Genomic DNA, 63622 nt, shown 5'->3' on the forward strand with positions numbered 1-63622 from the left:
AAAGAGAACTCTGAGAACTAGGAAGACAACCACCTTACATAGACGACACTGGACAAAGGAACAGACAACACTTTAAATACAGAACTAAATGAGGGTAATGAACTGGACACACCTGAACCAAGTGATTACTCAAACAAGAGGGAAAACTAGGTTCCCTATCTGTCGGTCACTACGAGTTATGTCGAACGACATATGGGGTCTCACTTGGGAGGCCAATCATCTCTGAATTTAAGAGAAAACGCCAATGAAAATTGGCTAGTGGATTAACACACATGAGCCACTCTCCGAGCCACGGGAATAAATAGGGCGACAGGTGCATCCACTCATTAGATTTTTGCTTCGGAACCGAGTAGTCGATGAGAGCAGTCACTACAAAGCCATTCATCTTTGTTTTAAAGAAGCTGTTCCTGGTCGGTGTGATGGCGCGGTACAGCGGTGTCCCTGTGACGGCGATTCCCCTGGGCGCTTCGGCTAAAAGAGACAGTTTTCTAAAAGAGCAAATCACGGGCGATTCGCGTCTTTTTCAAGATGCCGTTTCGTCCGTGTCCTTCTGGATGCGGTCGTTTCCTGTCTTCGGTGGACGGTCACGAGCGTTGTCTGCAGTGTCTGGGCGTCCAACACGCTGAGGATGCGCTCGTGGATGATTCATGCGTCTACTGTGGGCGTATGAACATGGCAGCACTGCGATCGCGTCTCTCACTCCGCAAGGGGAGTGCAGCAGACCCCTCTGTCGCCACCCATCCCGGTTTCTCTGGCTCGAGCAGAGGACCGCCGGCTGGCGCTCTGGGAGATCTGAGGGTTACAGTGAGAGCTTCTCCGCCGGGCCACGCCCCACGGACCTCTCACTCCTCCCGCAGCGCCTGTCCGGTGCAGCTGCCGATTGATTCTGCTGGGCCGTCTCACGGCTGTCCCAGCGTGTCTTTCGGTGCACCGCCCGAAGATCAGATGTCGATCGCTGCATCGGGGGATGGGTTTTCGACCTCTGAGGATGAGGATTCGGCGGGGCTGCCCCCCTCGGGTGTTGTCGCTGCTGCCGAATCTGACTTGGAGTTGTCGGCCATGCTTGCCCGGGCAGCCGTGAGTATCGGGCTGGAGGTGACTACACCGCCCAGTCCCGAGCCCTCGCGGCTGGATGATTGGTTTCTCGGCGCGGGACGCGGCTCACAACCTCGTTCTGCTCCGGTGCCTTTCTTCCCGGAGGTGCATGAAGAGGTGACGAAGTCGTGGACGGCCCCTTTCACGGCCAGAAGCCGCTCGTCTCCCTCTTCCATCCTCACCACCCTCGATGGCGGGGCAGCCAGGGGGTACGTGGATGTTCCCCAGGTGGAGAGAGCGGTTGCGGTGCACCTGTGCCCACAAAACGCCGCCACTTGGAGGAATCATCCGCGTCTCCCGTCCAAGGCCTGTAAACTGTCGGCCGCGCTCGCTGCCAAGGCTTACAGTGCCGCGGGCCAAGCTGCCTCCGCCCTGCATGCCATGGCTATCCTGCAGGTACACCAAGCCAAGGCGCTCAAAGCAATGCACGAGGGTGGTACCGACCCGGGGTTGATGCAGGAGCTGCGCACGGCGACTGACTTCGCCTTACGGGCGACGAAGGTCACGGCGCGGTCCCTCGGGAAGGCGATGTCCACGCTGGTGGTCCAGGAGCAGCATCTCTGGCTGAACCTGGCTCCGAACCGTCGCGGGCAGCGCCTCAGCCTGCTCGTCGCCGTGGGTGCCCCCCTGCGTCCTCCAACTCGGAGATGTGGGGAACTGCTCTTCAGGAGCTGGCGAAGACAGCGCCACTCCTTCCCCCGGAGGAAGGCCGGGTGGAAAATTTTCAGTTTATGTTTCTTTCTGTTCCGCCGCTGGTCAAACGGCCAGTGGCACCCACTCTTTCAAAAAAAGAGCAAATTCCCCTTCCTCCGAGTTGCAAGGCTCGTGGATTGACAATGAGCGACGCACAGCCTCCTCACTCTCACCCACGAAGCCCCCTTTCGCCAGTGGTTGAGAAGTCGCGGTTCAGAGACGCAACGCCTCTCCACGCATCTCTGGCCAGTTCCTACGGGAACACTGGGAGTGTGGCTGTGATGACTCAGGACGAAATGCCTTCTGGACCTTCCGACACAACTCCCCATCGCTGCACCACTGCGGGTATGTCGACTGTCCCTTTGGTGCCACTTGTACGGAGTCTGGGAGCGTGGCTTTCGCTGCCCAACCTGTCACGCTGGCTCATCCGGACGGTCCGACTCGGCTACGTGATTCAGTTCGCCCGGCGACTTCCCAAGTTCAATGGCGTGCTCGAGACTTCGGTGGCAGTCCGGGACGCCTCTGTCTTGCGCGAGGAGATTGCTGTCCTGCTGGCGAAGTATGCAATCGAGCCGGTCCCTCCAGCCGAGATGAGGACAGGGTTTTACAGCCCTTACTTCATCGTGCCCAAGAAAAGCGGTGGCCTTCGACCTATCCTGGATCTGCGAGTCTTGAATCGGGCCCTGCACAAGCTCCCGTTCAGGATGTTGACGCAGAAACGCATTATCAAATGCGTCCAGCCCCAGGATTGGTTTGCAGCGATCGACCTGAAAGATCGACCTGAGTCTCAACTCGCCCGCCATCTCCTCCTCTGGAGTCAGACGTGGCTCAAGTCGCTGCGCGCTATCCAAATCCCGGGGGAGCTCAATCGTGCAGCCGACGCGCTCTCACAACAGCTCACTTTCCCTGGGGAATGGCGACTCCATCCCCAGACGGTCCAGCTGATCTGGAGTCGATTCGGGGAAGCCCAGGTAGACCCGTTTGCTTCCCACGAGTCCTCCCACTGCCAGCTGTACTATTCCCTGTCCCAGGCCCCCCTGGGTACAGATGCACTGGCACACAGCTGGCCACGGGCTTTACGCAAGTATGCGTTTCCCCCAGTGAGCCTGCCATTGCAGCCCATCACGATGCAGTGGACGGCCGGTCCCTGGGGAGGCATGACCTGATCGTTAGGTTCCTGAGGGGTGCCAGAAGGTTACATCCTCCTAGGACACCCCTGATTCCCTCCTGGGACCTCTCTATTGTCCTTGCGGGACTTCAGAGGGGTCCCTTTGAGCCGCTGGATTCAGTCGAGCTTAAGTTCCTGTCTCTCAAGACAGCGCTCCTGATCGCGCTCACTTCCATCATGAGGGTCGGGGACCTCCAAGCATTTTCGGTAAGTGAAGAGTGCCTTGTGTTCGGGCCGGCCTACTCTCACGTTGTCCTGAGACCCCGGCCTGGATACGTGCCCAAGGTTCCCACCACTCCCTTCCGAGACCAGGTGGTGAACCTGCAAGCGCTGCCCCTGGAGGAGGCAGATCCAGCCTTGGCATCGCTGTGTCCCGTAAGAGCGCTTCGCATATACGTGGACCGCACCCAGAGCTTTAGAAGCTCTGAGCAGCTCCTGGTCTGCTTTGGAGGTCAGCAGAAGGGGAAGGCTGTCTCTAAGCAGAGGTTGGCCCACTGGATAGTGGATGCCATCGCCTTGGCTTACCATTCCCAAGGCGAGCCGTGCCCCCTGGGGGTGAGGGCCCACTCCACACGGAGTGTGGCCTCCTCCTATGCACTGGCGCACGGCGCCTCTCTGGCAGACATCTGTCGAGCTGCGGGCTGGGCGACACCTAACACCTTTGCGAGGTTTTACAACCTCCGTGTGGAGCCAGTTTCTTCCCGTGTTTTGGGTAACAGGTAATTGGCGGGAAGGGCTGGCTGGGTGTCACGCATGCTGCGCAATTCCCCCTAACACGGGGATGTGAGCGCCTTTCTTCTCCCAGTAGAGTTCCCCGGTTGGCGTACCCTGGTCGAGCATCCTCCAGCACCCTCAGCAGTCAGACTTGGCGGAGCAGTCTGTGGCCAGGCCCAGTACTGGCGTTAGCATGCCCGGAGTTCCGGTCAGCCCCTGTACTGGGCTAGGTGTTCATATGGCTTGGTTCCCTACGGGTAATCCCATATGGGTATTCTTCCACGGTAAGGTTTCCCTCTTGGCAAACCCTTGTCTTCCCTTGACAGACCCGTTCTGCCAGTCTCTTCTGGCAGCTGTTCCATCCCTACTCCAAGGTAGGTCCTGCCTCAGAGACCCCTTCCATATGTAGTACTGCCCCCTGGGTCAGTCCATATCGGTATATCCACATGTCACCTCCCTACGGGTAGGATGTGGTCTCCGTAGCGACCTTTTCCTAGGCTCGCTTCCCCATTGTCTTGCCAAAGCTGAAAGAACAAATAGGGAAGATTTGAAGCAATCTTTCTCTGAAGGTTGAAATCCCTTCCATTAACTTATGTGGGCGGAACAGCAGCGTGGCCTTCTCCAGCAGCGATGTACTCACCCTTTGGCCCCTTCGGTACCAAGGTCAGTGAATTTGCGCTGGGGCTTTGGGAAGGTTACGACCTTAAGCGTAGCTTTTGTGGCACGCCAGGGCTTGTCGACAATTGCAGCGCCACAGGGTTGTGATGATGTTCAGGTTGTGGCGTTTTCCATAGGACCCCATATGTCGTTCGACATAACTCGTAGTGACCGACAGATAGGGAACGTCTCGGTTACGTACGTAACCCTCGTTCCCTGATGGAGGGAACGGAGACGTTATGTCCCCATGCCACAACCTTGAACCGTTCGCTGTTGCCGGGACACGTTCTCGGCTCCTCAGCGTAAAACCTAATGAGTGGATGCACCTGTCGCCCTATTTATACCCGTGGCTCGGGGAGTGGCTCAGGTGTGTTAATCCACTAGCCAATTTTCATTGGCGTTTTCTCTTAAATTCAGAGATGATTGGCCTCCCAAGTGAGACCACATATGTCGTTCGACATAACGTCTCCGTTCCCTCCATCAGGGAACGAGGGTTACGTACGTATTAATAATTTTCCCTGACAAAAAAATAATACACACATTTGTCAGTTTTGTGCATTATTAACTAAATATATAAAGCATATTTGATTTTCAGATTCTCTATGCAAAGTTATGTTTACAACGTCTGAATGCATTTTAAAATGTTAATGGTCCGTTATTATTATTTAGGAGCCATTTTGCCTCTGGTTTATAGTATGAACTTCTGTAAATGGATACTAAAATAAGCTTGCAACTCACACAGCACACAGTTACTGCCTGTTTTAACTGCTTCGGTGGTGATGTATAGTTTGGTGGCACTTGGGTAGTTGCTGTAGTCAAGCTCCATTTTCACATAAACATCTTAACTGTACGCATTTAGCTTAAATGAGCTGCTGTCAAAAGTGTGAGTTACCAAAGTGGCCACATTCTCCCATAAAGCCGCACTCATGGGACCATCACTTGCGATTCGAAAGAGAATCAACGTACATGTGCTTATCAAGCAGTTCCCAAGCTGATGGTACAGAATAGCTTCTCTTTTACTGATGGAACAAACTGGATTAGTTTTGCCGCAGCCTTGATACATCCCTCTCTGTTATATCTTCTCCAACACATGGCTTTCCTTCCAGAGAGAGAGACAACATCTGAATAGTTTACATAATGTGTTTTATAGTCAGAGGCAATGGATGTGTGCATCTGTAAATGGCTGCTAAGTGCTCAAGCAACCATCCTGTTGGAATTCCCCTTCAGAAATAGATTCATATTTGTCCCTGAGATGAAGTACATGCAGCAGGAGGTATTAGATGCGTTATTTCTTGCATACACTAATTTCCTGATTTACAGGCTGATAGGGAGCGTAATGTGTGCAGGGATTATGGCCTGTTTATGATGCCATGCATGCAATAATGCAAGACTGAATTGTCTAATAAAAGACAAGCATGTGACTCTTCAGTTGATTTATCCCTTCCCTTTAGAGAGAATGCCATCAATGCAATTAGGCCTGGTTTCATTTAGATGAGAAGAAAGGATACTGCCGTTGATGTGCTTAGCATTTTCCTGCACAATTAAAAATTGCTTATAGTAAAAATGCATGATTAACTATTCATTGATTTCTGTGGTAATGCATATTAAGCACATTTTTTGTCAATATTGAATGAAATGAGAGGAACATACCATGCATGAACTTTTATTGGTCACATAAATTTAATAGCTGGGCACTGTACTGCATTTTAATTGCATACACTTTGCCATTTGTTTCACTGTCATAACATTGTTCTCCACAGTGCAACACTATAATTTCGAACTCAACAATAACCCAGTGCGACCAAATAGCCATTTTCAAATGTAGTTAAGGAGTATACTGGATGTAATTTGAGCTATGCTTTTGAAAAGATATCAGTTTAAATGCAACAGTATAGATTGACACACTTCTCCCACAATTACCATTGTGAAGTGTAAAGTGTACCACAATGTACTCTTAAACAAGTCAAGTTGAGCTTTACTGTCATTCCCCTACATTCAATGGAATGAAATGAAATGAAATGAAATAACCTACTGACAGAATTTGTCTATAAATATACTGTATATAAATGTTTACCTGTACATAAACAAAAAAATCCAAACTATACAAATGCTTCACATAAATACTCTACCTATACAAAACTAAACTACTGACTCTTACTCTTGAAAACCATGACAATATGAACTCTGTGTATATATGTATATATATATATATATACACACACACTCACCGGCCACTTTATTAGGTACACCTGCACAATTGCTTGGTAACACAAATTGCCAATCAGCCAATCACATGGCAGCAACTCAATGCATTTAGTCATCTAGATGTGGTGAAGGTTCAAACCGAGCATTACATTGGGCAAGAAAGGAGATTTAAGTGACTTTGAACATGGAATGGTTGTTGTTGCCAGACAGGCTGGTCTGAGTATTTCAAAAACTGCTGATCTACTGGGATTTTCACACACAATCATCTCTAGGGTTTACAGAGAATGGTCTGAAAAAGAGAAAATATCCAGCGGCAGTTGTGTGGATGGAAAGCCTTGTTGATGTCAGAGGTCAGAGGAGAATGGGCAGACCGGTTAGAGATAATAGAAAGGTAACAGTAACTCAAATAACCACTCGTTACAACCAAGGTAGAAAAGCATCTCTGAATGCACAACACATTGAACCCTGGAGTAGATGGGCTACAGCAGCAGAAGACCACACCGGGTGCCGCTCCTGTCAGCTAAGAACAGAAAAAAGAGGCTACAATTTGCACAGGCTCACCAAAATTGGACAATAGAAGATTGGAAAAACGTTGCCTAGTCTGATGAGTCTCAATTTCTGCTGCGACATTTAAATGGTATAGGGTCAGAATTTGGCATAAAAAAAGAACATGAAAAAACGGATCCGTCCTGCCTTGTCTCAATGGTTCAGGCTGGTGGTGGTGGTGTAATGGTGTGGGGGATATTTTCTTGGCGCACTTTGGGACCCTTAATACCAATTGAGCATTGTTTAAACACCACAGCCTACCTGAGTATTGTTGCTGACCATGTCCATCCCTTTATGACTACAGCGTACCCACCTTCTGATGACTACTTCCAGCAGGATAATGCACCATATCACAAAGCTCAAATCATCTCAGACTGGTTTCTTGAACATGGCAATGAGTTCACTTTACTCAAATGGCCTCCACAGTCACCAGATCTCAATACAATAGAGCAGCTTTGGGATGTGGTGTGTGCAGCCAACATATCTTGAGCAACTGCATGTCTAGTTGTCATATGTCTAGTTATGTATTTTCCTAGTCATTAACTACTAGTTACCATTTTTTTCTGTTTTTATTCCATAAACAAAAATAGCACTTAAAAAATCTACTGCAAAACCACACTACAGTAAATTAGCATTTATGAATTAATAGGTTGAATAAATAATTAAATGACTCACTCATGAAAAAGGTTTTTCTTTTTTTTTTGAATGAATCCTGTTTTTGAGTGAATGGTTACATTTAAAATGTAATCACTTATAAAGTCATTCACTTGTTGCCACCTACTGGCATGATGTCTTATATGCTAATATATTGTATAATTTAGGAAAATAATTTAATAGTATGCACAGGCTTCATTGACCACATTACCAAATACTTTGCTTGATAAAATCATGCAAGTATGTATAATGGATTGATTCATTCCTTAGAAATTCGATGGCTAAATAATCACAACATATGGCATCTGTTTTCAGCATCTGGGTTCATGACATTCAGAGATGTTTATTTATAATCTTAATTAATGCACTGGTGAAAATGTATGTGGCACAGAAAGTAAGGCAGCCTCGATGAACATTGTGTTTTTATTCTGCTGCTGGGATAAATGACTTCACATTTGTGCTTCTTCTTACAAGCACTTCTGCTGCATAAGTACAATTACCATTTTTGTAATTCTGAATTATGTGTAAAATAACAAAAATATCTGGTTACATAAAGCTGTGTTAAATAGTCTGCAAAGGAAATACAGCTTGTCCTATTCAATAAGAACTTCAATAAGAAAAATGTACAGTATAGACTGTAGTGGTCAATGTACCAATGCATAAATCACCCCTGAAATAAAACTACTGTTAGGACAGCTCTGCAGTAGTCTTATGTCTTAATTTGAGACCAAAAAGTGGATCGTCATGTATTATTGATCCACTCAGGGGAGCTGTGATTTCAAGAGCTGTTGATTTGAGGCCACTTCTCCACAAAAACATTTGAATCATTTATCTGTTTTATCTGATTTGAAGACTGGATTTTTCTCAGAGCAACATCAAAGATTTAGAGCTGGAAGGTTCTGATGGCTTAGAAAGAATGCCAAATGAGAAAATTTTCAAATGAAAAAAGCTTTGAGTCATACATTGTGCCATCCTCCAGATAGCCCATGATGTAAGAGTAACATAACCACCTCTGAGCCATAGTTTTTTTTCCATCTCATCCTCTCTTTGGCCATGCTTTGAACAGTCTCTTGTATCTCAGAGACCATTTGAAGAACCCATTGGAAATTTATTGAAAAGAGAATGGCAAATACAGCTGTCTACAGATTTTTTATGTTTGCAGGGGATTTTTCACACAGACATGCATACAGTAGTGGCCTGAAGAAAAAGTGATTTTGGAATCCAGAATGCTTTATCCAGGCATAGTCTCCCAAGGTGGCCAGTTAAATGCAACAAATATACTGTCCTGGATGCACCAATACACACAAAAATATAAAATTGGCTTATGCAACATAAAAAAAGAGAATGCCTCTTAAAATGTTTTGTATTTGAATGTAATATAAGAAAGAGGAATTAAAATGAGCAGAAATTCAAATAAATATGTGAAGAATACTTTGCATTTATTAATCTTAGTTAACTACATTATTCATATCAAAAGTTGTATCTGTTAATATTATTTAATGCACCTCAGTTGACTAACAATGAACAGTTGTATTATTAACAAAGATTCATAAATAATGTAACCAGTGTATTGCTTATTGTTATATGTATTAGCCATCAATAACTATAGAACCTTATTATAAAGTGTTATCAGATTAATTGTAAATAAACCAAATACTAAATACAACTTATGTAAATTTCTTTTATATATACATTTATGTCAACTTACCAATTAGGCATTATATATTCATTATGTCCAACTCTCTATTTTACCTTTTTACAAGCTAAGAAATAGGAGATAAAGTTTCAATCAGCCAATAAAAAGAGAAATACTTGACATATGGATAACAATGTTGGATGCGATCTAATTTTGTCCTTGACTTAGCAGCTCGGCAAGACTGCGAAGACGCATTAACATATTCCTAATTTTAATGAGAAAACGACAGATGGCGGCCCATCATTGTGCTACTCAACACTTTCACTAGGACTTTGCGGCGGAGGCGTATTATCTGGAACAGAGGAAAAACCCTTCTGTTTAAGAATAGTTCACATTTGGTGTGCATCATCAGTATTCATAAGGGCCAGTTTGTGTTTCCTGAGAAGTTTGTGTTTGTCACTTTCCCAGCCAGACAAATGTGCTCAATATTTAGCTACATTGGTCACTGTTACAAAGCTTGCCTTCCATAATAACTCTTAACATCACATAGGAATGCCTTTCCTCTTCATGTGCTTTGTCTCCCATAGATGGAAACTTCTTTGAAATGTATAGATTAGAATAACATTTGCATAGCAATCAATTTTTTTACACCTGCATTTCTGTTTTATCAGTAAAGCAACATGCATTAGGATTTTAGTGCAAACATAGCAATATAATAAGCCCTTAGATAGCCAATCATTTTATGCTAAATTATTCAAGCTAAAACAAAGCTTCAAAACACTCAGATTATTCACTTAAGTGCAGAGAAACATCTAATGTATTTTATGACTCATCCGACGTTTAAATCCATTTCTTCCTTCCAGTGGAACTGCAAGAACACTTCATTTGCATTTACAGGATGTTTGTGTGAGAACATATCAAATATGCATGTCACACATCCTTGCATAGAATAGAGTGATCACACTTATTTGCATATATACAGTATAGTTATTCTTGTATTCAGAAGTGTCATGCACTTAGTTTGTGGGAGAGCAGAAATGGTAGTCTTGGCTTACTTGGTGTCATAGGTGAGATTAGACATGACTAAAGAAACCAGAGAGCATTTCCTTGTCATCATCTAAGATGGTATATTTTAGTGGTATAGTTGTTGCTTAGCATGAAAGTGGACTGTGTTAGTGCTTTCATAAACCAAACAAACTTGCAGCTGAACTTGTCAGTCAGTGTTCATGAACAAGAGCATGTTCAGTACGTAAAAAAAGGAAACACTACATCAGTTGCATTATCAGTTTTTGCATAATATTATTAATGTTATAATTACTAGTGTTACGAATTTTCTTTATTGAAGCTGTCTATTTGTTAATATTTTGCATATATATACACACTCATATGCATGTATGTGCATGCTCATTTCCATACATTTTGACATTTATAGAGTATATTTGTTATATATATCAAACGATTAATTGCATCCAAAATAAAAGTTTTTGTTTAAATAGTATATGTGTGTCTTGTGTGTGTATATATATATATATATACACATGCATCTATATAAGAAAAATCTGTATAAATTATATTAATGTGTGTGTAGTTTTTTTTTCTTTTGCGTTCATAAACAAAAATCAAATTGTTGCAAAACTCTGAGGTGACCTATTCATAAACAAAACATTCACTTTCCATTTCAGCTGTTATAAGCACAGAAATGCAGCACACAAATTGGTGTGGAATTGCTGATTTCCTCTAGTAGAGCCAATCAGATTCTAAACATCCAGCATATTGCCTCTTATTGCACTGAACGGTTAATGTATTCTCAGCAAGACAAGTGATGAATGGTTCCATAAACAGAAATCTCTGTTTGACCGTGAATTCTTTCAAGAGTAAACCACTGTAACTTGACATCTCATACCCGGTCAGGGATAATCAAACAAGACACCACAGTTTTATGTCACTCAATGACGCACATAAGACACAAAGCCGTTTCACACACACAGAAGAATATAAAATCTAAATGTTGACTTACAAAAGCTATTAGAAGAGCTTAAGTCCCAGTCAGTGTGATCTGTGAGTCATGACTATTTCTTGATATATTTATCTTATGAAACAACTGCAGCATTGTTTTGCACATGACATTTAATGTTTTGCTGCGTAGTCATGAGGTCACAATCATTTGATTAATATAACTCCAAATAAATGCCACAGGACCATAACAGAAACAAATCATTTCTCAGCTGTCTATATCAAGCCAAAGAAGACCACTTTGATTTGATAACTTTCCAAAGTAGTATTGATTTGCTGCAAAAGATCCCCAAAAGATCTTTGAAGGATAAAGAGCTTAAACTTAAACCGAGAAAACAGATGAGAAAAACTAATTTCGCCTTCAATGCAAAACAGAAAAAGCTATGTTCAAGTTTGGTCATTAAAACTCCATTAAACGTGGCTTTGCAAATAGTAGTTTTGCTTCACCAAAGGACTTTAGACTGACTGTGCAGATTTAAACACAACTGTGAGAGCCAGAAAAGCCAAGCTAATGAGGCACCATTGCCTCAAAGAAGGACCCAAGGTGAGCTGGGAATGCCCATGTATCATAACTGACCCCATCTAGTACTCATTCACAAGCCATCAATTCACAGTAAAACTAAATTGCTGCACTTCATAGTTCAATGGAGTGAATCAACCCTTTGTCAGAGAAACCTCATGTGGCTTCGGTTGTAATGTCTGCTGTCCTTTTCACACACATACATGCTGACACACCGAACCCCAGAACACAGCATCAGTCAAACATACTGCCGTCTGGCAGTGCTGGTCTCAAGTCAGTTGATCAGTCATCCCCATCTGGGATGAGGAGAATCACTCTGCCTGTCTGGATGGCTGACTGTAAAAACAGGGCTGCAAAAAGAGGAGAAAAAGAGGCCGTTTGATGGACAAATGCCGTTAATTGAGCACATTCTTCTTTTGAGTGTGGCCTGGCTTGGGGAAAGCTAGCAAAGCTGGGGTTCATGGTGACTACAATGTTCCGTGAAAGAACTAGCCAATGCAGATGAAATTCCATCAGGTAATCGAAAACGCTCTGGGTAAACGGGTTTCTGCTGTGCATATTTTTTAGATTTTGTATTTTCAGTTTAAATTTTTTAGTAATTTTGTAATTTGCTTTTACAGTTTTTATGTTATAATGTTTTAATTCCTTGCGTTATTTCTTTAGTTTGACAAATTTTATTACCTTTAGTAACTTGTTCATTTGAACTTTTAACTTTTAATTTTAAGAATATATGTGTGACTGTATACACACACACACACACACACACTCACACATATATAATATATATATGAAATTGAATAAATAAATAACAGAAATACTAAAGTTGCTACTTAATCGAAATATCATTTACAAAAATATTTTTTTATTTTAAATTTTTAATGTCATTTTATTTTTTTTCAGCTTTATTTCAATAACCAGAAAATACGGAGCCCTGCACATGGCATGCAGGAAAAAATAGTAGGCTAAATCGCGTGCACAATTTACTAATTCATTCCCTCAATGTACTAAAACGTGCACACGATTACTATTGTGTTCCCTTGATTTATTATTTTGTTCACTCGATTTATAAATTGTGCACACGATTTACTAATTAGTTCCCTTGATTTGCTAAATCGTGCGCACAATTTAGCAAATCAAGGGAACGCAATAGTAATTGTGTGCAGGTTTTCGTACATTGAGGGAACTAATTAGTCAATTGTGCGCACTATTTATTTTTTCTTGCATGTCATGTGCGGGGCTCCATAGGAAATAATTTGTATAAATTTTTATTATTTAATTTTTTTATTTTAGTGAACAAGAAGAACTGTGGTAGTACCATGGGTTCGATTGCGAATTGCGTCGGTGACCGATGAATTGGGATATCACAATTCCAATTCATCGGTCACCCACATGACATAGAGAGTGACCGACTGAAAGGGAACAAATCTGCTTTTATATGATAAAATATTTTTGTCTTTTACTACTGCTACATTTTGTAAATCTGACTTGTCCTGGATCATTTGTCATGAAAAATATGAAAAATGCATCTCTTGAACATCAAATATTATAAGAAAAGGCTTTATGCAGAACTTTATGTAAATTTTTGTAAATCCCTGTTATAAATCCATTTATGTAAATTTGTTTCCCTGTTTATAATTAATATCGACATTTCCGACCCAGTAAACAGTGTGCATGATTATAACAACACATGAAAATTCATATTCACCCTTTCCATTTCCACCTAAAGTACAGTAGGCTTATATTTCCTCTAAATGCCTTTCTAGTAAGCCTGGGGGCAGGTGTCGTTCTTTAAAGATACAGTGTGGGCTCCATTATGGGCTTCTGTTTTGAAGTTATCGAACTGAGGTAGAGGTAGGAAACAGACGGACACACGAAATTTAAAGTCTCTAGTGAAAATATTCTTGTCCCACATATAAGGTAAAAATACACTCCTCATTTGCATGTATCCTCCACTGGAGTATTTTTAGAACTTCAAAGTCTCTGTAACCCAGACAGTTATAAGAGTTGACAGATCCATTTTTGGAAATGCTATTTTATGTGTTGATAGAATTGCTACTGGGGCATGTTGTCACAAAGGTCAACATGTGTTTATTGAACTGTATCGTTTTATTCTCGGGCAATAACAGTAAAAATATCCAACAGCTTTTTGTAGGGAACACTTCAAGGTTTGTGTCTGTACAGAAATAGATATTTGAAAATAAATCTCCTCATTGGAATAAAAAGTAACCCTTTTAACTTACTGAAATGTAATTGTCACACATATTAGTTATCCATTTACTTTTTTCATTATAAAGATATTTTGTAAATACTGCACAGAAATCAATCCTCACAGGATAGTTGGGGTGTCCGTCAAGGCTCTAGCTTTCCACAGGGTTGAAGTTTCTTAACATGGAAAGGCAGGAATACTTTTTTAAAAGCCTTCATGTGACAAGTGTGAAAAATCTAACTGCATTTTGATATCCTCTGCAGGGAGCTATCGTGAGAATGTCCTAGATCGCACTGAAAGGTCATTTTCATTGCTAAAATAGAACTGACACATTCTATCATTGATAAGGGAGTCATTTCTGCTCTTAGCAGCAATCCTCCTTTTCATACTATTGATTTAGCTACTAACATGCAACAGGGTCAGCGGTATTGGCCTTTAAAGCTGATTGGCCAATTTTATTGCACCCTTTATTTGCCAGGAATGTTCTCCAAACACTCTGTGGGTGATGTTAATGAATTCTGTCACATTACGGCATGCCTCAGAGAAGCAGCCATGGAACGTTTAGTCATATTCTTAAGTGGGATTTTCTACAGCTCGCATAAACCATTTATAGCATTTGCATAAATGATAAATGGCAGCTGCATGAAGCAAGGGTTTGAAGTAGAGAACCTGTGCTGTCATGGTTTTCTGAGCTTAGCAGTGCAGAAGTTTTCTTGAGTGAAAATTCTCTTGTGATGCAGGCTAGTCTGTCTGCAGCAATAACCCTGACCTAGAAAATGGGATGCGGCTCAGTGTGGATGGCATATTTTCATAAATCAGTCAGTTGAGCTTGCATTTTCTAAGGCAAAGCTCCACTGTAACAAAAGGTGGGGGGGGGATTCTTTCTTTCGGTTCCAGCACTTGCCCTTGGTAATGCAATTAGCCAGTATCTTCATATACTTCCCTGCAATGGGTAATTTGAGTTACAGCTTCCATGCTGCTAAAATGCTAATGATCTCACTGCTGTGTAGCATAAATTAAAATATATCACAACAATATTAACCCAAAAAGAATCCAAGAATGTATAACTCACAGTACTTTTCAATTTTCAAAGCCTTCAAAAGTGGGACATTTGGATGGACATATCAATCGATTTATCTTCAAAATTAATAAATAAATATAGTTGTGCAAGTGCTGAATTTGAACAGCTTAGGCTACTTATTTAATGTTAAGTATGTTTAGGTATGCAGGTGTGTGGCATTTCCAGACATACTATCTGCAGTTTTGTTATTGATCCCTATTACTGATGACATACTAACAGCAATCATGAAAATAAGTTACTTAGATGTTGTTAAACAAATACAATTTAACCATGAGGAAAAAACATTGCACTTATAGCACACCTTTTTTGCAAAAACACGAGGGTGAGAAAATGATCTCCTTTTGAACCTGGCATGTTATTCATATGCTTTTAACAGGTTCTAATTTGGCTCATATTATTTCCTGCTGCGCCAGAACATTTTGTATTGGTTCCTCCTTGTGAGCAAACAGTTTCCCTCCACAGTACTTTGGTGCTCATGGGTATAACCTTACACTTGCCAAATGTCATTTAAGTGAAAAACATAATGAGGACAGTGGACAGAAATGAAGAGTCAATGCCTCAAGGAAAGGTGCTGTGCTTTTAAATTCAGCCTTTTAAAAAAGAGAAGAGGATGAAGGGATAGCTGAAACCAAATTGAATTTACACCCCAAGTTTGCTGACGTCAAGCTATAAGGATAATTTTATCACAGCAGTTCTCAGAAGTGATTAAATCAATTGTCATATTGAGAGTTTATTACACTGTTTTCTCTGATCGGATTTTGGCCTATAGAGAGAGGGAATATTGTAAAATGGCTTGCATGGCTTGTTTTCCTCATGAATGATTTACAGAGTTTATCTGGCAGAGCTATTGTGTCTATCTTAATATAATCCTCTCTCACATTTTGTTTTCTTTATTAATTATGTGAGTGATATGGGAAATGCATATTAAATCATGTGCATGTGGATTAGGATTATCTTTAATCATTGCCTCTGTTGTTATTATTGTTTTTTCAACAATTTATGACAGTTTTAGAGTTGGCAGACTGTCCTGATCATCCCGTTGAGGAATGTAGAAAAGAGAACAAGGAAGAAAGATGTTGCTTTGCCAAGATGTAGTTTCGTGCTAGCCATTCTTGTCTGAAGGAAAAGTGATTTATATTTAATAAGCTCTTTAAATAAAATAGCTCTCAGGCTTCTGACAATATCATTCATAATTAAGGCAAAAAAGAAAAAGAGTTGTAATTGTGGTTAAAAGCTGCTAAACCTGCTTAAACATACTTAGAACTAGTCTGTTTAGAAAAAGTGCATTACATGTTTTATAGCCCTACCATGGGTTTAAAAAGCAACAATCCTGCAATTTTGATTTCGTGAAGTATATTATTATATTTTGAACTATATTATTTATTTAATGCATTGCAAGGATTTGAACACAGTTCAGTCAGAATTTCTTTTAATGTTGGACCAGTGACGTAGGTCCTACTTCTGCTTAACATCTCGAACATCTGTACAGTCTGCTTGACATAAACTGTAAATATAAATAAGGAGTAAATATATTCAGATGACCAGGTGAATCCAATAAAACCATGCCACCTGTGATCCAAACCATGGCCTTTTAGTGCAAGGGAGTCAGCAGGTTTCAAAGAGTTCATCAGTAATAAAGTACTGACTAAGCCCTGTTTAAGCTCCATCAAAGCCACTATGACATTGAATCCCAGCTTTGGAGTGCAAGGAGCTTTTACCAAATTAGAACGGAACAACTCAAGTAATTTGAGAATTCAAAAAGAGGGACAGTTACTATAAACACAATGCAAAAAAAATAAATAAATAAGTCTGAGAGTATCTTCACTTTGAATGTTAAGGACACTGATGGTATTATAACCTTTTGGTTGTGATGAAAACTACTTCATAAACTTTACACAGTGATAGGTACCTTGGAATCTGAATATCAGCAATTTTGAATCATGAAATAAATGAATCAGTAAATCTCATTGTTTAATGTACAGTAAAATACTGATTTTGGAAGTAAATAAATACGGTTTTGGAAGTAAAAAGAAACCAGTCATCTTATAATATATAATGAAAAAAATGTACATTTAGATTACCAGAATTCCCTGCATGATGCTTCTCATTGATGTTTTATATATATATATATGTGTGTGTCATCATCATCAGTTGCATACATTGGGTTTTGTGTTATATCCTGTGTTGTTAAATTAATGTGCAGTGTGATAGTTTAATATATGTACTGTATTACCCTTATGGCATTTTGTATGTGTATGTGTATGGCATTGTGCAACTTGTACAGTATGTAAAGTTTTGCACATTTTACTGTATTTTTATTATTTTGGCAACCACAGCTGCCACTTTTATTTTGTAAAAACAACAGGATTTTTAGATACTGTATCACTGTCAGCTGTCATAAAACATTTGACATTTTTTTTATTTTATTTTGTGACAAGTAACAATAAATACTAATGTTTTGTGCATGCACAGTAGGCTACCATCTCATAATGATCCTAAAGCGAGTTGTTGAAGCAGTATATTGCTGTGGTTGCCTTCTTGTGAGCAATGTATTTAGCGCATTCTGACTAACTTGTTATCTAACTTTGTGGTGGCTGAAATGTGGTTTGTTGAAATATTCACTCAAATTGAAAATGAAAGAGATCCAGGGTCTGCCCAGAGGCAAGGTTTTGAACACACTTGTTAGGCTTAGTTCTCAAGAAAGGAAAGACAAAAGGAAAGCAAACCAAGGTGGATGCCGAATTACACATATTTGAAAGACAACATATGCTGTCATGTGACAATAACTGGTTTGTCATTTTTGTTGTGCTGTTTTGGTTTATTTTGTGTTGTGGGGCAAATGTACTATTTCTCTCTTTCTGTTCCACTAAAAAAAAAAAAAAACAAAGGTCTTAAAGCAGATGTTTGTTTGAAAAAGTAACAATGCTATTTTTGGTAGGCGTAAGTAAAAAGGAGCAGCACTGAAAGTAGGCCTGTTTGTTCCATCAATTTCAGTGAAACGCCTGCAAAACAACATTGACATATTATTCCTTTACCAACTATCTGTTTTTTGGACCCTGTGAGAAAGCACTAAACACCCCTTTAGACTGCAGAATGTATGGGGAGAGTCATGCGATGACTCTGTGTGAGCGTTAGTATAATGTTTTAGCATTTGGTGGCTTGACCATATGTTGAAAACATGAATATAACCATTATCTTCATTTAATACACTAGATTTAATACATTTGGTCAATACATTTGATATAATACATCAGAAGCCAGGGATACAAATAATTTTTTTACACATTTATTTTAGTGTTTTGTTTTTTCACAGAGCAAACAGTACAACGATAACGAAGAAAATAAAAGATAATTACAAAAATAAAATGTAATAACTATGACAGAACAACAGAACACTGAGGGACAAATGCATATAAAGGCAAATAATAATTTAACTGGTCAGGTAATGCATAAGCAGGATACAAATTCACTTAGTTATGTGCTTGTATATTAAAATGAAATGATAGAAATTATTGTACACAACAACAATTATAATAATAATATAATAAAACATTATCCTGACTTATTGGTTAACAAGGGTCATTGGCCATGAATGCATTACATCAATTACATTGAGATATTCTAAAATCTGGGCCAATGTTTTGTCAAATGCCTCATATTTGTCCTTATTGATGTACCTCAACCACTCCAATACAAGCAAGATCTCTACCCCACATTTCGAACTTGGGCGCAAAATTAGTTTTCCACATTCATAAAATCACCAACGTGGCAATTATCATACTAAATATGGCTTGTTTTTCATGTACAGTCGTGGCCAAAAGTTTTGAGAATTACATAAATATTGGAAATTGGAAAAGTTGCTGCTTAAGTGTGACCGGGGATTTTGATTTACCACCAGGAACACACAAGGGGGGTTCTATCTCCTTTTAAGTTTATCCATTTAATACTATAAAATAAAAAAACTACTGATCCACCAATGTGTTTTCTCAATTTAATTGATAAGAAACAGTTGGTTTTAAATGGTCACAAAATTAACAGATAAGAGCAGAAAACTCTGATTCAATAAATGGAGTTTGCAAAGCTGGTGCCACATAAAACCAGCTGAGAATCACAGTCTTGTGTATGATCAACACAATCCTCTCTAACACTGTGATGCAGTAATTCAACCGTTTTAAATGCAAAAAATAAATAAAAAATAAATAAAATAAATAAAAAAGTATGAATAAGAGTTATCCAAAACTTCTCACTCTAAAACAATACAATGCAATACAATAGGCCTACAATACGACAGTGGGAATACTTTACAAAGAAAACAAAACAACATAAGTACATATTTATATTACCCACTTATCACTTGAGAGAAATTAGAGAAAATAACACTCACATAATGGTCAGTCTTTTACACACCAGCACTCTCACTTCACGATGGCTGAAATTTCCAACCTTATGGTGCACAGTAAATAATCACATTGACCTATAATCACATGAAAAGAAAATGAAATAAATATAAAAGATAAAGTACGTCACATCTGTCATAAAGCCTAGCCCACATGGAGTGACGTCATATCATCGTGGACATTACATACAACAAAGTTCCCTAAATATGACAATTCTCCGAAATAACACAAAATACACATCCACAAATGGTATTAAACAAAGATATATTCACAAAACATTGTATTTACCCATGGATGGAAAAAAAACCTTTCCACTGCATTTCATTGCTGTCATTAAAGGACCTGCTGAGATCATTTCAGTAATCGTCTTGTAAACTCAGGTGAGAATGTTGACGAGCACAAGGCTGGAGATCATTATGTCAGGCTGATTGGGTTAGAATGGCAGACTTGACATGTTAAAAGGAGGGTGATGCTTGAAATCATTGTTCTTCCATTGTTAACCATGGTGACCTGCAAAGAAACGCGTGCAGCCATCATTGCTTTGCATAAAAATGGCTTCACAGGCAAGGATATTGTGGCTACTAAGATTGCACCTAAATCTACAATTTATAGGATCATCAAGAACTTCAAGGAAAGAGATTCAATTCTTGTAAAGAAGGCTTCAGGGCGTCCAAGAAAGTCCAGCTAGTGCCAGGATCGTCTCCTAAAGAGGATTCAGCTTCGGGATCGGAGTGCCACCAGTGCAGAGCTTGCTCAGGAATGGCAGCAGGCAGGTGTGAGCGCATCTGCACGCACAGTGAGGCGAAGACTTTTGGAAGATGGCCTGGTGTCAAGAAGGGCAGCAAAGAAGCCACTTCTCTCCAAAAGAAACATCAGGGACAGATTGATCTTCTGCAGAAAGTATAGTGAATGGACTGCTGAGGACTGGAGCAAAGGCATATTCTCCGATGAAGCCCCTTTCCGATTGTTTGGGGCATCTGGAAAAAGGCTTGTCCGGAGAAGAAAAGGTGAGCGCTACCATCAGTCCTGTGTCATGCCAACAGTAAAGCATCCTGACACCATTCATGTGTGGGGTTGCTTCTCATCCAAGGGAGTGGGCTCACTCACAATTCTGCCCAAAAACACAGCCATGAATAAAGAATGGTACCAAAACACCCTCCAACAGCAACTTCTTCCAACAATCCAACAAAAGTTTGGTGAAGAACAATGCATTTTCCAGCACGATGGAGCACCGTGCCATAAGGCAAAAGTGATAACTAAGTGGCTCAGGGACCAGAATGTTGAAATTTTGGGTCCATGGCCTGGAAACTCCCCAGATCATCCCATTGAGAACTTGTGGTCAATCCTCAAGAGGCGGGTGGACAAACAAAAACCCACTAATTCTGACAAACTCCAAGAAGTGATTATGAAAGAATGGGTTGCTATCAGTCAATATTTGGCCCAGAAGTTGATTGAGAGCATGCCCAGTCGAATTGCAGAGGTCCTGAAAAAGAAGGGCCAACACTGCAAATACTGACTCTTTGCATAAATGTCATGTAATTGTCGATAAAAGCCTTTGAAACGTATGAAGTGCTTGTAATTATATTTCAGTACATCACAGAAACAACTAAAAACAAAGATCTAAAAGCAGTTTAGCAGCAAACCTTTTGAAAACTAATATTTATGTAATTCTCAAAACTTTTGGCCACGACTGTATATTAAACATCTCTAAATTTCTAAATATCTCTATTATAGCTAAAAGTGGACATGCTTTGAGTTTCTTTTTGAATGCTTTAGAAAAGCAATCAAATATGTTTTCCCAGTACTCCTGTAATTTAGGCCACAACCATAGTACGTGAGTTAAGGATCCCTCTGCTACTTTACACATGTTACAGAATGGAGAAACCTCTCAAAAAATGCTGTGCAGTTTTACCTTAAATAACTATAATCTATGCAAGGTTTTAAACTAAATTAAATTATGCCTTACATTAATTGAACAAATGTGTATGTTCTCAAGGCCTTCTTCCCAACTGTCTGAATCGATCTCTAAACCTAACTCTCCCAGGCCTGCTTAATTTTGGTTTTTATCTACTACTTCATGTTTTAACAGAATACTATAGAAATATGGAAAATGAAAAATGTCCCATCTATATACAGATCTTTTATTCTTTGAATGCCATTCTTCTCCCATTGTGTAAAACCTGAATCAAGCAAACCAGGAGAGAAGGTGTGATTCTGACATATCTAGGTACATGTCAGGAACCATCAAATAGGCTTTAATTTGTTTCCATATTTTCAGCGCAATCATAAAGTGATTATCATATAAGGCTGGGTCAATACTAATAGGACTATTAAGAAAAGTGGCAAGAGATGTCCCAGTGCAAAATACTTGCTCCATTCTAAGCCAAGACAAATCTCTATCTGTATCAAAAGGATGCTTTTTCCACCATGCGAAAATACATAGATCAGCTTAGATCAGGCCAAACCCTCCCTCCTTTTTAGTTTTGTATAAATGTTTCTTCGATATTCTCACATTATTATTTTTCCACAAAAAATGTACAATTATTGTGTCTAGCTGCTTAAAAATACTCCGTGGGATAAAACAAGGGAGTGACTGAAAAAAAAAAAAAAATTGTGGAAGTACTACCATATTCACTGAGTTAATTCTTTCTTCCATTGACAAGGTAAATGTTCTCCAGAATTCAATATTTTGCTTCAGCTAATCTAAAATTCACTGCCAATTTATCCTATAGATCTTTGGGTTTTTTAGTAATTGTATCTCCGAGATATACAAATGAATTGTACCCAGTTAATTGTAAATCCAGAGAATGTAATGTTTTAGTCAAAGACAAAACTAAAGGTACAGGCTTTTGAGGTTTAGAAAATGTTATCTGCATACATTGAATTTGCATACATTGAATGATTTACCAAAGGAGAGCAAGACCGCGCACATCAACACGCTTCAAAATCGTCGGCAGCGCTGCATAGGATTTGTTCAAGAATGCCTCCAAATAAGTGTATTTTTTGATGTGAGGGAAAGTTTACCATGTTCAGCTTCCCAAAGAACACAGCGTTACATGAACAGTGAATGCAGTTTGTTTTTCCGGGGCAGCTACAGAGTGTATCAAGTGCCTTTGTGTGTTCTGGTCATTTGAGTGATGAATGTTTTATAAACAAGGCCCAAGTCGACGCTGGATTTGCACATCGTTTGCTATTAAAACATGGAGTGGTCCCAGTGATAAAAGACATTTGTGTGGATTATTCTTGTCCATATAGTGAAAGTCAGTGAGGTCCAGTGTTGTTTGGACCTCAATGTTCTTCAACATTTCAGAGTACCAACCAATTCAGCCTCTGTGAAATGCTTTAATATGACCTTTCGTTGTCATTATGATATTAATCAGCTTTGACTCGCCCTTGTCCCAGGTGACCCCCAATGAGATCCAGTTTATTCAACTGTTCACAAAGCATGAAATTAGTTTAATTTCCTAACATGAAGTATGATGTGATTTACACCCTCAAGCCAGTAAATCATTCCATCCCCTCTTCCTGTTTTGTGGACTGGTCATTCTCTTTTTGTCCAGTGGCTCTCTATTTTTAAATGGATCAAGCCCTGTCTTAAAAAACTTCTTTGTGCAGCTCATTTGCCAGTGCTACCTTGCCAGATCTGAAGAAGCCATCAATATATCTGGCATTTTACAAGCTACATTACCCTTACTAATCTGCTCCTAGCCAGCATGCATCTTCCTCAGGCAAGTGCCAGATTCCACCAAGTGTTACCCAAAGGCATTCTCCAGAATGCACTTAGTATAACAACTCTGCTTTTATTTTCCAAAATAGCCTGTGGTCTATTCTAAAATAAAACCATGTCCTTTAAAGTTTAAATCATATCATGTTGTTGCACTGTAAGGAACATTAAGTTCCTTGATTCTCTTTCCTACACCACCTGCCATGGACAGGAGAAAATGACCATCATGTGGGCGATTTATTTTCTTCTTTACCCTTTGTGCATTAATGCAATAATTCAACAGTTGTTTAATCACTTATGTGATGGCTTCTTTCTCTGTCAAATTGTTCTTCTCTCTATATTCCTGAAATGTTACTAATATTTAGTAATTATCAAAATTATTATGCTTTTTAGGTTCATATCTGATACAAATAATACTCATTTAAATTTACGTTTGCAGAATGCACAATAGGTATGGTTAAAGAGTGACTGTGTTTTCTACAGTGTTTTGAAGTAATTATGTGAAAGATAAGTTTATTTGGCATTCTTCATTCATTCAAAAGAGTTAAAAATATATATATATTTTTTTCAATTATAAATTATATCAGTATAGTAACACTACCATCCAAATGTTTGTGGTAATTAAGTTTTTTTTTTTTTTTTTTAATTAATACTTTTACTCAGCATGGATGAATTGAATTGTTCAAAAGCATCAAATTAAAATTTAAAATTAAATTACAATTAAATTAAATTAATTTGAATTTAATTTTAAATAAAAATAAATAAATTTATTGAGCACCAAAACAGCATGTTAGAATGATTTCTGAAGACTATAGTAATGGCTGCTGGAATTCAGCTTTGCCATCATAGGAATAAATTACATTTTAAAATTGTAATAGTATTTTACAATATTACTTACTTTTACAGATTTTTGATGTGCTATGATATAATATGATCTATCATAATAGCTCTCAAACACTGTTCTTTACTCTTTTATAAGTGAAACTACTGGTTTCTTGCTATTAATGCAGGTAAACAGCAAGCAAGCACACAACAATCCAACTGTATTACGTATAAAACCAAGGTCTTTCTGTGCAGTGTTTTGATTCATAGTTGGTTGCATGATAGGCTATACACACCAACTTCTTTATACTGTTTGATCCTCTTGTATAACCAGCTCCACTGAAAGAAAGACTTTTATAGGCATATTTCTTTATGAAAGTCTATCCTTTATTTTCCTTTATCACTGTGGGATTTTGGAAATATATTACACATGCATTTCTTTTGTTAAGGCTGATATCTGCTTTCACACACACATACACACACACATGCGCGCACTCCCACACGCACACACTGATGTCTAGTATGAGCCTCCTTTATATCCAGCTCAACTGACAGAGGTGAAAGAAATCTTAGGATTTAGCTATTGAAAAACCTAGAGTCTGACACTTCTGAGTCAGGGATGTGGTTACTTAAAGAATACTATATGCACAGACACAGACAAGTCATTCCATATGAAAAAAAAAAGTATATATTTGTTTTTTATTTCTGTGCAGAAATGCTATTTGGCTTTAATTTATAAAGGTTAGCTCTTTATGAAATCTTTTTTAGGACATTTCAGTCCTTAGTTTTGCTTTTCAAATTTGTGGAAATATTCTTTTTTGACCCGATTGACATCTGCTTTCATTCTTGTTAGCTGTGGAATGCCCATCATATCACAGAATCAGCCCGTTAAAGAAATATAAAAATGCCCTCTAATGAAATACACTCCTTATCTCAAGGGCAAAAGATCAATTTGATGGTGCCCAACATTCTTATCAGAAAGAGATTACATGGGAAGAGCCGTTTCCTATTTGAGTCTTCCCTCAAACAAGCCACTATCTGCCACCTAATTAAAAATCACAGTGAAGGCTGGGTCTTGTGACTCACTGAATGTGACTTACATGTTGAATTAAAGTCTACATTGCAGAAATCTGTAGGAATGAAGGTTATGTATGTCCGTCTCTCTCTTTGTCTAATTAATAATTAGATAAAATTAATAGTGATGTCCCGCTCTTTGTCTAATTAATAATTAGATTGTGATTTATTAGTTGACTCCATTCATTCATGTAATACATGGTATCTGCATTTGAAAGAAAAGTCATTAACAAATTTATATGCTTTAGTGATTTCCAGCCATCATATGTCATACATTTTACAAAGACTTGTAAATGGATTGTGCATGAAAATCTCAGTCAGTCCTTTTCATGGCCAGGACTTGTAAAACAGCTCCTTATAAACTGGGATTAATTTAAACCATATTTTTTTGAGTGCTTAAATAATGGTGTTTTAAATATTAAAATTTGAATGCATTGATGGAGAGAATCAGTATGAGAGAAATAAAATCATAAATATGATTCAAAAGTACACTTAAAAACATTTTTCTAAAGAAGAAAGAAAAAATAGTACGAGAAAAGATAACATTCTCCATGTTTCTTATTATCTGTGACTCAACTTCTGTAAATGTAGGGAGGATAGAATGAAGGAAGCACAGATCTCCTTAATGACAGCAAGGGAGAAATGCTGCATGTTGACTCATCCTTATCAATATGCATGACATCATTTTTGGCCTTGTAAATGTGCTGATTTAGGTGAGCTAAATGCTCTGTTGATGTTGAAGCCTGTTTGCCAAGCACGGGACACAGGAATTGCTTGTTCTTTATTGCTAGGGGCTTCCTTGGTTTTTCTTAATGGACTGTCCTGTTATCACGGTATTATTTATGGCCTTAATGGAACTTTATTCAATCTTTTATAAAAAAAATTCCTACTGCAGTTCTTTATACCACACCTGAAAACATCCTGAAAGTCCAAAAATACATGTTTAGATTATACACATGTTATAAAATGTAATAAACTAAATGTTATATATTTTAATCTACAGGAATTATTGAGTTATGATCTGAGGAGAGGTATTGTGATGTAAAAGGAAAAACTGGTATATTTGTGTTTGAAAAATTCTAAATGAACTCTAAAAATATATGTGCGAATGATCAATGTCAATGTATTTAAAGATGCATTTGAGGCTCATGTGCTTTAAATTGTCAGTTTCACTTTAAATTATTTTTCACCTAGTTTTGTGCTGCAAAGTTGTCTATATAAAGATTCACTTCTCGGGATTCAACATTCACTGCTTTGTCATGGTTATTAATTTGTGACCTTACAAATTAAAGTAGTGACCTTACAACAGAGGAATATTTGTATTTATTTTTTCCTATTTGATCCTTTTCCTATTTGGTGCCTAAACTCTGGAATAACCTACCTAACATTGTTCAGAAGGCAGACACACTCTTGCAGTTTAAATCTAGATTAAAGACCCATCTCTTTAACCTGGCTTACACATAACATACTAATATGCTTTTAATATCCAAATCCGTTAAAGGATTTTTAGGTTGCATTAATTAGGTAAACCGGAACTGGGAACACTTCCCATAACACCTGATGTACTTGCTACATCATTAGAAGAATGGCATCTACGCTAATATTAGTCTGTTTCTCTCTTATTCCAAGGTCATCGAAGCCACCAGATCCAGTCTGTATCCAGATCAGAGGGTCAGTGCAGTCACCCGGATCCAGTACGTATCCAGACCAGATGGTGGATCAGCACCTAGAGAGGACCTCTACAGCCCTAAAAGACAGCGGAGACCAGGACAACTAGAGCCCTAGATAAAGATCCCCTGTAAAGACCATGTCTCAGACGACCACCGGGACAAGACCACAGGAAACAGATGATTCTTCTGCACAATCTGACTTTGCTGCAGCCTGGAATTGAACTGCTGGTTTCGTCTGGTCAGAGGAGAACTGGTCCCCCAACTGAGCCTGGTTTCCCCCAAAGTTTTTTCTCCATTCTGTCACCGATGGAGTTTCGGTTCCTTGCCGCTGTCGCCTCTGGCTTGCTTAGTTGGGGTCACTTCATCTACAGCGATACCGTTGACTTGATTGCAAATAAATGCACAGACACTATTTAACTGAACAGAGATGACATCACTGAATTCAATGATGAACTGCCTTTAACTATCATTTTGCATTATTGACACACTGTTTTCCTAATGAATGTTGTTCAGTTGCTTTGACGCAATGTATTTTGTTTAAAGCGCTATATAAATAAAGGTGACTTGACTTGACTTTATTATTTACAGTAAATACATATTTCAGTTTTTCTTAGGTTTAATATATAATTAATATTTATTTAGTTTTAATCTAAAGGAATAAATGGATTTTGTTCTGAGGGCAGGTGGTTTAGGGGTTAATTCTGATTATGGAAATCATATGATGGAACATTCTTTAGTGGAAATTAAGTAGTTAATTTAAACAGTTTAGTCTGTTTTGTCCCATGTCTCAAACATCCGTGTTAATGTCTTATATTAGATTATATTTATCTGGTTGCTAATGAGTTCAGTTCAGTGTTGGAACGAAAGAGTCTAATAAGCTGTAACTGCAGAACTGTTGGTTGGTGCTGAAGTGCATGATTCGATAATCAGAATAAGAAAAAAACAAACAGATTCAGCTGGGAAACATAAGCCTTTTTGCAAGCATTAGGACAGCCCCAAAAGTTGAAATGGGGAAAAAAAGGTTATTTTTTTGCAAGCACAAGAACAAAGTCGAAGATAAGCACAAATAACTCTTAATATCCTCTTATAAAAATAGGTCAAGCATATAACCACGTAGGGAACACAGAACTCACTAAATTAACATAACCTAAATTAACATTTTAGGGTTTTTGAATAAGGACACAGCTATCAAATAATACCTATGAAGGTTTGAAGTATATTTCCACCTGAAATACTTTTTTTGAGTGTTCTTAAGCAGTTAGTTGATGTTACCAAATGCACACATACACACAGCAGATGCTGTTCAGAAAAAAAAACCATGCTCTCTCAAGAGGCCTTGCAGCATCTGGTGTGTTGTATCACTCCCCGGCTCATCCATGGTGAGTCTTCTCTAATTGTCAGCTGAAAAGACAAAGAGATGCTCTGTGCTCTAACAAGTGCCTCTCAACTTGAGTGTCTGATGCACCATCTCAAGGAAGGGATACTTTAATGCAAACTGCATTGTCAACTGCCATTTCTGAATTGCTGAGTGAAACTAACATTAATTATGCTGACATTAGCATTACATGTTCTTTGCTGTGTAGCCTATGAGATTTGTATCAGCAAACCATTTTTTAAAAGGGTTTTTATTTTATTGTATCCTTCTGTCAGTGATCAACTTTAAATAGAAGTAATAGAACTTATTCATTTTTCCTTGACACTTTGCTACTAATATTTCTAGGTTATTTACACGCAAACAAACAATGCCCTATTTAGCATTCGCTAGTGATGATGCATCTTCATTGGAGAGATCAAAAGTAATTAATTTCTTATGCTCAAGTTTTTTATTGCACAAAAGAAAGGACCTTTATAGTGGAAAAAAAGTTCTTTATGCTTAACACTAAAACTGGTGCTTTTAAGAACTATTCACAGATAGATACCTCATAGATACCTGATGAAGGTCATTTGACTGAAAAGTTGTCATTAAACCTTTTTGATACCTTTGCACTAATTGACAGTGTGCGGGAATTGTTTTCTTTTTCTAAGAACTATTTACTGAAAGGTTCTTTGGGTAACCAAAAATGGTTCTTCTATTGGATCCCTATGAAACCCCCCTTTTGGAACCTTAAGGAGGACTCACAACATACAATTGAGTTTTACTCCTAATGCAGTCAGAAAGTCTTCTAAACCTTTTAAAGTTTTCTATTGTTTTCTCCATGCTGATGTTTGACAGGACAATGGCAATTACAAACAAATTAATTCCACCTTGTTCTCATCCTAATTAGATTTGGTTTGCTTGTTTTTAATTCTTTAATCGAGCAGTGAAATGTTAAATCTTCTCTTTCTACGTTTGCCTCCACAGATTTGTCTTGACCTAAGAGCCCACATCAGCACAGAGGAAGACAATTGGTTTTAGAACCCAAAAATACCAAAGTAATTCCTGCTAACTGCTAATCCTAAATTTTTATTGTTAGAAGAGTTTTGTAAGGCATTAAGCAGAGTCTTATCTTATTCCAGTCTGGTGTTAATCCTCAGACAGACATTGTTTTTGAGATATAAGCATGTAGCTATCAAACTAACAATGAGACATTAGCCATTTTGAATCAACGGAACTGACTTCTGAACCCAAATAACATTTTTGGTTTGACTGTACCAGATTATTTGATATGTGTCTGGATAGGTTGTGCGTGGAATATACTGTGCAGTGAAGCATATGAAACAAGCTAGTTTTAACCAGTTTCCCACTCTGTTTAGGCTAGCCTGTTTTTGAGAAGTTTTAAACATTTTATTATCTGGTCAGGCAGGGAGACCATCTTAAATCAGATAAAACCACTTAAAACCAATAAATTTTAAGGATTTTTTCTGAGTTCTCATAATTGTATGATACCAACAACATTTAAGTGTGAGAGTGAATTTGCAGACATTAATTAATTTCTGAGACGAACAATAATGTAGCTTAGACTGTACATTGCGTCTGTATCCACCTTTTTCCTGAATGTGTGGATATTAAAATATATATTAGTTGTGTGGGAATGTGAAACAAGCTCTTTAATTCTTTTAGACATTCTCTCTATGCACTCTACTTTTAGACACATTTTGTTTGTCAGACAGGCAGAGTATTTCGCTAAATCTTTTTCTTAGTTAATTTTTTTAGGCATCCATAGTTTTATTAGCACCGACCACATTAACGTGTGAGTGAATTTGCATAGAGTTATTAAACAAACAATGAGACATTAACCATTTTGAATGAACAACTGGTTTCTGAACCCAAATAACATTTTAGGTTGAATAGGGTTAGGGTTTGGGACAAATATCTGAACTGAACTTAGACAAGCAATGTAAACCAGCCTAATATGGTTTGTTGGTTGTCTGACTCTGCTTAGGATAGATTGTTACTTGGTTTTAGATGTATTTTAGACACTTTTTTAGCTGGTTGAGATTGGAGACTATCGTAAAACAGCTAAATCCAGGTAGGTTTAAGTTTTATGAGTGCAAACCACATTTAAATGCAAGAGCGAATTTTCTAAATTATTGCTATTTATACAGAATGCAGGGGTCACTCTCTAATTTGCGATGGTTGACATAATATATAATATTATAATATATTTAGCATTTTTTTACTATTGCATAAAAACGGTCAGCACTGTTTTAAGCTTCACTTACAGTTGATTCAACTTCTCTCCATCAAATTTTCTCTAATAAAGCTCATTTTAACAAAAGAGTAACACGTTCCAATTTTAACCCAACTTTTTCACCACCAGATCTTCCCCTTGAGTTCAAAAGCCACTCTATCACTATGATGTGCGAAGATCTTCAGCTGTTAGGTCTTCCAGATCATTAAAGGCTGGAACACAGGCCCTTGAGGCTGCGTTTGACCTTCATCTTAAATGATTGTTTCAGCAGTATTACAAAACTGGGCCAGTCAGATGAGTCACCATCGTACAGGAGAACACACTTATGGGGATAGGCCAACCTTTAACTGGTGCCGCTCGCTAATGTTAGTTACTGGGCAATAAAATATGAAACCCCTGCCAATGAATTTCATTCTCACATGAGGCAGAGCAGCGCGGAGGGAGGAGCTGATTATGGGTGAAGTCCCTTGGCTGAAGGTAATGTATTGCCAGAAAAGCAATGTCAGCATGGTGGCAAATACACTACGGCACTTGAAATGATTAATGAGCTTTGAAAGACTGCTGCAGACATTTAACAAGAGGTAATATTTTTGATGAGGGTGCTTTGGAGTGCATTTACTGAACTGTAACAAATATCAAGACATTGTATTTTCATATTCACACTTGAATGCAATGAAAGTTGCATTGATCTGAACTGTAACATCAAACCCAATTACTAAAATAGTATAGGATAGGATAGTTTACAGCAGGGTTCCTCAAATCTTGCCCTGGAGGGCCAATGCGCTGAAGAGTTTAGCTCCAACCCTGATCAAACTCACCGACCTGTGATTTTCTTATGATCCTGAAGACAATGATTAGCATGCTCAGGTGTGTTTGATTAGGTATGAGCTAAACTCTGCAGGAAAGTGGATCTCGTGGGCCAGATTTGAGGATCCCTGCAGTGAGTAGTAACTGAATATATGTGTTCTTGATTACATAATCAGATACCAAAAATTAAGTATAGCTCTCTGATGTCAGTTAAATTAATGTATTATAAGTACTTTTATAATGCATTATATTGTACATAAAAGTAAAGTGTAACCGATTATCCTGCTTAAATCAATGTGATGACCTGTCAAAAGCAATCTAAAAGTAATCAGAGAGTAGTCTGATTATATTACCTAAAATGCATAATTTAACAAATTAGGTTAAATATTAAATTTGTTGTAATGTCATCAGTAACAGACAACCATTTTAAAGTGATCTATACCCACTGTGTAAAGTATATGTCTGTTTTACTATCCAAAACCCTATCAGAAGAGGCCTGCAACTCATGTTTGGGTCACAAACCACTTTGAGACCCTGCTAAAACTCTTTAAAAAGTCGCACATGGTTAAACAGTGTCTGCGATTTTGATGCAGTGGTAATCGAGCATATAACATAGAGCAGCCGTGACAAAGAGGACGCCCATGCTGTCTTTTACTATTACAGCCTGTTACCACCTCTCCTCCTCAATGAAGTCTTAGTCAGGGAAATTAACATCAGATTTGAACAGCAGGTGGTGCTTCCTGTTTTTTCTGAGTCGGAGCCAAAGCAATTCATGACTCAAGGTTGCACGGACTATGCTGGGCACGGGGCACATTCTGCAGCAGGACCATATGAGGGCCATTCATAATACTGACAACAATAGCAAAGCACACTCTCACCTCCAAGAGAAGCCCTGTTTCTTTCAGCAATCGTTCGCGATTTGATTAATTTATCACAGTGCGCGACTTGAGCAGCTGTGCCAGGAACTGACTTCGCTGTCAGTTGCATTGTGTTACTGGTCTTATCAAATTGTGTGTGGTCTAGTGTTAAACAGATCTGTGTTTTCTTTAACTAAGAACATGATTTAGACTATTTTGGCAACTGATATTGTAGATGTGATGTCGGCAGATTTATTCACAAAGTAATGTGAATGGTTTTGTTAAGTTATGAAATTTACTTTATTTTTATCAAGCTCTTTGCACTTTCTTCTTCAAAATCTGTTCAACTGACATTCAATTTATGTAAAAAATATTTTCTATCTTTAAAATTGTTGTTGTTTTTGATTACGAAATCATTGGTATAAACTATGTTGCATCCTGAATTTTGCAACAGTACCAAAAAAATGGCGAAACTCATAAAATGAATGGAAATCAAAATAACTCCATCTGCAAGCAGCATTTTTCCAAGGTTAAGTGCCTTTGTGACCCTTTGTTGAAAAAGAAAAAGCATACATTCTTAATTTTCAAGAATTTTAATACGATTTTTTTTTTTAAATTTAAGGTTTAGTTTTTTTTTTCTGTAAGAACAAAACGTCTCTCCTGTATTGTCATTAGCAGGTATGAGCAAGGTCCCAGGGGCTTTTTTAAAACTGCATTAAACCAGTAAGCTATTTATAATGCATGAGATTACTTACTCCCATGAAATGGATGTATTGACAGCAGCCGATAACATGAGGATTAATGGCAGAGAAGAGGCTGTTTTAATTAAGATGGGTCATTTCTTTTCTCTTGGAGGCTAACATGAGCTCTGTGTCAGCTCATATATGTTAGTGGCCAGTCTCATCAATGCAAAGCTGTGTTGAGAGGATGTTTGTGAAGGAAAGTAAGCCATGAGCCAAGCACTAAGGAATAGTAATGAGATTATTTTTCCAGTTCTTTTTTTCTAGTCATAACCCTTAGAAGAAACACAGGTTAAATGGAAAGTGTGTGTTCACCTCAATAACTGACACAATTTTTATGTCATGTCAAACTAATAGTAATCGAAGATAGGTTCAGAAGGCTAAATACAGCTAAATATATCACAGGCTGTGTAAACAAAAACAGACTATATTTCTGTTCAAATTGAAACAATTACATTACTCTCTTATATATACTATCAACCGGATCTTTTAGCTTCTATAAAAATAATCCTTAGTGTATCTTTACACTCTAATGGAATATTAAAGTTTTTAAAGAAAATGTCATATCCTGTTCCATCATAATCAAGGCAATAAAAATGTTATGATACTCAACTTGCTCAAAGGCCCCATGTTATATTTTTATTTATTTTATTTTCATTTTACATGAGCATTGCTGTGTGAAAACATAAAAATATTAACATTTAATTTAAAAAGGTGTTTTAATTTGGAAAAAATATATCAGCGGGAGACTATATGCTAGACGTTAATATTTGTTATTTTATTAATAGATAATATATAATATTTTTTAAATATTTAGATTGTTAGCACACAGGTTTCTGTTAAATAACAGTGAAAGAAAACCCACTATACAATATAAATGATCTTAAGGTTAATTCCATAGAATGGGTTTTTATACAGGTCTCTGTTTATGATTGACAGACGTGGCCTCAGGCTATGATGATAACTCAAGAGGCACGTTATTCACAATCGGTAACCTGTTTTTCACTGTTGCACTTGTGCACTTGCTTTCTGACTTGGTGTAGCATCATACCATTTATGGTATTTATATAAAACTGCATTATTAGAAATAGGCCTATGTGAGCTTTACATATAATACAGGGCTTATTATGTTCTGACATCACTGGCAATTCAGACTATAATTCATCATATGCTTCTGTTTCTAGTTATGGCTACTTTAGAAGTCGTTGGCCTATTTTTATAATTTTTTTTATTGTAGCTTTTGAATTAAATTTAATTGAATTAAGTTTTTGTTTTTTATTTGTGAATTTGTGGCAGTTTCATAATGCAGTTTCTCCGCAGCTGTGCTTGAAGATGTGTGTGCGTTAAGCCTGCCACTCTTGCACAAACCCACCACCTGGCAACAACGACTGGCTTGAAGTGCGCATTAAGCTTTGACTGCAGGCCCGTATCCTCTGAGACTGCAAAAAGTATGGGATTCCTCTCAACCGCATGACACCCTGTCCCACTTTCTTCTTTCACGTCCTTCTCCAACTGCAGCGCTATTTATCTCTCATCATCTCTGTAGTCCAGTGTAGCCACATCTGCTTATTCTTCTTATCCGCTTGTTTTCACATCATATTTCTCATTCTCAACACCACTTGTGTATTTTTGACTTATTTCTAGAATATAGTGATGTATTTGGGATTGTTCAATGAAATATGGCCAACCAAAAATAACATAAATAACTCATGTGGTGTTTTAGGTGTATCTTTCATGACACTTTTGAGTGTATCTAAAGTGTGCACTAATTCCTTTGAGCCTAACAGGTACAGTAAGAAGACTGAGCTGATGGCTCTAAATTTAGGTTAAATTGTCATGCTTAGAAAAGGAGTGCACCCTTTTTGGTAATGGTTTGTGGAATAATCTAGGACAAGTCTGTGATGATCTCCATTGTATCTCAATTAACACACTGCTTTCTGCAATGTCAGATTTACATAGCGAGGGAGATGTTTGTCCGCACCATTCCTACTGTACATCCAGCTTCTGCAGGTATCCCCTGCTGGTAGATGATTTAACTACAACATTTTGCAGGCTAAAAACATCTGTCTCCATTAAGAGTCAATCAGACATATCCACCAATTTTGATCACAAAGGTTATTTTTATTTATTTATTTATTTATTTATTTTTTATGTGGCTGTTCTCAACTGATTTTGCATCCAGTTACAGTATGTTCCAGATACTCAAAGGTGGTAAAGTTTTTACTATTCATAGCTAGCAACCAAATTACAGTATTTCTGTGTTGATGACCATGTCTAACCATTCACTGGTTGTAAACACAACATCATCCACACATAAATAATGAAGACGCTGTAACCTAACAGGATTACAGGTCATCTCTGCAGTCACACATGATCAGCAGTGCAGAAAATTATTTTATGAGGGGCTTCTGTTAAAATATTGCACAAACGACAAGTATTCATCCATAATAGCTGTGTTTAGAGAGTTTTGTGTCAGGATATTTAAACCATGGGTGGCTGTTTAGAACTGTGGATTAACTTTACTTCATAGGTTAGAAGAACAGCAGTGAAAATGACAATTAATGGTACATACTTCTACTGCGAGTTCACAGTAAATGTATTCTTCACTATTCAATGATCTCAGCTGAATTTATTTTTGACGTCCTGGTACTATGGCTTTTAACAAAAATGTTCATCATGTTGTCATTGCTATTTATTTACAGAGTATGAATCATCCTAAATAGGTTATGGAGTACCCCAGTTCTTATTACAGGTTACTCTATATTTCAGGCTTGTAAATGACACTGTAGATCATTTTAAGTTATGTTCCAGATCCACCATTTCACAAAAAATGTGCTAAACAGTACCTTAATCAGGAATCTAAATGCAAAAATAAAACTAAATGAATACATATAGGATAAATTAATTAGACGGATACATAAAACAAAAACTAAGAATAGTTAGGTAATATAACGATCTTTTTCCGGTGCGGGAGCTATTTTTGGTCTATTTTTTAATCTATTTTTGGTTCTGACAGTGTTCTGCTGTGCTCCCCAAATATAAAAGAGGCTTTAGCTACTTCTGCTTCACAAAGAAATAAAACATAAAGCTTTTAACATGGAAGAAAAAATTAATTTCTTAAGATTTCAAGTAGTCAACATTAAAGGTAAGAGGCATGCATTAAAGGTAAGAGCCATATATTGTCTGGAGCACAGCGGCTGTGTCTCAAAACCTCATGAGCTGACTAACGAGACAGAGGTTTTTTTTGTGAGTTTTTGAGACTCAGTCTTTGTGGGCGATGGACCAACATTGCAACAATGAACTGGCAAAAACCAGCTCGGCATAATGCGATTGTACCTCATAAAACCTTACGAAACGCTCAGAATTATGAATAGACTCCGTGCTGCTGTAATCTAGTGTGTGCAGCCTTGGAATCAGCTGCATAGTTCTCTACTGCACTCTGAGGAGCCTGGTGATGCAATGTCCACTGGAAGACACTCAGAATCTAGACTTTTACCATTTATACATTTTGCATTATATTTAATCAATACAATTAAGACAACATATCACAAGCAATATTATTAATTAAATAGGCTACAACTGTTTAGAATCCATGTATCAATTAGAAGAGCTATGTGTTAAACCATTCAGTTGGAATTAGAAGAACCACTAGCATTTTTCTGTATTGCATGAATAATTCTTAATTTGTATTGATTTAAATAGTTTTATGCAATATCTTTTTTTTTTTTTTTGAAACACACATACAGTATAGGCCTACTTGTAGCAATCAACTAACTAATCAGTAATAAACACATCCTGCCTTCACAATAATTGTTGGGAAACGGTGAAGCCTACTAATTTTCCAGGTCCCAGTGCATGCTGGGAAGCAAGAGCAAAAGCTGTGCCTATATAAGAAATGCTTGAATGCTTAAACAAGTTTTTAAAATATATAAACCAAGTCAGTGGTCTTCTAATTGAAAAATCACCACCAGGCTGATAGTGTATTCTGAGGCTCTGAGATGTACAGTTATTATAAGAGTGAGATTTAGGCTATTCAAAGTTGAGTTAGCGAATGAAGTATAGCTCAAAATGAAAGGTTAGCCTAGCTTTAAAGATTATTTATCATTATTCCACTACTATTAGTGGAAGTTAATAACGTTTATTAGGCCTATTATTAACTTTATATGTTTTGTTAGTGGTAAATGAGTCACTTCATCAACAAACTCCTAAGGAATTTGATTGGAGTAGTCTATATTAGAAATCTGGAAGTATGTAAATCGACGTTATTTTTAGCATGTCTGCATTTGGCCTTCTCGTGTGGACTGCCGCCCTTAGCTTTAAAACGGGAATGCTTCATTCATTAGTAATCGAGTGGCTATTTCAAGTTGAGTCCGCGATCGTGAAGGGCTTTGAATCGCGCGTGTTCTTAAAAATGAGCCCCCACACTCCCAGCCATCCAGCATTTTTCTCCGTCGTGCCTCCTTCATGCACACAGCAGCACATGGTTACAATCAAGCCCATAAATCAGGCGCCCCTGATCGAATAGTCCGAATTAAGCACACATGCACATCAGACTGGGACTGACTGCTGTTGCAGCAGAAGAAGCGAGAGAAACAGTCACACATCAGGGGGAGGGATGGAACCAAAAAGCCTCTATAGTGATCAATATCTGACTGTATTTTGTAAATCGCTGCAGTGCTTCACAGGTGTACACTCGAGTATTCTCATACGGATAGACTGAACTGGAGCCACATGTCACATGTGCTTCATAGGAAGAACCGGGGCATCATCTGCTGCAAGCTGCATCTTGAGGAGGATGCTGCGGCAAGTGATACACAGAGGGCTGAAATCTTCCTTCTACTGGCTGGGTTTGTTCGTGAGCAGGCATCCAGTGTTCTTCCTTACCGTCCCCGCAGTCCTGACCATCATTTTCGGATCCACGGTGCTGAGCCGGTTTAAGCCCGAAACGGACCTGGAGATCCTGGTCGCCCCGCAGCACAGCCTCGCGAAGATCGAGCGGAGTCTCGCCAACAGCCTCTTCCCCATCGACCAGTCCAAGCACAAGCTGTACTCGGACCTGCACACCCCCGGCAGATATGGCAGACTCATCCTGCTGGCCAAATCCGGGGGAAATATCCTGGAACTGGCCGAGCAGGTGCTCCAGGTGCACAAGAAGGTCCTGGATATGCGTGTCAATTATAAAGGCTTCAATTACACTTTCGCGCATCTCTGCGTCCTGAGCCACCGGGACAAGAGATGCCTCCTGGATGATATCATCACCATATTCGAAGACATTCGCTTAGCTGTTCTGTCTAACAGCACTTTTGCCAAGGTCCCCGTGAGCTATCCGAATACAACATTAAAGGTAAGAGACATACATTGTCTGGAGCACAGCGGCTGTGTTTCAAAACCTCGCGAGTCGACTAACGAGACAGCGTTTTTTCGAGGTTTTTGAGACGCAGCCTTTGTGTGCGATGGAGCGACATTGTAACAATGAAACGGCAAAAACCAGCTCGGCATAATGCGACTGTGCCTCATAAAACCTTACGAAACGCTCAGAATTATGAATAGACTCCGTGCTGCTGTAATCTAGTGTGTGCAGCCTCGGAATCAGCTGCATAGTTCTCTACTGCACTCTGAGGAGCCTGGTGATGCAATGTCCACTGGAAGACACTAAGAATCTAGACTTTTACCATTTTGCATTATATTTAATCAATACAATTAAGACAACATATCACAAGCAATATTATTAATTAAATAGGCTACAACTGTTTAGAATCCTTTAATTAGAATCAATTAGAAGAGCTATGTGTTAAACCATTCAAATGCAAACAGATCATTGAAAACATTGAGTTAATTGGAAACACATATACAGGTAGCAATCAACTAACTAATCAGTAATAAACATCCTGCCATCACAAGACAACAGGTTACTAAATATGACAATAAAGCAACAATAGCTGTTGGGAAATGGTGAAGCCATACAAATTAAATTTTCAGGCCCCAGTGCATGCTGGGAAGCAAGAGCAAAAGCTGTGCCTATATAAGAAATGCTTGAACATAAAACTGCTAAAACAACTTTTGAAAATATATAAACCAAAAAGTTTTAGTACAGTTTTCCTCATAATTTAAAATGATGGTCACCTAAATTTTTATCACAAAAAATATGAACATAATTCTGTTGAATATACCATTGTTTATATATGTTGCATTTCACAATCAATCTACAGTAGCACAGAATCATATATTGCAGTGTATTGTTACTCAGTAAATACGAAAATCAAGCAACAACAGTTGTTGGGAAACAGTGAAACCATGTTAATTTTTCAGGCCTCGGTGCATGCTGGAAAGACCATTGTTGGAATTGTTATTAAAAGGTGTGCTTATTTAGGAAATGTTTGTAAAGCTACTTAATACTTTGATTAATCAATAATCTAAGGTGTTTATTCTTGAAAATTCTTGAAATATTCTATCAGAATACATATTAGTTAATTTCCCACCAAACAGCATATATATCAGCATAAATGAACATAATTCTGTTAAATATAGTTTATACTCATAATCTACAGTAGCAAAAAATAATTTCCTGCAGCATATTGCACATTCAATTTCAAGTGTCCTGAACTGAGACGGAATATGCATCTAGTATGAGACCTGTAAGACACTGACACAGACTTTATGAAAATGCTGCAGCATTCACAACAGTAGAGCAAGCCATATATCTTATTGTTTTCCCTACGTCAGTAAGCCTACGTCAGTAGGAGTAGGAGCAGGATCTGTGTGAATGAGGCGCTTTCTGTGGCCTCTACAAGAGCTCATTCATATTGTGCCAGTTTTTTTCAGAACATCTGGAGGCTGTATTGCTGCATCCAAGGCTACATCGCTTTCTCCGCATAGGGTGATGCACTGTCCAAGTCATTACTGGATGCTGAAATATTGAGACTATTGAGAAAAAAAACAATAACACTCAATCTGCTCTGGATTTTATTAATTCAGCATTGTTTGGTGCAAAAATGTTGTTCAGATGTGGAGATTGTCTTATCACATTTATCCAGCTTCATGCTGTGGTTTGATATGAGCTTGTGTTTTCCTTTTGCCTGTTTTTCTTGCCTTACATTTAGCTAAAAGATACTAAGCACAGGTCGCCGTGATTTTGCCAAGTAAGACATGTTCCTGGATCAACATCTTTTGATGATCCTGGATCAAAATTAATTTCCAAAAATATAGAATTAACCTATTTCCTACCCCTAAACCTACACCTACACATAATGTATTTCTAAAATCAGTGGGAAATGATAGCTGATTAACAAGAGTGTAGAAGCACCTAACTCTGGTTTTAAGCCTAAAACAGATGTTTCCTGAAAAGTTTTATCTTTATTCTGATTGGTTGATTGTAATGTTGTTCCAGGATCAACAAGGATGTTGATCCAGGAACATGTTGTACTTGATGAAATCACGCTCACCGCACACAATGCTGCCTTGAGAAACTTTTTTTTATGGTTATGGAAGACCATTTTAATACATTGTTGTAATGTGTTAAATCCATTCAAATACCAGAACAAATCCACACCAACAAAGCTGCTAATTAACTGGTTTGCTGATTTTGCAAGTCACATGTGATTGTAGTATGGAATTAATTTGAAAATGCAGCAGTGACGTAGCAAGTCAGCCCTTGGCTCATTTGCAAATTCTTTTTAATGAGCACCAAACAAGAAGTGCAACAAAGAGGTTATCAGCAAAATGCCGTACTAAACGCATTGCTTTGCAAAGGCCATTTATATGTCATTATCAAGTAGCCTGATAAAAACATGATGTCTGTCAAGTAACAGTACTAATAATAGTCATAAATTGTCAAGGAAGTTACCTAATAAATAAACCAATGAATGTCACATGAAACACAACTTTGACACAATATCTTTTCACAACCGGGGTGTGTTTCCCAAAAGCAATTATGGTTGCAAGTTACGTCATTGGCAATAGTATTTAATGGAACTAATGACCATTGTTAGCGAATGCTAGTTTTGGGAAACACATCCCACCTCGGAACTAACATAAGCCTAAAATAACCAAGGCGCAACCAAACATCGAAATGTCAGTACTAATCTTCTTCATGCAAACAAACAATTGGCATGGCAAACAAATGATATATTCACATGACAAACATGAAAATGTAAAATGAATGCACTGCTCACTTGTTTTAGTTGAACTCTCTTCTTTTCAGCAAATTCAACCTTGTGACTGACCTCTTTCTTTCCTCTTTAAGGACCCACTTTTACGTTTGTGTTTTATTGTCCATCCTTAATCTTGACAAATATGGAGCCTTGCACATGGCATGCTGGAAATATTTATAATTGCAATGTTTTAATAATTAATTCTCTCATTTTAGTAAATCATGGCCATGTTGTTCTAATTCGTTCCCGCGTTTTAATTAAATCAAAACAAGCAAACAAATTAGTACAATTAATAAAATGTCCATGTAATAAAATGAGAAAATTAATTCTTAAAGAATCTTTTTCTATGCATGTCATTTCAACTTTAGTATTCCTCAGATGTTCCAAGCGTACCAATTATTTAACATATTTTTGGACTGCAGTTGATTTTCACTGATTGCAAAGTACACTTGTTAAATTGCATTCAAATTCAATTTCACTCATAGTAAGTAACTGGTTTGTTTTGCCTCTAGGATGGTCGAGTGTCCTTCATTGGCCATCAGCTGGGTGGCGTGGCCTTGCCTGCAAACAGCCGGGATCAACAGGTCAAGTTTGCTCGCGCCATCCAAATCACCTACTACCTCCGTAACCTTGGGCCAGTGGTGCAGGACATCATTTCTGAGAAGTGGGAGAGTGAATTCTGTAAGCTAGTGCACCAGCTGGCTACAGACAGCCAGGAACTACACATCCAGTCACTTACGTCCTTCAGCTTATGGCGGGACTTCCACAAGACAGGCGTGCTGGCCAAAAGCGAGGTACTGGTCAGCTTGGTGCTGGTGCTCCTGGCAGCCACCATCTCCAGCTCTATGCGGGACTGTTTGCGCGGGAAACCCTTCCTGGGCCTGTTGGGCGTCCTTACCATCTGCATCGCCAACGTGACGGCAGCTGGGATTTTTTTCATCTCTGATGGGAAATTTAACTCTACTCTGCTTGGGATCCCCTTTTTTGCCATGGGTAAGTGCAGCTTTGTTCACGGAGGCTTCGGTGATTGTATGTAGGATTATTACAATTGCTGTGTGACTCCTCAGGAGGGAGGGTGTAATTATTTTCCATGGGAGTCATCGGGGTCAATGCTTGTGCAACAGTGGGCTTCATCATGTAGGGAGAATCTGTGATATTATGAATAGAAATGAAAGATAATTAGAGACCAACATTTTTGTTGTGCAGTGAAAAATCTGTAAATGTTTGCCTAAAAATTCCAGAATTATGGTGAAGAATGTCAAGTTAAGATTAATATAAATTGATGTAGCTTTAAAATGATCTGTGGATCTGATTGATGGTATAGTTAATGTACCACTCATAATAAACCATTACATTTCTCAGTAAATTTTGACCTGTTTACAAAGAACCCAATAATTATGGGCGGCAGAACACACTGACCTAACGCAGTGGTTCTCTTCTGGTGGGTTGCAGGTCTGCTCTAATAGGGTCATCAACAGCAAGAAAACAAACAATTAAAAAAAGCTCAATGTAAATAATAGCCTAATATGTAACAGAATAAATAATCGAATCTTGACACATATCTACATATAGTTTGTTGTAGACATCACAGGGCATGCATCCAAACAAATTCTGGTGTTTTTTTCAATTCATGCCACTTGGTAAAACCTAGCCAAATCATGCAGGTGTCAGCAAGGACGGGTTAAATGTGCTCATTTGAGAAAACCATGAACAAAGCTATGCGAGGTAAAACCAGACTACAATAAATATCTTACTGTAAACATACTACACTAAAAGGATAAACATGGTTGGTGCCTGGCTATTATAATGTGTGTTTACAGTAAGTTGTGATATTCAGATTAACAGACACATGGCATTTGTAATAGTGCTTTTATACAGTAAACAGCTCAATAAACAAGTATTTAATTTTGCATAACTTGCATTTTAAACCCTGTATTGCACCTATATTTACCTATATTATAAATGGACAGATGTAGAGTAGTATAGATAAATGAATTTCAGTATTTGACTTTTGATGATATTTTGCTGTGTTGGACCCAGTTGATGACAATTGTCAGATTTGCTCTCCACCATAATAGAGCTTGACTGAAACTTAATTTAGAATTATTAATGTAGTAAATTCAAAAATGATATTAGATAGCAAACATGCCATTGCAGCAATATGCAATGTGAATGTTTTAGCCTGCATAATATTGATCCTTTTAATGATAATTAGCTCCTTTTCTTTCTATTGTTTGTGCATTTTGGGAGAATAAGGGAGAGTCATTAGTTTCTGACAGTGCTGTGTTCTTTCTGACATGTTATTTTTGTGGACCCCTGGGAACATAATCTAGCAAACTAAAACAAACTTAAAAACATAACAAACTCTGAGCTCAACGCATCTCGCAGGTGTTAAAAACACCCTTAGATTTTACACCTGTCTAGCTTGCATTAGATGCCTTTAGGTGACGACTGTCACAACTCTCAACTGAGTGGAACTAATTAGCTTTGGATTTAAAGCGTGTTGATGTGTTTGCTCCTGTAGAGGTAGAATCATGTTTTGCTCAAAACAAGGATATACAGGGTGCAAAAGCACAATTACAAACTGTGGAGAATAACGCTTACAGCATTCTTACTCTCAGTCAGTTGCTGCGATGGGTTTGGTTATTGTAGCAGCACAATATAATAATCAACCATCAGTTACATGCGGCTTCCCAATTTGAGAAGACAGCAACATTGTCAGTGAAAAGACTAACTGTACTGTAGGATTTTATGATCCTGAATATCCCTGTGGAGCTTGTGGATCAAAGGTAATAATGCTTGGTACTGTTCTGTATACTCACCTCTTAAGCTTCAGCCAGCCATTTACAACGTCCCTAATGATCTAGACCTCTCAGATGCTCAGTCTTATTGCAAGCCTAGCCCAGTGTGAAAGATTAATTGCTCCCTGACCACTGGATTTTGAACTCTTTGCACGGTACCGGAGGACCTGTGATTTACTGTGCTTTGCGTTTGAGCTTCACAGGAAGGACAATCTGGAGAAATAGATTTTGTCCCGCCAGCGAAGATGAATGTTGACACTCTACAGGGCACATCACAATGTGCTGCGGAGACCCCGGGGACACGGGGAGGCTCCGTCAAGTTGGCGAAGTGACACTGGATTCAAGTTTGTGGATGATTCTGAAAGGTCTTTTGATAGACTAGACACATTTGAAATTGGGGTTGTCCTATATTTAGTGCATATGTTTGGATTTTTTTGGTTTTTCTTTAGTCCTTTTTTAAACAGATGTGGTTGAGGTACATAATAAATCTTTGTCTTTAATGGGACACAAAGGGGTTGAAACTACTAAAGGGTATATTCATATTAGGGGAATTGTCCCTTTAAAAAGATTTGGCAGAAGATGGATGCTCTGCAGAAAACAATGTGTGATACTGTTTTCTGAGACAATGGATGGAGTGCGTGCTATACCTTTAATTTAAGTTTGGAGGTTATTTTTGTTCAGACGCATACAGCAATTGGCCTATTTATAGACTTGCTTCCTGACACATGTCTTAGTGGCGGAGCGGCAAATGCTTTGTTCTGCAAATGACAGGATAGAAAATCAATGTCAGACTACTCACTCTCCTCCTGATCTTAGTGCACATACAGTAAAGCTGTTTGCTGTTGTTAATTGAAGAATTAATTACATTAGAATTCATATATTCTTGAGAATTACAGAAATTATAAAGTTAATTCTCATAATGTGAAATTTATTCATTTATAATTGAAAGGGATGTGAATCCAAATTGAGATTACTTTCAATATTTAGTCAGCTGCTGTTGTTGTTTTTCATGCACCATAAAAGGATCATTTTTAAAGAATCTTCAAGCAGCTCTTAAAATACCAGAAAGGGCTTGTAGAATTAAATAAGAATAATTAAATCGGTTTTATATGGAAAAAAATCCACAAATTGTGCTCTGTGTCATGCAAGTAGTTTTAGTAGTTAAATTTACGGTCTCCTTCACCCTCTCCAAAAATAGTCGGAGTCTGCTCTGCTGAATATTCTGAAGCTGAACAGATGCGAGAAGTTCACATGCTGAGCGAGTCATGTTGACAGCAAAGAAATAAAAATTCATAAAAGAAAAAGAAATGTGAAGCCAGAAACAGAGCAGTGGCACAATGCCAAAAATGTTTCAAAGTACAGCCACACACACATATATATGTATATATATATATATATATATATATATATATATATATATATATATATATATATATATATATATATATATATATATATATATATATACATATATATGTGTGTGTGGCTGTACTTTGAAACATTTTCATATATATATTTGTTTGTTTTTCAGAAACATGGCCCAGGTCAGGATAAAGGCTGAATTTAGCACTTCTGAAAATGCTAATTTACGTCATTTAAAATTTAACTGGACAAAGACCTGTCTTTGCTGTAACTATATATTAGCTTAAATTGAATTTCGGAGCTTATCTACCAAATCTGGCGTGAAAATAGCTTTGATTTTGCAAAAGCTGTCAGAATCACAAAGAAAACATTGCTGCACCTTTATTTATTTTTCCTGCAATCATATAAGCACATTCAATTTGATGAAATTTGACTATGACTATTATGACAGAGAAATGATAAGCATAAGAACTTAGAAAATTATACGAGAAAAGAGATGAAAGATAAATAGATAACACTGACGAACACAAATAAAAGAACTTATCAAAGAGCAGATTAAGATAAAAAATAGGAGAAAGTATGTGAACTTTGACATTTGTGGATCTCAGAGAACAGTACAAAGTAAAGACAGAGGCAGTACATTACCCCTTTAAGTTAAAATATTGGTTTAGACATCCATATATGTATGTCGTGAGCCATAATGTAAGTGTGTGTATGTGTGTGTGTGTGTGTGTGTGTGTGTGCGGCGGCGTAGTCACTCCCCAGCACGTCAGTCCTATTGATCGAGCTCATTTAGGGCCACAGTCTGTGGAACAGCATGTGCCCTGGGATCTGGACCGTCTCCTTGCAATTCTCTACACACAAGCATGATTGTGCCTGGTCATGGCTAACACACATTCACTGTGCATGGGAAGTCCAATCCCGTCTTGATCACCATTCTAGAAACAAACATTGTTTCTAGAGCATTTACAGCAGACCTTTGCTGTCTCCAGCACGAAAATATAGATGATGGGGTGTTAGTAGATTGAAAACTGACCATGTTGAATGCCATTGATTTGCCTCTGTGCTAGAAGGCAAAAGCAAGTCCTGGGGAAGAGATTAGGGGTCTTACCAGTGAACTACTTATCACAAATGTCTTCAAGCATCACATATTACATGCCATTAAGCCTGTGGCTGGATAATTTGCCATTGTCAGGAGGAAGGATCAGAATGAGAAAGGTTTGTTGGACATCGCAAGCCAAGAGAAAAAAATGTATTTGCATAGCTTAGTCAGACATGATGTGCGACTACTGAATTGATGCATGAAATAGAAATGGAAACAGAGGTCCAGCTATTCTTCATCCTCCCTCCATTTGTCATTAATACTTCCAGTCCTTTTATCTTTCAGTTGTATGATTTATGTTTCACAGGGTTTTTTGTTTTTTTTCTTCTCTCTGATTGAAAATTATGCAAGATTGGAAATTATGGGAATGGGTTCTTTTTCGTTTAGTGGCTTGCTTCAAGTGGAATAATTGGTATTAAAAATACAAGAGTGTTTTGGATGGAAGCTGTTTCAACTTGACAATATTTTTACTGTCATCTTTATGCTTCTAGACCACTAAAAGAAAAAGTGCTGTTTTTAGTGTGGGAGTACAATTGTTAGGAGAAATAGATCTTCCGGTGAAGGCCTTGAACACACTGACACATGCTGACAGTGGAATGTTTTACAATGACATGAAATGCTGTCATAGATTGTAAGGTAGATTCTCCCATGAGTTTATGTGACTGAAGCCAAGGCGTATAGAAAGCGAGTGATGGAAAAGGGGGATCATAAGCTATTCAACCACTTCCTTGATTGCTGCTTTCTGTTTAAGGCTGATGTATTGTTTAAAACTGTACGAGCTGCTACTGTATGTTGTAGTTCATTGTCTTGTTGATATCAAAGTAGCCTCATTACTTTGTGCGAAACTGATAATGAACAATTAAATTGTGGGTTTGAGGTCAAGAAATTTTAATAGTTGAAATAGTGTGGCCCACGGCACAATAAATGCAGGGTGTTTTATTCAGCTCATTCTGTGTCTCAGCAGAAAAGTAGGCCATGAGAAAGATCTAAAAGTTTTAACTATTCATTTTAGATGGATATAAGGCTATCTTTTTTTTATCTTCTTTTATTGGACAGTCTTTTTCATATATGAATACTTTGTACTGTATTTTCACCTGGCTATTTTAAGATTGGTTCTTTATGTTTAGCATAAAAGATCTCTGGGCAGTTTCTTCTTTCTTATTTATATGTCTGATTTAATATTTGATGAAAAGAATACATATATTATGTATTCATATAATATAATATCATATTATATTTTGTAATAATATTTCACTATATTACTGCTTTGCTGTATTTTAATAAAATAAATGCTTGTTTTAAAAAACATTAAAACCCCCAAACTTTTGAATGGTAGTGTATTGTATTATGTTTCCATTGAAATGCCAATCTTGAAATTCCAAGAAAAAAAAAAAAAGGAAACTTGTTCATTCCCAAACACAGCTAAATGATAGTTCATAGAGTCAACAGCAGGATTGATGAGGTCCACTCCAATTAAATTATGTGCGTGTAACTCAAGCCCTCTGCTGATTTACATGCGGTGCATTTACACAAGCTTTTTCATTAGCAGTTGCAGATGCAGCAGATGTGTAGGGTGCCACAAGAAGCAGCAGCCTCAGAAGTGTCACACCATCCTCTCCATCTTCTGACTGCAATCATTTGACTGGCTCTGCAAAGTGCTCAGCTTTCTACTTAGACACCATTGAGTTGTGTTGAGTTTTTTTGCACGTCGCACACCTAATCCTTAGCAGCGGGATTAACGGTGAGCTGTGATGTGTGCCATGTTAAGATAAGGACATGTTCACTGTCAAAGGAGATGCCAATTTTGGGCATTTTTGTAATGCAGCGTTCTCAGCATATTTTATTTGTATTTTTGAATACTTTATACAGATAATGTCATCCAATAAAATGAAAGGCTCTCTTTTGCACTGCAAAAGCAAGATATATTTATTTGTGAAATAAATTTGTGCAAGATATGATATGAATGCATAAAAAGCCCATTAAAGTAATAATTGAGAAATAAATGTGCTCACCCCCTAAGGCCATCCAGATGAGTTTGTTTCTTTATCAGAACAGACTTGGAGAGATTTAGCATTATATTATATATATATAAATCAAGCCATTTTTTGCCACAAAGAATAACTATGATGACAGTACCATGTTGCATGTCCAAACAATGTGGTAATACTTGGAAATAAATATAAATAGCACAACTACAAGAATATCTCTTCAGAGGATATACAGGCTATTGTATCTTGTCAGTGCTGCACAGAAAGACTGACACGGTATAGAAGTTCATGTAATATTTTCTCCATCTTCTGTCACAAGTGGACATGCTTTATGAGAGGTGTACGAAGGGTCCATCCGTAGGGTGTTTTCCTGCCGGTGATGGATGTGTTTGCAGCTGCTCTGGTGCTGAAGTTTTAAAGCAGTAATTTTGTTTAATGACTCACTGCACTGCAGCGAGAGAGGTGATGCAGCTCTTTATATTGAAACCACGGCCTCAGAGTAGTTTTGCTCCAGCCGGGGCTGGCTGGAACTGTCCACGGGAGGCCTGTGACAAACTGCCCTCCTTAACTATGTGGAATGTTGTACCTGTCCACCAGCACCCAGAGACATGAGGTACAGCCCTTGATTTCCTATCGTACCCCTTGTGAGACTTGCAGGGTACACTGCAGTTCATTTCCCTAGGTGTTCTCACTAGCATTGGAGAAACACTCTGGGGGAGGGAATTCACTATGAATTAATTGTGCCCACAGTTTATTTGTGCACGCGGCTTGCATTGTTTCAGCACTCGATTCACTAAAGGAATTATGCATATCCTGTAACACACAAACACACCCACAAAAACACAGTTTGTGCAATGCAATTTCTTTTTTTGCAGGTCAGTGCTGAGTGTTGGATTGTGTAGGATGCTTTTACCACAATCCTGTTTACTACCCTGGAAACTGAATCTGCTATATGAAATATTTTAAGTCTGCTCGACTAGCATTGAAACACAACAATGTAAAAAATAAATAAATAAATAAATAAATTAAAAAATAATAATAATAGTTTAGTTTTTCTCTATTATGTAGCACTGAAATGTCAGATTCATTAGTGAATTAGTTTGTTCGGGCATTTCATGTAAATGAACATATTCACAAATGTACGTTTGAATCCCTATGTATGGCCTCACTGTTGTATGTTAATGATATATGATAATGTTGAAGTATGATAGTGAAATAAATATATGTCTTGAACAAAAATTGGTCACTCACTGCTCCACGTTCAGGGATATTAAGAGGCCAGTGTCAAGCTGGTCCAGTGAAATCATCCTTGACGTTATTAAAATGGCTTTATTTTAAAAAATCTGTCTTACTCTGTAATGTTTAAGCAGTATTCTCGTGCTAGTGCGGGGCTTTGTGCTTTCAGTTTTGAAAAACTCTATTTGCTGCTGCACTCTTTAACGTTTGGTGCCGCTGCGGCAAAACGTGTCAATCTTGTTTCAAGATGTCACTTTTCTACACACTCCTCTACTGGCCCTGATTTAATTTACAGCCTTGAATGAATGGAGCCTTTTTGACAGAGCTTTTCTGAAACAAAATCACTGCCATACAGTAGATGCTATTTTAGGAATAAGCTTTTGCGTACTGTCACAAGATGACAGAATTAAGATGGAACTGAATCGCTTTACAAAGGAGATGCAAATAAAAGAATACTATAATACTGGATATTAATAACTGAAAGCATTTATAATGGAGAAAATATAATAAAGAATATTTTTCTTATATTTTTTAAGGCACTAACCCAGTGATTCCCAGCTACCGCAGGGGGCACTTTAGCAAGTTTGAGGAGATTAAACCCATAAAACAGAAATTAGAAATTTCTAAGTAATTAAAAACTATTCATCATTTTCTTTGCAATTAACAGCTCAACACCTTTCCGACTATTTAAGGAAAAAAGATACAAGTCCTTATAATAATGTCCATTTGGATTATGTTAATTCTAAGTGATATGTAGCATAATAAGAAACTGTTTTTCTGATTTGGTGTAGATGAAGACAGCTTGAGCCTCCCTCATTGAGTTGTTGGGCAGCATAAGACAAAAAAGGCTTGATCTACAGTAGGCAGATATGCAATAGTTTAGTCATGTTTTGTCTCTTTGTCCTGTTTCATTAGAGACCTTTAGAACTGAGCACATTTTCTTTCTGGCCTTGACCAGCAGCCTGATGGCACTCCATTTATGTAGTGGTGATTCATTCTTGGCCCACACTGAAGAAATCGCTATGTCATTCTGAATAAGAGTGTGGTAATACATTTAGAAGTACCATTCCTTTACCTCTCATTTGTCTTACATAGGAAAATCCCTTTTGCATCATGTTTAAAGGAATGCTCCACTTTTTTTTTCAAATACATTCAGCCGATCTCCGGGTCTGGTGGTAGCACTTTTAGCTTAGCTTAGCATAGATCATTGAATCTGATTAGACCGTTAGCATCTCGCTCAAAAATGACCAGAGTTTCTATATTTTTCCTATTTAAAACTTGACTCTTCTGGGTACTCTCATTCCGGTGTAGGAATTTTGCTGCTGTACCATGTGTGCTATTTTCAGGCGCTTCATAATATCATTGTGCCTGCTGCATCCATTGTACGACAACAAACTCCTTGATTATTACACCGGAATGAGACTATAGTTCCTAGCCATATCGACCTAGAAAATAACAACTTTTCATTTTCCGTCAGTCTTAGTACACAATGTAACTACAGAAGCTTTACACCGTGTATTAAGCAGATTCAAGGATCTGTGCTAAACTAAGATTTAAGTGCTACCACCAGTCCGAGAGATTGGCTGAATAGATTCGAAAACAGTAAAAATCGACTGTTTAACTCTAGGGGCATTGGAAAATGAGCCTATTTTCAAAAATAGTACAGTGTTCCTTTAAGTTGTATGTTAGCATATGGAAAGTGATAAAGTCTAACACCAGAAAGGTGAATTGTTAAGGCCTAAATTATCTATGTGTTTTTGTTGTTCAAATATTTATATTTTGAATGTTTAAATCAATAAAATTATTTTGAGAAAATAAGTCATTATTTCGAGAAACTTTTTCAAAAGAATAACTTATTTTCTCGAAATAATGAGAAACTTTCTCTAAATATTGAAACATTTTCTCTAAATAATGACTTATTTTCTCTAAATAATGACTTAGTTGCTCGTAATAATGAGTTACTTTCTCGAAATAATGAAAAAAATCTAGTGTATAATGCTATAATCTGTCATTAAATAATGATTTCAGATCAATTTTCTGCATGTAGTCTTTTGTTAATTTGTAGCACTTACCAACATGTTACTGTGCCAGCATGATAGTTCATGGCTTCAGATATAGAGGAACATATTCCAACAAAAATCACACGCAGTTTATGAAGGTACATATCTATGCTTCAATGTGAAAAAAAAATGCTTAATGAGTACAGTGACAAATTCAGGATACAATATTATTGATCATGCATACGGGTAAGCATAAGAGTCCAGAATTTAAGAGAATTTTACAGAAGTTAAGCATTTTCCGATAGAAAACTGTTATAGAAAATAAGCGTTGCTGTCTTGTGTTGCATTTATCTTTTGGATCCACCTGAATGCCTGTATATACAGAATGCTTGTTCATTAATTTCTGTACTGATTTGGTTAAATCTCTCTTTGTACTTCAAGACAACGTTAACCATTTTTCACGTTAAGAGCTTGTCCTACAAGAAGTGGGACGCTGTAGACCAAGAGGATGATGTGGTAATGAACAAAGTTGTTTTGTGATTTTGAAATGAGATGGCTTACCTATGAACATTCTATGCATGCGATGAACGAAAGGGACAGCTTATAAAACGAATAAATCATCGAAATAAACATCTATAAATTAAGTTTATATGTGTAATGGCTTTCATTTCTTCTTAAAATGTCTGGATTCCTTAACTGAAATATTAGTCTGGATGGAATGTTTGAAGCCACAACTATCTGGCAGAGCAACAGTGTTACAAATGAACAAAAGACTACATGCAGATCATTTATCTGAAATCACTATTTAATGACAGATTATAGCTTTATACACTCTTGTGTTGCGCATGAGTTTTTTTTTTTCTTCTGTGGATTAAGTCATTATTTAGAGAAAGTTTTTTATTATTACAAAAAAGTTTCTCATTATTACAAAAAAGTTTCTCATTATTAGGAAAAACGAAGTCATTATTATGAAAAACGAAGTCATTATTAAGATAATTTTTTTCTTTATTAGGAGAAAGTTTCTCATTATTATGAGAAACTAAGTCATTATTATGGGAAACCTAATCATTATTATGAGAAACTAAGTCATTATTACAAGAAAGTTTCACAATATAACAAGATATTAAGTCATAATTATGAGAAAGTTTCTCATTATTGTGACTTACAGAATCATATTTTTCTCAACTGTGGCGGAACTCACTTAATGAATCTAATTAATCTTCTTAATTGGAGAATGCAAAAGAATCGCTCAAGCAGTAATAGTGTTGTTCATGAGATGGCAGGGTCAACAAATTAAATCCTTATACAATGATTTTGTTGATATACTGTATATAATGTGGCAAGTGGTGACCCATGCTCACGTTCAGATGTCTTTAATTCTACCAATCTTTGTGTTCAGTAGTTTAGGTTTTAATTACCATTTAGCAGCTGCTTTTATTCAGAGCATCTTCCTATAATTGCATGGACAGCCCTTTTGGAGCAACCTGAGTGTCTTAAGTGTGCTTGATGATGAAAGAAAGATTGTGATGCCCCTTCTATGAGTGTATGTAATTGAACATGTAGTCTTTGCGTTAGCTAACTGAATCTTTGGCCACCGGGTGACCGTTAGCCCACCATGTGCCCTCCTCATCTTGCAGATTGATTCACACAAGCTAATGGACTTATTCCTCTTAATAAAGCTAAAAGCAGGGAAAGCCAGTCCATCTGACTCATTACATTGGTGTAATTCTTTATGGTTAATTTGTTTTTTCTCTGTGTCTGTCAGGTCAATGAAAATTTATGATTTTGTAGAAAGAGGTAAGAGAGTAGTTTTTGTGACATATTCTTTACAGCGACAGAGTGTGTAGAGATGAGCCGTGATGTCCTTGATGCTGAGTGAAATATTTAGTGGATGGATGAAAGTCAAATGTATTAAAATGTTCAAAAGCGACAGTGTGCACACACTAGATCACATAGGTGGATTTTAGAAGAGTAATTTAATTACTGCTCATCTTACAGCTATCATGAAAGGCTTATTATTCCATAACTCATGTTTAGTGGTTTACCATTATGACCGATGACCATGCCAATGTCTAGCCAATGACTGAAAAAATGCTGATGCACAGTGGGGTCCAAAAGTCTACGGGCATCAGGAATACTAATATAAAATATAAGTTGTATGCTTCTGAAAACTGAATTTTTTTAAATAATGAATAAAAAAGAAAAATAACTTAAAATGAATAATTGACTTTGAGGATTAAGTCAATTGTGGTAACATTTTAGTCAATTATTTTTAGGCTGATGATTTCATGAATGCATGAAGTGATATAATTATAATCGTTTTTATTAAATAGGAAAATAAAATAGTTTCATTTTCACTAATAGTATTAGATTTTTGACCTCTACTGTATAAATTAAGCATGGCAAAGTATTCATGTAATTACTGAAAATAAATAAAAATAAATACAATTACTGAAAAAACTCTAATTTAACACATTTTTTGTTTATTTGATTTATTTATATAGATTAAATTTGAAAATCAATCTTGATTGAGGGCTGTGGGATGAAAGTAAAATTGTACATATAAGGACAAGTGTTTTGGAATATATGTCTAATAAATTTAATTAAAATGCTTAAAATTCACAGCAAAAATTGAAAAAGTATATTGCCTACTGAAATTTGGCTGTTGTTGGATTTTGGAACTGACACATCTATCACTATAATCAGCCAAGTGGACAACAGTTTTCACCTAATGCCGATAATTTGAAAATGGGCAATTACCATGGCTGATACTGTACAGTATATCGGACTTACACTACTCATGTTTGATGTTTTTGTCGATGAAATTAATCCTGACATTGCACATGCTGTGTAATCAAGTTTCTCTGTGAATTTTCGGTGCATCAAACTCTAAATTGCTTCTCTTTTTTTTTTTTTTCAGGCCATGGAACAAAAGGTGTGTTTGAGCTTCTGGCAGGCTGGAGAAGAACCAGAGAGAGTTTACCCTTCAAGGAGAGAGTGGCGGATGCATTCGCCGACGTGATGGTGTGCTACACCATGACTAGCTCGCTCTATATTATCACCTTCGGCATGGGTGCCAGCCCTTTCACCAACATCGAATCCGTGAAGGTTTTCTGCCAGAGCATGTGTGTAGCAATCTTGGTGAACTACTTCTACGTATTCTCATTCTACGGCTCCTGCCTGGTGTTTGCCGGGCAGCTGGAGCAAAACCGCTATCACAGTGTCTTCTGCTGCAAGATCCCCTCGGTGGAGTATCTGGACCGCCAGCCCACTTGGTTCAAGACCATGATGAGTGACGGCCACGATTTGTCAACGCACCACGACAGCGTACCGTACCAGAACCACTTCATTCAGCACTTCCTAAGGGAGCATTACACAGAATGGATTACCAACACCTACGTCAAGCCATTTGTGGTTATCCTCTACCTGATTTATGCCTCCTTTTCTTTCATGGGATGTTTACAAATCAGCGACGGCTCTAACATAATTAATCTGCTAGCTAGTAATTCGCCCAGTGTGTCATTCGCCCTGACCCAACAGAAATACTTTAGCAACTACAGTCCAGTGATCGGGTTTTACATCTACGAACCTATTGAGTATTGGAACGCCACGGTACAGGAGCACCTCAAGACACTGGGCCAGGGCTTTAATAAGATTTCATGGATCGATAATTACTTTCACTATCTGAGGGTCGTGAATGTCAGTGCGTCAACCAAAAGTGATTTCATCAACATCCTCAAGACTTCTTTTCTGAGGAGCCCAGAATATCAACACTTTGTGGACGACATAATTTTCTCCAAAAACGGAGACGAGTACGACATCATTGCGTCCAAGATGTACTTGGTGGCCAGAACGACCGAGAAGACCAGGGAGGAGGTCGTGGAGCTGCTGGAGAGACTTCGACCTCTCTCGCTCATAAACAGCATCAAGTTCATCGTTTTCAATCCGACGTTCGTGTTCATGGACCGCTACAGTTCCTCCATCATCTCCCCCATCCTAACGTCGGGTTTCAGCGTGCTCACTATTCTCATCCTCACCTTCTTCCTGGTCATTAACCCACTGGGGAACTTCTGGTTGATTTTGACTGTCACCTCCGTGGAACTGGGTGTCTTGGGTCTCATGACACTCTGGAATGTTGACATGGACAGCATCTCAATCCTGTGCCTTATTTATACTCTCAACTTTGCCATGGATCACTGTGCCCCCCACCTCTACACGTTCGTACTGGCCACTGAGCATACGCGGACTCAGTGCATCAAGATCTCTTTAGAGGAGCATGGGGCCGCCATTTTGCAGAACACCTCGTGTTTTGTAATTGGGATAATGCCTCTTCTCTTTGTGCCTTCTAACCTGACCTACACACTGTTCAAGTGCTCCCTTCTCACAGCAGGCTGCACAGTGCTGCACTGTTTCGTCATCCTACCGGTGTTTTTGACATTCTTTCCACCCTCTAAGAAGCGGCACAAGAAAAAGAAACGCGCCAAACGGAAAGAGCGGGAAAGAGAGAGGGAGCGGGAGAGGGAGAGAGAGGAAATCGAGTGCATCGAAGTCAGGGAAAACCCAGACCACGTGACCAATGTTTGATTGAAAGATGTGTATGAACGTAAGTGGTAAGAAATCAGCTCCCGTACACCAGGGGGCGACATCAGGCAGCACTTCACAGATCCAGAGGTGGCCAAGTATGGCACTCTCGCCCCTGGGGTGACCCTTGCGACCCCAGCAATCAACAACAGTGCTGTCCAGAGTTAAAAACCCCTTCTCACTCATTTCTTGTGTACCCTTTGTCTAGAACAGTGTATAACATCTGCAGCTGCTAGCCTATGTTAGCCGTTAATGAAAGGTTTGCGAAGGAAGGTTGTCTGTATACATGAACTAATACAAAAGACCTAAATAGAAGGCCTCCAAAAATGTTATGAGCATGAATCTAAGCAGATGGATTCCTGCTTATTTTCGATCTCTAGTGGTATCCCCAAGGGTATTCATATATGTTTTGTAAGAGCAGATATCACAACAAGTCCATTTGCTCTTTTCTAGCACCTACACAATTCTGTTTGATCACTCTGTGTTTTTCGAAATGTTATGCACCTCACGTTCCTCCAGCCTTGTGCTTACATAATTAATCAAGACCAACTCTGTTTAAAAATAACTATGTGAAAAATAGTAGCGAAAGGAAGTAGCAGTTTTCAGCGTCCATCAAATTATGCAGCACTCTCCTACAAATAACCCTTGGCATGCATTTATCACAAATGTCCTGTAGCAAATCTAATAGTGTGTTTGCAGTTTCTCTGGTAGCAGTTATTTAGACATATTCACTGAGACTCCCCCAGAGAGGTCCCACCTTATACCTGGAAAATATCCTCCAAGCAAAGCATTAATGGTCAGTAGAATGAAACATTAAGAATTGTAAAAGGGGGTTTTCTCCTTTAAATGTTCAGTGAAAGTAGATTTGTCAAATCTGACATTTTGCTGATATTCAGACTGTAATTTGTCTTACTCTTCCGGGTAAATAAACAGTCTCTGAAGGTGCATTGTGTGGAGACCACCGACATGAATCACTAAAATGTTTTGCATATAATATTAAACTGCATATGCCATTTAAAAAAGGTTTTCCAATACACCCAAGTGGCACATTCATGAGAAAAGAGACTTGTAGCATGTCTTAAAGTTGCATTGATATGATCTGTTTGTTTACTTGCTTGTGTGTTTGTTTGTTACAAAACCACAAATCTGGTCATGCACCTGTTCGTGTAGTTAAACTGAGCAATGACAAAGATGGGAAAGGTTTCCTTTCTGTTGTTTTGTTATTTTGCACATTAGGCAGATTCACTGATGGCTGTCGTCTAAAAATATACAGTATGTGTCAAATCACAAGAGTAGATATTGTTTTTGAGTGTAGCATGTGTTTTGTCTGTATTTGTGTGTTTTTGCGGAGATGAGCAGTGCAGATGGTATACACTGTGCTCATGTTGAAGACATATCTTGCACAAATCAATATATCACGGTACATTCTGGTGGAAATGAGTATGTCTGTTATGTTAGAAGTGTCGGTTCTCTTGTGCACAGGAATATTTGGCATTGCACCAGGTGATGTTGTGCATTAGCAAAGTAGTCGATCCAGACAGTTTTGATCTGTGAGTTATTTTATGTATCACAAATACATATAGCACCAGTCGGACCTGTTGGTAGCTCTAAAGATGCAACACAAAAGATAATATGGAAAATGTAAAAAAAGGATACTTTGCCCAAAAATAGTTTACTCACTCTCATGTCATTCCAACCATATGACTTTCTATTTTCTGCAGAATACATGTTTCCAAGATGTTTTTGTCAATACAATGAGGTCCAAAATGGAACAAAATGAGGTTGAGTAAATATTGACAGAATTTACAGAATAATTGTTGGGTGAACTGCCCTTTTAATGTGAAATTTCTGGAATGAACTGTGTAGATGGAGGCAAAAATCAGCAGCTCTTTGCTTTTTGCCAGTCTTATTCTCCCCACGCCTGCATCCCGGAAGCATTTTGGCTAATGTTCTAATAGTCACAAATTAAAAATATTTAGTATAAATATTTCATCAAACTATGATTGTCCTAATCAATAGTGTATAGGTGTAATCAAAGTAATTATATCCTTATCTCATGCAGCAACAAACTGTTCTCATGCTTGCCATGTTTCCATTGGTTCAGTTGTAGATTCGAATGGATTCTAAGTCAGTCGTTGTAATGTATGCCTCAAAATAGACTGCCTACCAAAAAAAGTAGAATTTGAACCCAAAAATGTTTTTTAGAAATACGGCTAGCTTTTGTCCTGCTGTGTATACTGTACACATTTCATGATCATTGGACTGTTCGAAACGCATGTGGTAGCCAGAGCCTTACTGATCCAGTCAAACAGCTGGGTTCATTGAGAGTCATTCCAAAGGCAGATGGCCTCTCACTGGGGAAGATTTCGTTGACTAGAGTTTACTTGAGAGGTTGAGATACATAGACCAAATGTTTGCTACAAAAAAGTCCATTAGAAACAATAAAATGCTTCATGTACAGTAATAGTCTTAATTTTTCATTGACTGTTTAAATGTGACAAGAGTTAGGCACATCAAGGCCACCGTGTTTAGATGCTACATTCCAAACCCAGTAGATTTCATAAATATTAGTCAATCAATCTTTTATGTACTTTGTCTAATATCAGTGGCATCCCCATATTTTGTAAGAGCTTAATAATTTGTGTTGGAAGAGGGCATGGAAATTAAATCTAAGAAGACAAGAGATGCATAATGAAAATGATAAAAAAAAAACATATACTTCCCCAAATAACTGTGTATGCATGTATTGTATGTATGCATGTATTTGGTTAGTGTGTGTATTTTTCCCCTGACTTTTGAGAGCTGTAGATGCTGGAGTGGACACTTTGTTTTAATGCATACTTGATACCATCTTCAGAAATTTGCGTTTTAATTTTTTTTCTGGTGTGCTTTAGGCCAGTATGAAAAATTATGAATTGTAAAATAAATGTACAGTATAGAATTTTCTAATTTTTTTAAAGAAATGAGAGGTGGGAATTTTTTTTAAGATGAAGGTCATCATGTTATTATAAAAAGCAATAAAGAACAAAAAAAGGAATAAAATAAATTCTAAACTCATTAAGCCAGGAATAACGTATGAAATGTTACTTACATCCTCACAGGTCAGTTCTTGCCACGCTACACAGTTTGATCTTTTGTTGTTACTCAAACTAGTAGTTTACATGAAGAACCACAATGTAATTTTGCAGGACATGACATCTCTCCCAGCAAAATCCATTTCTTTATACATTAGGTGGAAAACACTGAATCTTAATTAGAAATCTTAATTATAATGCAATGTGTAGACATAGGTATAGAGAGTTTGTAAAAGAATTACTAAATATATTGCTAGAGCTATTAAAAATGCCAAATAACTATGTTGACAATTCAGGACAATTAATTACGTTCTAATTAAATAACCCAGCTGAGTTGGTGACTGCTGGTCATATCAAATTAAGGCTGTATAAATGAAAATCTGCATATTGTTCCTTTTGTTGTGATGCATGTTCTTGGATCAGACCATAAATCACTTAGTCGACATTTTTATTATCTGCTTTATTTAACTTCAAAGTGGCCCACAAATCAAAGTCAACACAAAGTCACCACCGTTTTCAGTGAAACTACAGACTTCAGGCTCGCAGCAATGTATTCTGAGGGCCATAAATCAAATATGCACTTTTGGGCTCAAATCATTTTGACAACAAGCATGCCATATTAGATTTCATGAGCTAAGACTGTGAATCATTGCTAAAAAGAATTAGTCATTTTCATTACAGGGGACTCATCTTGCTATACCCCATTTTTTGCAAATGCAATGTCAGAGGTCAATCAAGAAACAGATACTTTTACCGTTTTACTGCTCTGTGAAGGAGGAATATAACTTGCTCAACAATAATATTTCTAATATTTAAAAGCTCATTAAAAATCAGATCAACTTCTAATTATATAAAAAAATAAACATTTGAACAGATTTAATTGAATATCCTTCATATTCCTAAACACCATTTATTACACGAGCAGTGAATACTGTATATCACTGTTATTTTGTTTTTAAAGGTTGTCCTAATTAGTCAATGTTTTGTCATGGGATTTGCTGTTTAGAATGCAAATAACAGTGTTTCTGTTGTGTATAATTTCAACTGTATTTTACATTGCCAAGGACAAAAACACCTTTTTAATACAGAAAAACATACAATATTGTGCATTCAAGGTGATGATAAAACGGATATCAATCAGCTTTATAGCAGACACCAATGTGTACTATTTTACATGATCAGGTCATTAATACAACAGAGCAATAATAAGACAAAAAGCGCATACCTGCATGTTGTTGTTTCCCCTCTGGTGCAAGGATTTTTCAGACTCTGTCAGGGTCCAAAATTAACACTTTTATAATTAAATTCGGTGCAATTCTGTAAGGTGATCTTGAGCTTGGCAAGGGCACTAACTATATCAGTATTCTTTCCCCCCTCTTTAACAGAAAATGCAACTAATCTGGCTTTGATGGCTTAATAAATCAGTTCAATACTTCAACAAAGTACACATATTTCTCCTATCTGTATTTCTACTAATTATTGCCATTTTTTTTACTGAAAAAAACAAATCGTCTAAAATCATAAAGCTATAAATATAAATCTTAGACAGTTTTGTGATGTAGAATGGTTTAAACAAGCTCTTCACTCTTGAGAACTTTGATTTAGGTGAGGCTACTTAATTTGTGACCTCAGTTCACACAATGAGCCCAAAACATTCATGTCTTGTGTTGCATAAGCCAACAATGAGAAGATAAAGGCAGCTTCTGTAAAAATTTCTCTAGCGAGCTAAAAGTTGTTCAACACTGTATGAAGTCTACTGTGTTGTATTTTTTTTTTTTTTTTTTTTTTGCATAATAAGTGGGGAGACTTTAAAATATATTTTTTTAGTCGTTTCTAATTAGGAGTGACTTATTGTCAGTGATCTGATTTGGTGTATACTATTAGGAAATGATACTTGCAGTGCAGGTTAAATGGTGTTTAAGATAATTTTCTGTTCATGTTTTGTACTTTTCACATTTATTTATTTTGCGTTGAAGCTAATGGTTATGAAGCACTCATTGAAGATGTGTGATTGTTACGCGAGTGCTCATCAGCTTTGTTGAAACAAAATTAGACAAGAATTAGAATGCCATAGATTGTGTCATATCAAAGCTTTTAAAATGTTAGCTTTTGCAATCAAAGACCCACAGGTTCATAAAATATGAGAAAGTTCAATGTGCTAAATATATTTCCGTCATGACAACTCTCGGAAAGGATTGTAAAAAGCTTTATTGATCAAATTAGAAAAGCATAGGTTTGGTCTTGGTGGACTATATATGCTATACTGCTGCTGCTGCTGCTGCGAACCAAGTAAACTTGCTTTGGCTAAATGCACAGATCATAAATAAAAGGAAACATGCTGCTGCTGCTGCTGCTGCTAGAGTGAGAAGAAGATCCCCCCATAGCAGATCTAGGCAGGTGGTGCTGGGGAGGTGGTGGGCTAGTAGAGGATGTGGCGAGCATGGAATGTGTCACACGGTTATAATTAGGACCTGATTGGCTGGGAATGTAATTTTGAATGAACCAATTAGAGCGACGATAGAGTTTCATGGCTGAACTGCTAATTTCAATGTGAACATTTGTTGTATGTATTGCCAGCAGGGAATCTTTATAAACAGCTTATACATAATGTAAAAGGTAATGTGAGTTTTCAGTGGTACATCTAATGCAATTAGTAGAGACCTAAATAGTAAATAACAATAATGAGACTACCTACATTTAATTAGTAAAGATTTAAAGGGTTTTTAACAGATAAAAAGTAATCTGTGAGTTTTAGTTCACTGTTGTCTATTTAGTATCTATGTTAGTTCTGAAAATGAAAAAAAAATAAATAAATATATATATATATATATATATATATATATATATATATATATATATATATATTCATAAGTCACCCTTAATACAAAGCAGTGAATTATTAGTATGGACAAAATTAACAGTTAGTCAGATCCATTTATGAGCCCAAATATGTGCAATTACAAAACATAACAGGGATGTGCAATGGTATTACAGTAACACAGTAGTTTTATTCCTTAGGATCAACTCAAAGACACAAACTAAGTGAGATCTTTAGGTAAAATAGCAGTGTACGATTTTTAAACTGGCACTAAGATGAACAACATCACATGATAAATTGTGTATGCTCTCTATGTCTTTTTTATTAACACATTAGACCTAAAGCATGAAGGTTTAGTTCCGATGCTTGTGTATAACACTGTGATGCTCATACAAAGTTTACTTTTGTGAACATGCTTGCATTAGATTGGGAGGGAAGCCATTGGTGTGATGTAAACAGGACGTTTGATTCTGAACCCATGTCTAAAGAACAAAACACATCTGTAATGAAACTGTGATGCTCACAATGGCTAAAAGCTATAGACAATGTCATTGTTATGTGGCCTAAAACTGCTGGTATGTTATTCCTAGTCTGTGTTCCTAATCTGAATTGTGTTCATGTAGCCCCATTTCCTCCTTTCTTATTTCTCACCGCTTTGTTCTCAGCAGCTCTCATCAGAGCTTAATTCAATGAACTGCCGCACATGGGTTACATAACCTATCTGCAGTGATTTTGTATTCTTACTTACTTGATTACTTCTGTGCTTTGTTCAAAGAGTGTGAATAGCCCTGAAAACAGGGCTAAAGCGCAAGTCTCTCATGCAGATCAAATCTTTTCAAGCGGGCGAAAGAAAGAAGAGTGAGCGTGCAGCAAGATTGATGTCACATGCTGATACGAGTCTGTTTGTGCAGTTGTACACTTGTTGGGTGTCTTGAAATTTTTGAGTTCACTGTGAAGTGGATATGTCAGACTTAAAAACATGACATTTTAGATTCCATTCTGATGCAAGGATTTGGTTTATTCTTGTTCCAGAACGCACAACGGTAGGCGTGAACATAGCGTTAAATGAATATGTCTTCCATTAATATGGTGTTTCGTTTGTGACACGCACCAGAACACGGTTTCATTTGAGTTTCGTCACAATTCAAGGTAGCCAGTAATGTGAACTGAATCGATCAGCCAAAAATAGAAACCATAGTAAAGCGATCATTTAAAGGAATGTCTTTAAGTCTGAATTTATAAGATGTATGCATTTGAATGCTCTGAATATTTTCGTTGTAAAATATTTTTACTGCCTGCTATGTTGAAGCTATAAATATTATGCTGATGTACATTTTTATATGGAAACATGAAAATATGGATTTTTTCATTAAAGCCTTTGTCTATGAAACTTCATGGCATTATGACTGGAGCCTTCTGTGTATAATGCTTACCGGGTGGGTGGATCAGCCATCTTTCTCTCTGGCACAAAATTAGCAACTTTCTTCTCTGATGACACAAGAGTGATGAATGAATCCTAGTATTTATCATTAGTGTGAATCAAATTGATTTTATTAGTGTCATCCATAATGTAACAGTTTTTGTCTTTATAGATTGCATTAATTATTAAGACATGTATTC

General features: G+C 37.7%; 1 protein-coding gene across 1 annotated transcript; it reads left to right on the forward strand.

The window, feature by feature from the left end:
* Positions 1 to 37618: 37618 nt before the first annotated feature.
* LOC132106608 (patched domain-containing protein 1) lies at positions 37619 to 60671 on the forward strand. Its single transcript, XM_059512441.1, has 3 exons — positions 37619 to 38234; positions 41553 to 42033; positions 54450 to 60671. Exons 1-3 carry the CDS (start codon positions 37629 to 37631, stop codon positions 56111 to 56113), a joined length of 2751 nt encoding a protein of 916 aa, XP_059368424.1. The 5' UTR covers positions 37619 to 37628; the 3' UTR covers positions 56114 to 60671.
* The last annotated feature ends 2951 nt before the right edge of the window (positions 60672 to 63622 follow it).

The sequence above is a fragment of the Carassius carassius genome, chromosome 27, assembly GCF_963082965.1.
Source record: "Carassius carassius chromosome 27, fCarCar2.1, whole genome shotgun sequence".
NCBI classification, from domain to species: domain Eukaryota; kingdom Metazoa; phylum Chordata; class Actinopteri; order Cypriniformes; family Cyprinidae; genus Carassius; species Carassius carassius.

Bases quoted from the DNA above. Each gene is read 5' to 3' on its own strand.
- LOC132106608 (XM_059512441.1), top strand. From the start codon at position 37,629: ATGTGCTTCATAGGAAGAACCGGGGCATCATCTGCTGCAAGCTGCATC. The intron at 38,235-41,552 runs GTAAGAGACATA...TTTTGCCTCTAG, and splicing joins ATCCGAATACAACATTAAAG to GATGGTCGAGTGTCCTTCAT. The intron at 42,034-54,449 runs GTAAGTGCAGCT...TTTTTTTTTCAG, and splicing joins GATCCCCTTTTTTGCCATGG to GCCATGGAACAAAAGGTGTG.